General features: G+C 40.1%; 1 protein-coding gene and 1 long non-coding RNA gene across 3 annotated transcripts; one reads left to right on the top strand and one right to left on the bottom strand.

The window, feature by feature from the left end:
- The first annotated feature begins 3522 nt into the window (after positions 1-3522).
- LOC105489365 (uncharacterized) lies at positions 3523-20276 on the top strand. 2 transcript variants are annotated; one of them, XR_011616893.1, is made up of 3 exons: positions 3538-3787; positions 4983-7595; positions 13324-20276. It is a non-coding gene; the product is annotated as an uncharacterized lncRNA (long non-coding RNA). The 2 variants fall into 2 exon arrangements; XR_011616892.1 differs by lacking the exon at positions 13324-20276 and having other exon boundaries at positions 3523-3787; positions 4983-8824.
- On the bottom strand, positions 8164-29562 carry LOC105489364 (immediate early response 3 interacting protein 1). The gene is made up of 3 exons (XM_011754113.2): positions 29385-29562; positions 10942-11043; positions 8164-9359 (listed from the first exon to the last, which is right to left on the bottom strand). The coding sequence occupies exons 1-3, from the start codon at positions 29473-29475 to the stop codon at positions 9304-9306; spliced, it is 249 nt and encodes an 82-aa protein (XP_011752415.1). The 5' UTR covers positions 29476-29562; the 3' UTR covers positions 8164-9303.
- Between the last annotated feature and the right edge of the window lie 31575 nt (positions 29563-61137).

The raw sequence follows: 61137 nt of genomic DNA, 5'->3' as shown, positions 1-61137 counted from the left end.
TTATGACAAACCCACAGCCAATATCATACTGAATGGGCAAAAACTGGAAAAATTCCCTTTGAAAACTGGCACAAGACAGGGATGTGCTCCTCTCACCACTCCTATTCAACATAGTGTTGGAAGTTCTGGCCAGGGCAATCAGGCAGGAGAAAGAAATAAAGGGTATTCAATTAGGAAAAGAGGAAGTCAAATTGTCCCAGTTTGCAGATGACACGATTGTATATTTAGAAAGACCCATCGTCTCAGCCCCAAATCTCCTTAAGCTGATAAGCAACTTCAGCAAAGTCTCAGGATACAAAATCAATGGGCAAAAATCACAAGCATTCTTATACCGATAACAGGCAAACAGAGAGCCAAATCAGGAATGAACTCCCATTCACAACTGCTTCAAAGAAAATAGAATACCTAGGAATCCAACTTACAAGGGATGTGAAGGACCTCTTCAAGGAGAACTACAAACCACAGCTCAATGAAATAAAAGAGGACACAAACAAATGGAAGAACATTCCATGTTCATGGATAGGAAGAATCAATGTCGTGAAAATGGCCATACTGCCCAAGGTAATTTATAGATTCAATGCCATCCCCATCAAGCTACCAATGACTTTCTTCACAGAATTGGAAAAAACTGCTTTAAAGTTCATATAGAACCAAAAAAGAGCCCGCATTGCCAAGACAATCCTAAACCAAAAGAACAAAGCTAGAGGCATCACGCTACCTGACTTCAAACTATACTACAAGGCTACAGTAACCAAAACAGCATGGTACTGGTACCAAAACAGAGATATAGACCAATGGAACAGAACAGAGCCCTCAGAAATAATACCACACATCTACAGCCATCTGATCTTTGACAAACCTGAGAAAAACAAGAAATGGGGAAAGGATTCCCTATTTAATAAATGGTGCTGGGAAAACTGGCTAGCCATATGTTGCAAGCTGAAACTGGATCCCTTCCTTACACATTATACAAAAATTAATTCAAGATGGATTAAAGACTTAAATGTTAGACCTAAAACCATAAAAACCCTAGAAGAAAACCTAGGCAATACCATTCAGGACATAGGCATGGGCAAGGACTTCATGTCTAAAACACCAAAAGCAAGGGTAACAAAAGCCAAAATTGACAAATGGGATCTAATTTAACTAAAGAGTTTCTGCACAGCAAAAGAAACTACCATCAGAGCGAACAGGCAACCTACAGAATGGGAGAAAATTTTTGCAATCTACTCATCTGACAAAGGGCTAATATCTAGAATCTACAAAGAACTCAATCCAATTTACAAGAAAAAAACAAACCCATCAAAACGTGGGTGAAGGATATGAAGACACTTCTCAAAAGAAGACATTTATGCAGCCAACAGACACGTGAAAAGATGCTCATCATCACTCACCATCAGAGAAATGCAAATCAAAACCACAATGAGATACTATGAACAACAGGTAGAATGGCAATCATTAAAAAGTCAGGAAACAACAGGTGCTGGAGAGGATGTGGACAAATAGGAACACTTTTACACTGTTGGTAGGACTGTAAACTAGTTCAACCATGTGGAAGACAGTGTGGTGATTCCTCAAGGATCTAGAAGTAGAAATATCATTTGACCCAGTCATCCCATTACTAGGTATGTACCCAAAGGATTATAAATCATGCTGCCATAAAGAAACATGCACATGTATGTTTACTGTGGCACTATTCACACTAGCAAAGACTTGGAATCAACCCAAATGTCCATCAAAGACAGACTGGATTAAGAAAATGTGGTACATATACACCATGGAATACGATGCAGCCACAAAAAAGGATGAGTTCATGTCCTTTGTAGGGACATGGATACAGTCGGAAATCATCATTCTCAGCAAACTGTCGAAAGAACAGAAAACCAAACACCGCATGTTCTCACTTATAGGTGGGAACTGAACAATGAGAACACTTGGACACAGGAAGGGGAGCATCACACACCGGGGCCTGTTGTAGGGTGGGGGGGCGGGAGGGATAGCATTAGAACATATACCTAATGTATGACGAGTTAATGGGTGCAGCACACCAACATGGCACATATTAGTGTGCTGCACATTGTGCACATGTACCCTACAACTTAAAGTTTAATAAAAAATTAAAAAGAAAAAAAAAAAGAAAGTAATACCTATGAAGAATTGTGAATTGTATTCCGCTCAGAGAAAGGTTGGGTTATGTATGTGGAGGGCTGGGAGAGAGAAGCAAGGAGGGAAATTATGGATATATCAAGGGCTACAAAAACCACAGGATACATATGACGCAAAGTTCTAAAGCGTTAGTATAACTTGAGGATTTGAGAAAACATACCTAAATATATATTATGGCATATTATTCAAAACTTACATACTTAAAACAAGAGATTTTAATACAAATCTTCCCTTGGGAGACTGGAGCTCTACAGAACATGCCTCCTAAAACTCCTGGGAAGTACAAATTTTCTGTCCTTCCCTATACGGTTCCAGACTTTTCTGGAACCACTGTACACATTCAATAAATGACGGTATTATTCAGCCACTCCCCAGTTAAAATTCTTCCAGTGTCTCCCCGCTGTCCTCTGGATAGTCTGAACAATGAACACTGGTGGAGAGAGCCCTGGTTTACCCTCTCCAACTCACTTGTCTCCACTAGCACCCAAGTTCCACGGTACTGCAGTCGGCCAAGAGCTCTACACTTTGCCTCCCTCATTGCGGGACTTTTGTCTGCAACTACTCGGGCCCCTCTACACCCTCGTCTCCTGGCCAATCCCTCCAGCCCTCAGTCTCAGATAACCATCACTTCCTCTGGCGTGCTCCCCTGGGTCCAACTCCTTTTCTCCCCTAGGGTCCCTAGGGGCCATCTGTGTTCCTACTACATTTACCACTGTCCCGGTTACCAGTACGGGCCTCTCCTACTAAACCATTAAGCTCTGTGCATAAGGTAGTGTGCTGCCTTTCCCACTGTGTTATTCAGGCGTTCAACGAAGACTGTGAATTAACTCATGAATCCCAGTGTCCAGAGCTACTAGGCCCCAACAACAAACTCTTTCAGCACCAACTCAACTTCCATCCCCCTATCTCTTGGCTGGGAAGGAGCCTCAACACTGGTCACTGCACTCGGTTCTAGCCCAAGTACCAGGGCCTTACAAACGCCACACTGACCAGGAGGGACGCTAGCTCCAAAATACAGACCAAGAGCACGCTTTGAGGAATGATTGACACACTAGTGTCACAATCCGCCCCGGAGAGACCCACAGTGCGCCTCGAGCCCAGCTGTGCGCACGCGCGGGGCCAAGGCAAAGAGTTCGGTCCCTTCGCTGAAGGCATGGAATGTGCACAGAGCAAGACCGCAGGCTGGCCAGGCCTGAGAGGAGGGGCGGCCTGGGGGCGCCACTGGTAGTTCCCGAACCCTGTCACAAAAACTGCAGCCTCCCGGCCCCAATTCCGCTTTTTCCTCTTCCGTCCCACAACAGCTCCTCACCCACACTCCGTACGCCGTCCTCAGGAAACACCCCCACTAACGGCAAAACCAGCCAGCCACGCTGGCCGCAGGTTCCTCTCAGCCGGGATAAAAATCCCCGCAGCGTCCCAACGGACGCCGGAAGCTGGGTCCTGGCCGCGCCGGAAACCCCACCTTTCGCGGCTTCGCCCCACCCTTCGCCCGAGGTTTCCGCCGAGCCGTACAGCTACCGTGTCGAGTAGCTCTCCGTCTGCAACGCCGGTGACGGAAAGCTACGCCCTTCTAGAGACCTGCTTTCCCAAGGGCGCGGCCTCTTAGGCCGGGATGCACGAGGTAAAATAATCCCCTGCCTTTCTTCGGTAGCTGTTTTACAGTCCACAGCACCACTGTTGAACCGAGTGTTACTGAGTAGTGTTCTTTGCCTTCACCCTCCCTTCCTCCACTAGTTGTCCACTCTCGAGGTTTAACTAAGAAGTCATACTTTACTAGACCACCCGATCTCCGAAGTCGCCATTTCCCCCTTAGCTACTTGAATAGCACCTGGCACCTCTTGCTTTCTCCTTTACTCCCTGAGGCAGCGACGTCCCTCCTTTCCCGCTTCAGCCATCCCTAAACTTTAGTCAGCCTTCCCACCCTGCCTCTCTCCCGGTTAGAGCCACTACGGGCCGTGCCTTCCTGTTCCACGGGAGCTCTATCTTGGTACACCCAGAACCACCTCCCTCCTTACCCCGCTGCCACACTCGTGGGGGTCTCTACTTGTCTCCTCTTGATGCAAGTAGTTATGTGGACCTGAATAATAGAGTACAGAAAGGTCACTCTTATGCACTCACTATGAAAGTGACTGAACAACTTTCTGGAGCCCTCTTGACATAGTAGGATACTCGGGTTACACCTTATACTAGGGTTATACCCCTTGATAAAACCACTGCTCTGTCCTTGACTGGGGACCTATATATGCCACCCGTATGCCACAATCTAACACCCCCACTACCCAAGGCTGCAGCCAGCCCTGTTAAGAGCTGTAACCCATTCTGTCCCTTGGACTAGGAGCCATTTGCTTTTTCTCCCCGCTGAATCTGAAGTTTTTTTGTCTTACTCATATTGGCTAAGTTTAAGTTTTGTGTGAGGCCTAGTTGGTTGAAGGAAAAAGGATTTGGTTCTAGTTTCCCCTTATGAGCTAGCTGTCTTTGACCAGATTAAGACATCACCAAAGGATTTTAAGTGGGTAATATAAGAAATGTATTTTTCTAAATGCTTCCTCTGCCTGCAGTATGGATAGGAGAGATGCCAGAATGGGTGAGACCACGTAAGAGTCCCACTGCAAGGCTACAAGAGAGATACTTTAATTAGAATGTGTGGAAACAAAGCAAAGAGGATAAATTCATAAGAGGCAAAACAGAAACTGGTGACAGATTAGATTGGGGTTAGGGAGAAGGCATCAATTATCAGGCTCCAAGACTGGGCAATTGGGTAGTGTGACTGATAGTGTCTTTTTTTTTCTTTTCTTTTCTTTTTTTTTTTGAGACAGGGCCTCTCTCTGTCACCCAGAATGGAGTGCAGTGGTGCAATCATGGCTCACTGCAGCCACGACTTCCCAGGCTCAAAGGATCCTCCTGCTTCAGCCTCCCCAGACAGCTGGGACCACAGGTGCACACCACAACTGGCTAATTTTGATTTTTGTAGACAGGGTGGGGTCCCACATGTGGCCCAGGCTGGTCTCAAACTCCTGGGTTAAAGCAGTTCTTCCACCTCAGTCTCCCAAAGTGCTGGGACTACAGGCACGAGCACCAATGCCTGGCCTCATTCACATTATGTGGAATCATGGGATAGGACTAATGGCTTTCATCTCTCCATATGGATCTACTTGATGAAAGGCAAGATAAGTAAAGAAGAAATTCAGCCCTCCAAAGGGAGGGGCTGGATTCAGAAAAAAAAAAGGGGGCAAAAAACCCAAAGGAGTGAAGACATAAAGCAGTATCTGAACTGGAACAAAAACAGTAGGAAAAACTTATCATTGATACCCTTGGACATTGCTCACTGTGACCCAGGTCCTTGCATCAAATGTTTTCACAATATTTGACATCTAATGAACAATCAGGGGCCAAGAGAAATCTTAACAAAAAAGAATTCCATTCTGATTGGTATCAAATGTTATTTTTGTTGTTTTGAGACGGAGTCTCACTGTGCAGCCCAGGCTGGAGTGCAGTGGCACAATCTCAGCTCACTGCAACTTCCGCCTCCCAGGTTCAAGCAATTCTCATGCCTCAGCCTCCTGAGTAGCTGGAATCACAGACATGTGCCACCACACCCGGCTAACTTTTGTTTTTTTAATAGAGACGGGGTTTTGCCATGTTGGCCAGGCTGTTCTCAAACTCCTGACCTCAAGTGATCCTCCCGCCTCGGCCTCCCAAAGCGCTGGCATTACAGGCATGAGCCACCGTGCCCAGCCTCAAAACGTTACATTGGTAATAAATTAGAAACTAATAAATGAGAAAGTGATTTACTTAATAAAAAACATTTTCAGGAGAACATCTCTTTGGTTGAAGCACAACTGGATTCAAAGATTAGTGATCTGGAAAAGATATATAGAGATAATCTGGACCAGACTTCTGTTCTGAAGGTTATTGACCAATTTTACAGATAGGATAACCAAAAACTACTGAAGTCTTAGGAAGTGTATTTGCTTTCAGTCACATGGCAAAAGGTTTGCTTGATATATTAGATATATCTTGCCTCCTAGTCTTTTTACTGGTCAAATATCTTGCTTTCTCTTGTTATTTTACCAGTAATACACATCTAACACATATAGAACACAGATCAGATTGCCTACTTTTATTGTATCTAAAGCAAGGATTTTGGTGGGGAGAGAAAGGTGGGAGAACTCATCTAGCTTTTTATTTCAATAGCTTTAGGGGTACAAGTGGTTTCTGGTTACATGGATGAATTGTATAGTGGTGTAAAGTCTGAAATTTTAGTGCACCCATCACTGGACTACTGTACATTGTACTCAGTATGTAGCTTCTGTATCCCTCACCCCCTCCAACCTCCCTAAAGCAGGGATTTTATTTTTTTGTATTTTTACTTTTTTAACTTTTAGATTTAGTGGTACATGTACAAGTTTGTTAAATAGGTAAACTTGTGTCATGGGGGTTTGGTAGATTATTTTGTTATCCAGGTACTAAGCCCAGTACCCAATAGTTACTTTTTTCTGGCACTCTTTCCCACCCTCCACCCTCAAATAGCCCCCAGTGTCTGTTGTCCCCCTCCTTATGTCCACAAGGTCTTATCATTTAGCTTCCACTTATAAGTGAGAACATGCGGTATTTGGTTTTCTGTTCCTACATTAGTTTGTTAAGGATGATGGCTTCCAGCTCCATCCATGTTCCCACAGAAGTTATTATCTAATTCTTTTTTATGGCTAAAGCAGGGGTTTTTATAAGATACTTTTTAGCTATATTTTTGAAAATTTAGGGTTTTATGGAAATGCCTTGGGAAGCTTGACAAGAGTGCAGTGGAGGCTGAATAGTGAGCCTTTGAATCCCAGCCCTACTTCAACTAAAAACAAACAAATGGAACTACTCTCATCTGTTTTAGATACTGGAATGTTAGTTGTGTCAGAATTCCTTTGAAAATCTGGTTCTGCTGTTAACAATAAAAGTTTGAAAACCACTGTACTTGATTAGCGACTAGGGTATGAATTTGGTTAATATCTACAGACTAGAGGCAAGAACCTTCGCACAGTTCAGAGGCATGCAAACACAGGGCCAGAATACATAAGGACTATAAACATAATTGGTATTTGGAGTCCAGAATGATCACAAATTGTTAATCCTGATAATAGATAAAGGGGAGGACGTGGGCAGGCCAACAGGCACTTAAGTCATTGTCTATTAAAATAACACACTGTTTACTGAATCACAACTGCTCTGGGGAAACCAAGGCTGACCTGTGAAAGCTTACAGACCCTTCTTTAGCCACAAACTGGAATTAGGAAGTGGCCTCCAGATATGCCATATTTTGATGTTCATTGCTTCACTTTCCTCAGAACTACTTGGTTACAGAATACTTTGATCCTGGTCCTTCTGTGACTGCTCCCTGATGGAATATTTGAACAACATCCCAACACTGAATTAAGATGAAGGTATGCTGTAATGTCTTACATGAAAAATAACATCAGATCAAGGTCTTTCTTTTTAAAAAATTTTGTACTGCTCATACCATATGGGGAAATGGGCCTGCCCTCAAGTAACTGCTTCTTTTGAATCTTTTCAGTAGCTCAGACTTGAACTCATGCATGAGTTCTTTGTAAGGCTAAAAGAACATGGCCTCTAAGTACCAAATTAGTCATTCACACGAGCCAAGTAATCAACTAAGAATCCATGGTACATTCCTTGGACTAGCTGCAAGCCTACAGTCCAAAGATCATCCATCTCTAACTCAGGAAAGGTCAAAAGGTACTTAATACCTGCTCCATAGTTTTAGAAGTAACTTAAGTCATGAAATAAAAGTTGCTCGTGAGTCTTCTGGATGTATGTCAGCAATTCAGTTAATTCGCCAAAGAAGAAAAAAAAAAAGATGTAAATATTTACTTTCATTAACTCTATACTCAGTAATTTTACAGCAAAGAACATAATAAGAGGTGTTCACACAAAATGGAGATTAATGCAGTTAACACTGAAAGGTTTATACTAAGGTACAAAAACAAGTGCTTGACTTAGAAATTCAACTTTATTTACAAATGTTCTCCTATAAACAAAGATGCCATTCTACCCCTTTAAAATATTGTAACTGATTAACTTCCATAAAAACCATTTACATAATTTCAACCTTTCTGCATAAATCTGTATTATGAGATGGGCAAACAACCTCACAAAATGGTCTGAGACATAAAAACAAAAGACAACCTATCCAGCATGAATGTCCTATTGATAAACTTAATGAAGAATTAAGAATCACACTCCACAATGTGCTACTCCACCAAGAAACAGAAATGTAATGATTTTTTTGAAGGTAAATGCTTCACAATAAACAGTTTTCTTGGGTAGTACAGTTTAATTGTGATTGTTTAGGACTGCTCTTGCAGGCTAATATTTATGCTTTTTTTTTTTTTTAAATCATCATTGTAAAAAGGGCAGACTTATAGATTTTTCTGACAATGAAAATCTGTAAACACTGGTCTGGTCTCATCATTCAGGCCAATTAATAAAATAACAGATGCATGGAAAGAATGTTAAACAAAAACATTATCATCATGTGACTGACAGAATTCTCCCTGAAATCAGAGAATATTAATACTCAATAGTATGTATAAATTTGAACTTATAGCTAAGACAATAGACAAAATAATTAACCAAGGAGCTTAAAATAAAATTATTCAAATTACCTATTTTTCATTTTATGTGCAGTAATTGCTTTTTAAAAATCCTTTAAATTTTATCTAGGGATAACCATTCACATCATGGCTAAGTTGCAAGGAACTTCAAAACTTTGAAAAAAAAAATTCATCCCTGAGAAGTGAGAGATAGAAAAATATCTAAAAAAAAGAGAAGCAACAGTCTTGCACCCTTTTAACAATCTCATCACAGCATGAACTACTATTAACAGTGAGCAATCAGATATTCCAGTCCTGGAGAGTTACTACCTCTCATGATCTGATCTTTTTGTAATGAAACTACAAGTGCAACATTAAAAAAAAAACCAGATAAATAGAAACTCTGGTTTTATTTTCAGTTTTACATTTTTGACAAGTGCAAGGTCGGCCAGCTAAGATATAAATATTCCAATAATGACCGAAGTAATAACTTCTACTGGCATGTCTTCTTCTGAGTCTCCATTTCCTCCACTGATATTCATCCAAATAATAAAAGTAACACAATTGCAATTGAGTTTACTATTATCAATGGCACTGCAAAGAGAAAAAAAAAAGTTTGTTACTATAAAGAAAAAACAGAGAAAAAACTAGAAAATAATTATTAGCCTCCAGGAAGGATAGAAATATCTAACAATATGTCATCATAATCATGTTGTAAATAGTTATAACAAAGAAACATTCTAAAACACATTGGATCATTAGATCCAAAACTTAATTTATTAAGAGAGCTTGTATAACTGGGAGTAAGGGTTGCACTGGAACAGCTAGATCAATGTGAAACGTCTGTGGATACTCCCGGTGCAACCCCAGGAACACAAGTGCATTGGAGCCAGGCAGTAGTAGACCCACAGGGTTGTCACTGACAATTGAGATTAGAAATACAGTGCAAAGAAGATTCTGTAGTGTCATTTTACTACATTAAAAATGAACTTACTTACCATTGTATCCAAGGTTGTGATTAAAGGGACAAGAGGTCCTAATTTTAACGATTTTGAATAAAAGGCTTTTGAACTCTTTTTTTCTTGAATTGCTCAAAAATATTTTCCAGTAGAATGACAGATACTAGATCTCTATTTTTTTTTTTTTTTTGAGACAGAGTTTTGCGTGGCACAATCTCAGCTCATTGCACCCTCCACCTTGTGGGTTCAGGCCATCATCCTGTCTCATCCTCCTGAATAGCTAGGCTTACAGGTATGCACCACCGGCTAATTTTGTATTTTTAGTAGAGACAGGGTTTCACCATGTTGGCCAGGCTGGTCTCGAACTCCTGACCCCAGGTGATCTGCCTGCCTTGGCATCCCAAAGTGCTGGGATTACAGGAGTAAACCAACGTGCCCAGCTTTCTCTCGAAAATCTCCCAATACTGTATATGATTTTACAACTTGGAAGCAACAGTTTCCAAAAGGCAAGAATATAATTTTGTCTTTTAGCTCTGACAGGTAACACACAAACAGATAATACAGATTATACTACGCATTCTATTTGTACCAACTGGCTTAAATTGAAGTAAGAAGCAAACTAAGAAAGAAAGAAAAAAAAAAAACAGGAACTTTCTTTTTGTTTTGTTTTGTTTTATTTAACTTTTTTTTTTTTTATACTTTAAGTTCTAGGGTACATGTGCACAACGTGCAGGTTTGTTACATATGTACACATGTGCCATGTTGGTGTGCTGCACCCATTAACTCGTCATTTACATTAGGTATATCTCCTAATGCTATCCCTCCCCCCTACCCCGTCCCCACACTAGGACCAGGTGTATGATGCTTCCCCTCCTGTGTCCAAGTGATCTCATTGTTCAATTCCCACCTATGAGTGAGAACATGCAGTATTTGGTTTTCTGTTCTTGCGATAGTTTGCTGAGATTGATGGTTTCCAGCTGCATCCATGTCCCTACAAAGGACACAAACTCATCCTTTTTTATGGCTGCATAGTATTCCATGGTGTATATGTGCCACATTTTCTCAATCCAGTCTGTCACTGATGGACATTAAAGCCATGTTAAAAGAGAAAAAAAATTCCCACTACGAATGGCGTATGTGATATTCACATTTAGAACCTTTGCTACTTAAACCACAACATTAAAACTTAAGAGTGCTCTATTGGCTTTTCTTCTTACCTCTCATCACGGTTCTTACAGATCGAATAAGGTTCATTAGTTGCGATTTAATTCCCGGCTCTTCTCCGAATCCATCAACTCCCTGGTCTGTTCCCCAGCCAACTGTATAATGTAAAGATTAGCTGTGTTAAAAGTTATTACACACTTGCCTTGCTCCCTTACTAGTCATCTTCTAAAAGATTAGTTTGAGACCTTGTTAAAGACAAAGTATAAAGTCATATGACTTTTAAGAAAAGTTAAAACAATAGTGAGTTAAATATTTGTTTTCTTTTTAACTTTTGATAGCAGCAACACCCTCGCTTCACTTCATGTACACTTTGATTTTATAAAATAAACTACAATCTAAATTATTCCATGGCATTTAGTTTAGTGAAGATGATCTTTGTAACTGTTTTTTTCTCCTTGTTAAAAATACCATATAAAATACTTCTCAAGTCACAACTGAAAACCAAAGCATACTGTCAAACTATATAATTATTATAATTAGCTCAATTCAGAATTTACAAAACCCATCACGATCATTAGTATAAAAATGCTGTAGCTGAGAATCACTGTCTACATGACTTGGGGAAACTTTTAAAGTAAACCTGGTAAAGTGGGAGTTGATCATAATACCAAAATACACAAATCTCAAACACCATAATACCAAATCTTGAAAATCCAAAAGATCAAAACCCTGACATCTAAAATCCCAAAAATGACAATCAAGAAACATCAAAATCTCAAAAATGTAATTCTAGGAAGAATAATTTTTTAGATTCTTTTTAAAAAATTACAATAATATAGAGACAGGGTCTCACTTTGCTGCCTAGGCTAATCTCAAGTTATCCTCCACCTAAGCCCCCCAAAGGGCTGGGATTACAAATATAAGCCACTGCATTCAGCCTAAATATTTCTTTCTTTCTTTTTCATTTGAGACAAGGTTTCACTCTGTCACCCTGCTGGAGTCGCCCAGCCTGGAGTACAGTGGTGTAATCATGGCTTACTGCAGCCTCGACCTCCCCAAGTTCAGGTGATCCTCCCACCTCGGCCTCCCGAGTAGCTGGGACCATAGGTGCACACCACCACACCCGGCTAATTTTTGTGTTTTTAATACAAACGGGATTTCATCATGTTACCCAGGCTGGTCTTGAACTCCTGGGCTCAAGTGATCCACCCACCTTGGCCTCCTGGATTACAGGCGTGAGTCACAGCACCCAGCCCTCATTCATATTTTTAAAAGGGGAGTTATCTTTTAAAGAATTTGGGGGCTGAGCATGGTGACTCACACCTATAATTCCAGCACTTTGGGAGGCCAAGGCAGGTGGATCGCTTGAGCCCAGAAGTTCGAGACCAGCCGGGGTAACATGGCGAAACCCTGTCTCTCCTAAAACTACAAAAATTAGCTGGGTGTGATGGTGTGCGCCTGTAGTCCCAGCTACTCAGGAGGCTGAGCTGAGAGGATCACCTGAACCTGGGGAAGGTTGAGGCTGTAGTGAGCCATGATCATGGTACTGCACTCCAGCTTGGGCAACAGAGTTTAAAAACAAATTTTTAAAGAGGCAAATGTGTCATTTGAGAAACATAAAAACACAACAGAACAAAGACCACTTTACACAAAAAAATAGGCAATGACAGCATATATATATTTTTGCGGCACTAAGGTATACTAATGACAGTCACACAGGTGTAACAGCCATGAGGTGAACCATATTCACAAAGAGGTGAAAAAGGAAATGTATAAACACATTATCACTATGGTTGGTAAGTGTGTTCACCTAGCTTTATAACTGTGGTCATCTGAAATACCATGACAAACAACCTAAGTCTTTTGACAGATCAATCAAAAACTACAGTAGGTAACCACTGCATATGCAATTGCCCAAAGAGCCGAGATAACAAGAAATTTTATTTTTCACTAATGCAGACAGATATACAGAAAGAACCTTTCTTCATTTACTGAGGAAGTTTCAACGTTTTTACATACATGCACAATGCCTAAACACAAAGTCAACACTGTGGTAATGTACTTTTGCAGTCAAATTTGCAAAGAATGCATAAAACAAATTAGAACTCTCTAAAAGTCTCTGCACAGTTTATACCTCCAGTATTGCAAATGATGTAAAGATGAAATACATAGCATTGGGAATTGTAAAAAATAATGCTGCCAATTGAAAATAGTGAAAACAACTGAAAAAGAAAAAAGCTGAAAAAAATCGACATATGATAATGTGTTATTACAGGGATAGATTATGGGCAATTGCATGGAGATACTCCTTAAGGGCTGGTTGGCTTTCTCCATCATTAATTATATTTTGATGTCCTGCATCACAATGAATAGCTGCTTTTTTTTCTTTTAGGACATGGCTCTCCTCAGACAAAATGTTCACATTCATTTTCTAGGTGGCATTGCTCTTTTTGAAATTCTTCTATGGTGTGATATACATCAACATGAGCTTTCCCTATTAAAAGTTCCCATCATCAGCCGGGCGCGGTGACTCACACCTCTAATGCCAGCTCTTTGGGAGGCTGAGGCGGGTGGATCACCTGAGGTCGGGAGTTCGAGACTAGCCTGGCCAACATGGAGCAACCCCGTCTCTACTAAAAATACAAAATTAGCTGGGCTTGGTGGGGCATGGCTGTAATCCCAGCTACTCAGGAGGCTGAGGCAGGAGAATTGCTTGAACCCGGGAGGTGGAGGTTGCAGTGAGCCAAGATCACGCCATTGCACTCTAGCCTGGGCAACGAGCGAAACTCCATCTCAAAAAATAAATAAATAAATAAAATAAAAAATAAATAAAAGTTCCCATCCTCTGTGCCATGCTTCTATGTTGTTTTGGGTACCCAGAAATCCATTTCACATCCACTTATATAGAGATCACAAATTTGGTGGAAACAGCACTGGTGATCAAAAGCAATACTGCTGCATCAGTGTCTTCTTACCCTACTATGCACATAACTATTTTTGAACCAGTCAGTAACTTCGCTGGCTTCTTCAGGCAAATGTGGGTTCAACTCATTAAAAGCTCCTGGAATGCCATCAGCTGGAAGGAAGGAATGCTAACACAGGCAAATGATGCATTTTTAAACTTAAGTTTTCACCACTGCAGCATCTGGTAGCCAATCCACTCACCTGAATTTCCCACCAAATGCAAATAAAGACAAGGACATGGTAATAGTTCCGCCTAACATGATGCACCTAACCTGATATAACTGTCCTGTTTATACTCCTAAAACACACTAATCCCTTCCCCAAAATTCAGCTTTCAAGATTTCAACATTCAGGATTTTAATCTTTTGGGATTTGAGACATTAGGAATTATGGCATCCAGGGCTTGTGGGATTATGATCCAAACCTGTAATAGCTTGGTTAGGCTTCCAAAACATGCTCTATCCTGCCAGCAGGACATATCTTTTTTTTAACCTTTTTCCTTATCATTCCTCTTCATTTAGTTTTGAGTTGAGGAATTTAGCCCACTACCCCTCTTATTCTCTATAAGTGAGTCTTTTACATTCTTTTGTCATTTTCCTATGACACTACAAATCATTACTTCTTTACCCTTATGCACTAATTCTTTTTATATTGTGCGACACATTCTTTTGAAGACTTACATGTTCTCATTTCTGCAATTTGTCCTTTTCTTGTCCTCATTTCAGGTCCAATTTTCCCTATCTCGTATGACTACAGGGCTTAATTAATTCCTGACATGCTAACCCTTAAACTTGAAGAGAACAGTTTTTTAGAATATATGTACCTGAAAGACTCAAATATCAGGAAATAAGATTTCACTTTTAATCAACTTTCATTCGGTTGAAATAAAATGCTAAATAATGGTTGTTTGCTTTTTTTGTCACTGAGATATGTTGTGGTATAAAACTAATTTAAAATTCAAGTTTACAACAGGGTTGTTGTTGACTCCTACTCACTCTTCACAGAACCTAGCTCAGGTTCTGCTTATAGTCCTTCCAGTCCACAGGGGTTTTGTTCTTTTTTGAATTACCATAGTACAACTACCATCACAGTTGTCACTATCACAGCCTTTGCTATCTCTTGCAAGACTCTTTTAATAGATACCCCTGTAATCTTGATATCTCAACCCTTGTGAGTTTTCTTCCTTAAAGGTTTATATCTTGCTACCTTGATTCCCATTGCCTACTGAATAAGAACCAGACTCCTTAAACTGACATTCTAGTTTTATATCCTACCACACCCCTCCAAGTATTCCTATTCGCAGTCAATTACTCCAGCAGTCCCCAACCTTTGTGGCACCAGGGACCGGTTTCGTGGAAGACAGTTTTTCCACAGACAGGGGCTGGGGGGTGGTGGTGATGGCACTAATGTGAGCCATGGGGCATGGCTGTAAATACAGAAGAAGCTTAGCTCATTCGCCTGCCACTCACCTCCTGCTGAGTGGCCCAGTTCCTAATAGGTCTGTGAGAGTAATGTAGGGGTCCCCAACCCCCAGGCCACAGACCTATTAGGAAAATTACTCTGGAAATTGGCCAGTTGTCCAGGAAGAAAGACTTCCTCCCAATACTGACATTTGGGGGCCTCACCTCAATGAAATAGCCAATTTCTTCATTCACTTAATACTGAGACCCACCAGTAAACAAGCCCTGACCACACACATGGAACTTCCAAAGAGCTTCTCAGTCCCTTACAATTAAACGAATAGTCAAGAAAGAACAATTCTTAATATGGAAAGACATATCAAACAGAAATGGAGACTCTAAGGAAGAGAAGATGCAAGAAGTAGAAAAATACATTTTTTAAATGAACATCCTTAGATAAAAGCCATTGTAGCTATGAAACAAAAACAGAATACCATAAGAACAGATCCCATCCAGGGATCAAGCAGCTATTGCTACATTAGGATTAAAAGTTCAAAAAAAGTGGTTGCAAGATGAAATTAAGAAAACCTACCAAACACAATTAAAGAAAAAAGAAAATTGGAGTATAAATCTGTCAAAATGATCAGTTCCAAAAAGAGACAAGAAAAAATAAGAAGCAATTATTGAAGAAATATTAAGATAAAATATCCCCAAACTGAAGAACATGAGCCTTTTTAGCCAAAAGGGTTCAATCAGAAAACAGCCCAATGAATGAGAAAATTAAAAGGTACAATGTCTTCAAAACTGCAGAAAAATTAGTTTCAATCTAGAATGCTATAACTAAATCACAAATCAAATGTAAGAATAAAAGTCATATTTTTTTACCATTCAGCTATGAGCAACATTCATAGTAATAGTAAATATGGAATGCTGATATAACCAATAATTGGTTGGAGAAGGGAGAGATGGAAGAGAAGTATGTGTACAGTAATCCCCCCTTATCTATGGGGCATATATTCCAAGATCCCCAGGGGATGCCTGAAACCACAGATAGTACCAAACCCTAAATATACTATATATTTTTTCCTATATATACACACCTCTGGTAAAGTTTAATTTATAAATTAGGCCTAGTAAGAGATCAACAACAGTAACCAATAATAAAATAGAGTAATTATAACAATATGCCAACATCACCGCTCTTATACCTTAGGGTCAGTATTAAGTAAAATAAGGGTTACTTGAACATAAGCACTGTGATATTACAACATTTACTCTGATAACCAAGATGACTGCTAAGTGACTAACAGGTAGCTGAGGCAGGCAGCATACACAGCACAGAGACGCTGGACAAATGAGTAACTCACATCCCAGGTGGAATGGAACAGGATGGTGCAAGACTTCATCATGCTACTCATAACAGCCCACAATTTAAAATGTATAAATTACTTATTTCTGGAATTTCCCATTTCAGTATTTTCAGACTGTGATTGACTGCGTGTAACTGAAACTGTGGAAAGCGAAACTGTAAATAAGGGAGGACTAGTATGCTTGTGCTCACTCAAGCCTGAGTGTGCTGCTGGTGGTATAATTGTGTGAAACCCTTCCATAGCATAAGTCAATAGTCTGCTTCTAAGGAGTGGGGCTCAGGTCAAGGAGGAATGAGGCAAATGGCTTCTTTCTTTATAAACTGACGAGCTTTTTGACTTTGAAAGCCATACACATATTGCTTTGATAAAAAAATTTAAAAAGAAAGCCCTCTGCAACTAGGTCTTCCTCCCCACAGCATGAACATCCTGAGGGCTGGGATGAGTTCTGTGGCATCATGTTATTCAAAATTGTGTTTTAAAACCATCTTTACATGGTATTGATAGTTTCATTTTCTTTACTTGTTTTAAAATGTATCATTGGTTAAATTATCAATCCTTTCCATCCAATTTCACATACGGCAAAAAGGATTTGTCTTAAGTACTATATGGATTATGCACTCAGTTTTTATTGGAAACCATACTTCCCAGCAATCGTTTTTCTTTTAGATCCGTTCCAAAAAATTGCTTAAACATATTTTTTTACATGTGAGATGAGTGACTCCCAGAAAAAAAAAAAATTTGCTCTTCAACAAAACAAGATAAAACTCTACAATACTGGAATTAACATAATTAAAGCATCACCACTGAAGTAATTTAAACATATAGTAAGTTCTCAGTTAATTGCAGCCCAGTCTCTACTCTTATGCCACCAGAATGAAAAAAAAAATGGATGGAGAATTTCTGGATGGAGACAGTAAGTCATTAGTCTAGATATTCCACATACGAATACAAATGTGACAAGTAAAAGATCAGGGGCCAGGGATTATCTTTTACTAGAACAAATAGTTTACCCTCCCACTGCTACATAGGGAGTCTCAGTTGTTTTCCAGCCACAGTTTTAAGGAGCATTGCTGTTTTTCTTTTCTTTGTTTGTTTTTGTTTTTAAGAGAAAGATTTGGCCAGGTGTAGTGGTTCACACCTACAATTCCAGCACTTTGGGAAGTTGAGGTGGGAAGACTGCTTGAGCCCAGGAGTTTGAGACCAGCCTGACAAAAAGTAAAAAAGTTAGCCGGGTGTGGCGTTATGCTCCTGTAGTCCCAGCTACTCAGGAGGCTGAGGTGGGAGCATTGCTTGTGCCTGGGAGGCCAAGGCTGCAGTGAGCTGTGATCATGCTACTGCACACCAGCCTGGGTGACAGAGACCCTCTTTCCAAAAAAAAAAGAGAGATTTAATTATCTGGTTTTCTTATCACTTCCACAGCTAGAGGGCCTGGCAGAGAATAAATGATAAGACCAGCTGGCAGTACTTGCTGCCTTAATTTCAGAAATACAGTTGAATAGAAAAAGTTACTGACTGCAACCACCAAACATGTTCTTCTGCTGTCCAGACTTCAAAAAAGTCACACACAAAATGGCAATCCATCCAGGCTCAGCCAAAAACTCTCGGCACACATATTTTGAAGAAAAAGTATTAGTAACAGTTTTGAGAGCTCACTGACCCTGAGCAGATCTCAGCCTCTCTGAGATCAATTTCCATATCTATAAAAGAAAATGAAAGTGATTTTCTTTGTCAATGTCACCAAGTTTACATGTGATCAAATGCTATCATAAACATGAAAGTGCCTAATAAACTACACAAAGAACTCTGCTAATGTAAGTTTTTGAAAATGACCTTTATCAAAAAGATCAATGGTGGCCGGGTGTGATGGCTCACGCCTGCAATCTTAGCACTTAGGGAGGCCAAGGTGGGCAGATCACTTGAGGCCAGAAGTTCAAGACCAGCCTGGCCAACATGGCAAAAAACCACCTCTACAAAAACTACAAAAATTATCTGGGCATGGTAGCGTGTGCCTGTAATCTCAGCTACCTGGGAGGCTGAGGCATGAGAATTGCTTGAACCTAGGAGATGGAGGTTGCAGTGAACTGAGATAGCGCCACTGCACTCCAGCCTGGGTGACAGAACAAGACTCTGTATCAGAGAAAAAAACTAAAAAAAGATACATGCAGAAGTAAATTATCTGGTATACTACTTTTTCTTAGTTCTATATAATTTCCATTTAATCCCTGATAAAATTCAACAAACGCTTTTTAAAATTCAACAATAGCTCACTCACTATTTTAAAATCTAAAATAATATACTGGTCTGGAGGCATCATTTATTAATAAACCCTGAATCAAGTAATAGCGTGTGGTATTTTAACTGTTTGCTATGGCCTGAAGCCTGGCCGTCTGCAAGCCAGAAAGAGGGCCCTCACCAGAACCAAGCCATGCCAGTACCCTGATCCTGGACTTCCAGGCTCCAGAACTGTGAGAAAATTGTTTAAGCTACCCAGTCTATAGTGTTTTGTTATGGCAGCCTGAGCTGACTAATACACTGATTTATGTGAGGGATGTTTCTGTTGTGGTATTCATAACGTATACCTAGTACTAGACTGTCAAATTGATACTGGATAAAGCAAACAAAAACTAGTGAACAATTTTTTGCAGGTATCAAAATCCACTTCACTATGTGGCATTTTTTTTTTCTTGTACTAAAAGAAAATTAACATCATTGTGGAACACTGGAAGAAACAACATATTCCCTGTATTACTGTCAAAATACTACTAAATTATTTATAAGAATACACATATCCCTTGCATCAGGAATTGCAAGACTATGAAAACGGTAAAGTTATTTAATTATTTAGAAAATATTCATTGACAGAACTGTAAAGATAAGAGAATCCTTCTCAGTCTGCTGGAGGAGACAGAAAAGAAACTACAGTGATGCTATGACCCATGGAGATGGGTCACAGACGGTGTGAGGGAAAGGGCAATGCCAGAGGTAGGTCTTAATTGACAGGCTGAGGAGTTAGCCACTTAAAAGGGTTAAGTAAAGGTCACAATGAGTAAAGGCTCAGCAGTGGTAAAAATGGTACATAGGACAAATACTGGGGAAGGATAAAAGAGAAGGAGGAAGGGGCACCTTATGGTAGGCTTGAAATCACATGAGAGTGTTGAAGTTTATATTGAAGGCTACAGATACTGAAGAACTGAAAAATTTCAAACCATTGAAGAACAGGCTCAGCTTCACCTGAGAAACGAAACTGGAGGCAGGATGACCAGTAAGGAGTTTGCTACAAAAATCTATGCTTGCTTATTAAAAACCCAAATTAAAAACACATAAAATAAAAAACCTAGGCAATAAGAAAGCACCTATATAAACAATATTTAATAAGTATTTAAAATATTTTAAACTTCTATTTTAAAACATATTTAGATATTTTTAAACAACAGCTTATTCACTTAGACGAGCCAATGTAGTGTTTTCCCTTAGTTTGGGGATCACATTCAAAATACATGCTCAGGCAAAATATTTATATGCTACCTCTGTAGAGAAGACAAAGTGTGGAAGACAAAGTTCTAGAGGGCAAAGTATTAATATATCTGGGCCATTCTAACAGTTTCTAGCAGTAGTTTTTTTTTGTTTTGTTTTTTGTTTTTTTTTGAGACGGTGTTTCACTCTGTCACCCAGGCTGGAGTGCAGTGGTGCAGTGTCAGCTCACTGCAACCTCTGTCTCCTGGGCTCAAGCCATTCTCTTGCCTCAGCCTTCCAAGCAGCTGGGATTACAGGCGGAGCGTCACCACACCTGACTAATTTTTTTACTTTTAGTAGAGACAGGGTTTCACCATGTTGGCCAGGCTGGTCTCGAACTCCTGACCTCAGATGATCTGCCCGCCTCAGCCTCCCAAAGTGCTGGGATTACAGGCATGAGCCAATGCGCCTGGCCCCCTGTACCAGGAGTTTTTAATGTAGGGGCACAAATCTCAATCACCTGCAGAAATTTTGGAAAATACATACTACTGAACTTCACTTTTAAAATTTGAATACAGATCTACAGTAGGGTTTGGGCATTATATTTTTTAAATGCTCTTTTAATAACTGTGAAATAAACTTTCAAGTGAGAATTACTGGTTTATTGGAAGAATGGCTTTAAATATACAAAACTGAGATCATTCTACAAAATCTGAGATGCTACAGACATACAATCTATGCTTTCCTAAATTAGCTGTGGAGACAGAATGGAATTACAGTATATTTTATATTAACCCCAATCAATAATGTGAAGTTAACTGTCACTTCTTATTCTCCAATTAGCTCATATAGTTTATTTAAATAAATTACATTCCTTGAAGGCAAGAACCAAGTATTTCTCTTATAAACCCAAAATGTCTGAAACAATGTTGGACACATTGCAGGTGTTCTAAAACATATCCCAGTTGGGCGTGGTGGCTCACACCTGTAATCCCAGCACTTTGGGAGGCTGAGGCGGGTGGATCACCTGAGGTCAGAAGTTCGAGACCAGCCTGGCCAACATGGTGAAACACGGTCTCTACTAAAAATACAAAAATGAGCCAGGCGTGGTGGCGGTAGCACCTGTAGTCCCAGCTACTCAGGAGGTTGAAGCAGAAGAATCACTTGAACCTGTGAGGGGGAGGTTGCAGTGAGCCGGGATCGTGCTACTGCACTTCAGTCTGGGCAACACAGCGAGATTCCACCTCAAAAAAAAAATTTTTTTTAGTTAGGCGTGGTGGTGGGTGCCTGTAATCCCAGCTACTCAGGAGGCTGAGGCAGAACTGCTTGAACCCGGGAGGCAGAGGTTGCAGTGAGCAGAGATCACGCCACTGCACTCCAGCCTGGGCCACAGAGTGAGACTCCATCTCAAAAGAAAAAAATAAAAAAGACAAAAAAAAAAATCCCTTAAGTTTCACCTAAGGGTAGTATAATCAAAGACTTGGTTATTAAATATAACTAACAATATGAAATGAACATTATTCAGCCTGTAGCATTAGTGAGTATTAAAAGCTCATTAGATTTCAAAACCATGAAGGAAGATAGCACTATAGATTAGTTATGTCCATTTTTAAACTTTATGTAAAGGAATTATCCAATATATATTCTTTTGTGTCTGCCTTTGCTCAAATTGTGTCAGAGTCATCCATATTGCTTTGCAGGACCACAATTCATTCTTTTTCATTGTTATGCGCATTCCATTATATGAATACAATTTAGTCATTCTACCATTTCTAGTTTTCATTGCGATTATGCTGCTATGAACATTCTCATACATGTCTTTTGGTGCACATATTTATGAGCATTTGTGTAAGAGTGAAACTGTAGGATCACAGAAGATGTGTAGGATGAGCTTTAGTTACTTCTGCCAAAATGTTTTTCAAAGTGGTTGTACCAACTTATACTTCCATCAGCAGAGTATAAGAGTTCACAGTTCTATAACCTTATCAAAGCTTCCTATTTTCAGGTAAGAATGTATAATTCAAAAAACAAAGACTCCCAGCTTTTTGGAGATGTATTTCACACACCTTACAATTCATACATATAATCCAATGATTTGAAGTACACTCAGAGTTCTGCAACTATCACCACATTCAATTTTAGAATACTTTTACCACCCCAAAAGAAACCCTGTACACACTGACAACCACTTCCCACCCCATCAGGCCCTCCAGCACCAAGCAACCACTAATCTACTTTCTGTCTACATAAAATTGCCTAACATAAAGAGTATCATATGCTATGTGATCTTTCTTATAAACAGTATCATATGATATGTGGTCTTTTATGACTAGCTTCTTTCACTTTCTATAATGATTCAAAGTTCATCCATATTGTGGCATGTAATAATACTTCGTTACTTTTTTTGCCAAATAGTATTCTACATTATGGATATACCACAGCTAGTCATCTATTCATCAGCTGATGGACATCTGGGTTGTTTCCATTTTTTGGCTATTATGAACAATGCTATTTTGAACATTCCATGTTTGTTTTCGATAATCTTGGTACACCTAGGAGTAGAATCACTGTGTCATACAGTAACTATGTTTAACATTTTGAAGAACAGCCAGACTGTTTCCCGAAGTGGCTGAACCATTTTACATTAAAGAGAATGTAACCATTTTACATTCTCTTTAACAATATATGACAGTTCCAACTTCTTCACAACCTCACCCACACTTGTTATTATTTAACCTTTTTATTATAGCCATAATAATAAATGGTATCTCATTATGGGTTCAGTTTGCACTTCTCTAATGATTAATAATGCTGACCATCTATTCATGTGCTTATTGATCATTTGCTTATGTTCTTTGGAAAAAAATTCTATTCAGTTCCTTCATAAATGTTTTAATTGGGTTATTTATCTTTTATTATTTAGTTCCAATAGTTCTTTATATATTATGGATAGAAGTCACTCATCAGATATATGAGTTGCAAATATTTTATCCCAGTCTGTGGTTGTCTTTTAAAGCATGAAATTTTTAAAATCTTGATGAAATCCAATTTATCTATTTTTCTTTGGCACTTGTGCTTCTGGTGTTGTATCTGAGATGGTTTTAGCCAACAAAAAGTCACATAGTTTTTTGTCTGTATGTTCTTCTAAGAGTTGTATAGCTTTTTATCTTACAGTTTGTAAGTCTATGATTATGAGTTAATTTTTGAAGATGGTGTGAGGTAGGAGTCCGACTTTACTTTTTTTTTTATATGGCTATTCAGTTGTTAAAAAACTATTTGTTGAAAAGGTTATTTGGCACCATTATTGAAAATCAATTGATACAAATGGAAGGATTTTTAAGTGGACTTTAAATTCTATTTCATTGATCTATGTCTACCCTTCTGCCAGTATCATCCTGTTTTGATTACTGGACCTTTGCAATAAGTTTTAAAATTGGAAAGCACAACTCCAATTTTGTTTTTCTCTTTCAAGATTGTCTTGACTATTCTGGATTCTTTGCATTTCTTCTAGAATCAACTCATCAGTTTCTTCAAAAAAGCTAACTGGGATTTTGAGACACCACATTAAACCTATAAATCAATATTAAGTACTGTCATCTTAATAATATTAAGTATTCTGATCTGTGAACATGGGAAGTCTCTATCTTTAAAAAGAACTTTAATCTTCTTTCTTTCAACAATGCCTGATAGTTCTCATAGCATGAAACTTGCACTTCTGTTAAACTTATTCCTATTTAATCCTTAATGTTGTAAATAAAATTATCTCCTTAACTTCATTTACAATTGTTCATTGTGCACAGAAAAACAATTGATTTTACACAGTGTTCCTACATTCTGCAATCTTATTAAATTCATTCATTTGTCTTAATAGCCTTGTAGTGGACTCTTTAGGATTTTCTATATATACAAAATTATGTCATCAACAGTTTTATTTTTTCAACCTCATAATCTGGATGTCTTTTTTCTTGTCTAACTGCCCTGGTTAGAATCCCCATTATAATGTTAAATAAAAATGGCAAGAGAGGACATCCTTGTCTTATTCCACATCAGAGAAAGAATTTAGTTCCAGCATTAAGTATGATGTTAACTAGGGAATTTTCATACATGCCCCTTATCAGATTAAGAAAGTTCGCTCCTATTGCTAGTTTGTCATTTTTTTTTTTTTAATCATGAAAGGGTACTGAATTTTGTCAAATGCCTTTCTGCATCTTTTGTGACGACTGTATGATTTTTATTAATATCATGTATTACATAACTGATTTTCAAATGTTAAACCAACCCTGTACTCCCAAGATAAATCAAATCCCACTTGTTCATGGTATATAATCCCTTTTATAGGTTGCTAGATTTAGTCTGCCAATATTTCGTTGAGAATTTTTGCAGCTATATTCAAAAGAGATATAGGTCTACAGTCTCTTTTCTTGTGATGTCTCTGTCTGGTTTTCATATTAAGTTAATACTGACTTCATGGCATGAATTGAAAAGTGTTCTATCCCCTCTATCTTTTGGAAGAGTTTGTGAGAAATTGGTATTAAGTCTTCTTTAAATGTTTGGTTGAATGCAACGTTGAAGGCTTGACTTTGTGAGAAGCTTTTTCTCTTTATATGTTATAGGTCTATTCGGATTTCCCAATTGAGTCTAGTCAGTCTAGCTAAAGACTTGTCAATTTTGTCAAGGAATCAGCTTTTGGTTTTCTTAATTCTAATATTTTTCTACTATGTATTTCATTAACTTTCACTGTAATCTTTATGATTTCCTTCCTTTTGCTTTTTTTTGTGGAGGCTGCGAGAGCAGGCTGTGGCTCAAATGACAGAGACTCTTACTGTTCTGAGATTTAGCAGATTGACATCTCTCTCTCTCTCTCTGTTTTTTTCTTTTTTCTTTTTTTTTTTTTTTGAGACAGGGTCTCACTCCGTCATCCAGGCTGTAGTGCGGCAGTGGGATCTCAGCTCATTCCAACCACTGTCTCCTGGGTTCAAGCAATTCTCCTGCCTCAGCCTCCCCAGTAGCTGGGATTACAGGCACGTACCACCATTCCCAGCTAATTTTTTTGTATTTTTAGTAGAGACGGGGTTTCTCCATGTTGGCCAGGCTGGCCTTGAACCCCTGACCTCAAGTGATCCGCCCACCTCAGCCTCCCAATGTGCTGGGATTACAGGCTTAAGCCACTGTGCTGGGCCTTCTTTTTTGGTCTTTCTTAGAAAACACTGTGTTTATATGCCTCACTGATCATCCCTCCTCCACTCTCTTCATAGAGCTGACTTGTTGAAGAGACAGGGCTAGTTTTCATTGTCACTGCTGAGATACCTCAAGCTCTAAAAACAAACAAAACCACCACCGTAAAACACATCCCCATATCCCTTCAAGCCATCTTTTCTTCTTTTCCTCCAATTTAAAGATAACACTGGATAATCTTACTGTCTCCATTTTATAACTTTCTACTCATTTCCCAACCCATTCCAATCTGGATTTTACCCACTGCTGTAATTGCTCTTGTAAAATCACCAATGACTTCAATTACCCTGAATCAGTAGGACTCTTTTCAGTCCTTAACTTACAGTAGTCCCCTCCTTAATCTTGGAGATGCACTTCAAGACTCCACAGTAGATGCCTGAAACAGAAGACAGTACCCAACCCTATAAGTAGTATGTTTTTTCCATCTGATAACCAAGTGACTAACGGGTGGGTAGCATATATGGTGTGCGTACGCTAGACAAAGGGAAGATTCATGTCCTCATGATACAGGATTTCATCAGGCTACTCAGAACAGTTGCAATTTAAAACATGAATTGCTTATTTCTGCAATTTTCCAATTAGTACTTTCAGATGGCAGGTGACAACAACTGAAACTGCGGAAAGCCAAACCACAGATGAGGGGGGACTACTATACTAAGCTTCTCAGTAACATCCCACTGTTGCAGTATCTCTTCAAACACTCCCTGATTCTGGTGAAGTCCCACCGTCTAGGTTTTTCCATCTCTGTTTTGCTCATTTGTCAAGTTCTTCTGTCAGTTCTTCCATCTCTACCTAAACATTAAATACTAGAGGAGATTCTAGGGCTGTCTGGGGCACCAATTCTTTTTGTACTCTACTCTTTTCTTTGGTAATTTCATCTTCTCATATGACTTCATTTATTATCTATGCTTGACAAATTCATATTTCAATCTCCACCCTAATTTGTGCTGCTCTTCTATGGACTTAAATCCAACTGGCTATTTTACATCTCCACTTGCATATCTCATAGAAATCTCAAACTGAGCAGGACTAAAATTTATTTCATGATATCTTTACCTCCTTACCTAGCACTATCACCCCAAATTTTCCTCTAATACTGTCTAACTCAGTAAAGGTACTACCCTCACTCAGTGGCTTAACCCAGAGGGCCAAGAGATCTTTGACTTCATCCACTCTTATTCCCAAAGTCCAACAGTAAATTCTGCCTTTTCTACTTTTTTCCTTTTTTTTTTTTTTTTTTTGAGACACAGTCTTGCTCTGTCACCCAGGTTGGAGTGCAGTGGCATGATCTCAGCTCAATGCAACCTTTGCCTCCCAGGCAAGTAATTCTCCTGCCTAAGCCTCCCAAGTAGCTGGGATTACAGGCGCCCAACACCACACCCTGCTAATTTCTGTATTTTTAGTAGAGACAGGGTTTCACCATGTTGTACAGGGTGGTCTCAAACTCATGACCTCAAGTGATCCACCCACCTTGGCCTCCTAAAGTGCTAGGCGTGAACCACCATGCCCAGCCTCTACTTTAAAAATATCTTCTGATCTACATAAGATTCCTAGGGCTGCCATAACAAAGCAGCACAAACTGGGTGGCTTAACAGAAATTTTCTCACAATTTTGGAGGCTAAAAGTCTGAAATCAAGGCATAAGCAGGGTTGGTTCCTTTGGGGGCTCTGAGCATTAATCTCATCCATGACTCTCTCTTAACATCCAGTAGTTGCTGGAAATCCTTGGCATACCTTGTCTTATACATGCATCACTCCAATCTCTGCCTCAGTTGTCACATGGTCTTCTGTGTGTGCATCTGTGTGTCTCCAAATCTCTCTCTTCTTATAAGGGCACCAGTCATTGGATCTAGGGCCCAACCTAACCCAGTATGATCTCATTTTAACTTCATTACATATGCAAAGATCCTGTTTCCAAACAAGGTCGCCTTCATAGGTATCAACGGTTGGGACTTCAACACATCTTTTTGAGGGACACAATTCAACCCCCAACTTGATCCCTTCTACTTTTCTGTATAGCAGTGAACAGATGAACTCTGCAAGATGAAGTTTGAATCCTAGCTCCACCACTTTCTACTTTCTACCTGTGTGTTCTTAGAAAGGCCACCTACTCTCTTTGTGCTTCCAGTTTCCCACTGGAAAATGGGGATGAAAACAGAAACTATCTCATAGAGTTGCTGTGAAGGCTACACCAGTTAATATATGTAAAGCACTTGATACAGATCCTGCACGTAAGTGCTACATAAGTACTAGTTATTATTATTATACCCACTTGTGTCTACTTGCCCTATTTAGAATGGCTCTTCCTTGGGAGGCCAAGGTGGGCAGATCACGAGGTCAGGAGCTCGAGACCAGCCTGACCAACATGGTGAAACCCGTCTCTACTAAAAATATAAAAATTAGCCAGGCGTGGTGACAGATGCCTGTAATCCCAGCCACTCGGGAGGGTGAGGCAGGAGAATCGCTTGAACCTGGGAGGTGGAGGATGCAGTGAGCTGAGATCCCACCACTGTACTCCAGCCTGGGGGACAGAATGAGACTCTGTCTCCAAAAAAAAGAATGGGTCTTCCCACATCCACTGCTTTCCCTTCCAATCTTTCCTCCGTATTGTAGCCAGAAGGATCTTGCAAATAACACAAATCTGGTCATGTCGCTGTCTTAAGACCCTCTTCTCACCTGCCTCACAGTTTTCACACCAGGTCGACACCACTTAAAGCTCTCCTCACCCTTCCAACTCCTCCCAACCCTTCACCTTCACCGAGTTAATGTTTACTCATGTATCAGATTTAAGGTTAGACACTCTTCCTCCAAGAAGCTTTCACAGATACACAAGTTAGTATCTGCCTGTACTTCTCTTTCTTACATAATACTGTCTATACTTGTTATTGTCACTTGTTCAGTTTTTATTTAGATTAACTTCCATCAGAATGGTAGAGTAGCTGCTGTAACTTCAGTTACTATAAATAGGCCTGGCACATACTTTGCACTCAATAAATATCTTCTGAAGTAATCAATGAAATGAATCAGTCTTGCTCCTGGTTTTACGTTTCAGTAATTCAAACGGACATACTCGGTACACAACGTGAGATCCTGGGAGGCATAACTTGTGTTTTCATTTTTGAATTTCTAAATTCTAGCAGTTTTTGGCACACTGTATGCACCCAACAAGCTATCTGAATAAACTTCTCTTGGAACATGAGTGGCTGAATGTCCTGATAACTCCAACGCATTCCCTTCCTATAATTCCTAAAGCCCAGGAACACTTATTGCCTTTCATCAGTGAGTGAACTACTGATGCTCCAAAATGAGCCATGCCTCCTTCCCCTCCACCCCCAACTCGTTTTGTTTTGTTTTTTCGAGACGGAGTCTCACTCTATTGCCCAGGCTGGAGTGCAATGGCGCGATCTCGGCTCACTGCAACCTCCACTTCCCAGCTTTAAGTGATTCTCCTGCCTCAGCCTCCCGCCCGGCTAACTTTTGTATTTTCACCACCACGCAAGGCTAATCTTTGTATTTTTAGTAGAGACGGGGTTTTACCACGTTGCCAGGCTGGTCCCAAACTCCTGACATCATGATCCGCCGGCCTCGGCCTCCCAAAGTGCTGGGATTACAGGCGTGAGCCACCGCGCCCGGCCCCTCACCACCAACTCTTAGCCCAAAACTCAGACCCTGGGTTTTCGGCTATTGAAAGTAGTCACAGAACCGCGCCACTTCACTTCAGCCTGGACAACAGAACGAGACTCCGTCTCAAAAAAATAAAAAATAAAAAAGTCACAGAAAACTGCAATTAAATTACTGAATCGAAGTAATCACAAGCACTTATGTAGTAGCACTTACTGACCTCCGTATCCCTCCACCCCAACCCCCTGGGCCCTGCACAGCGGCTGTGTGTGTTGAATATTCTCCCGCTATTGAGCCCAAACCTGATGAGAGGAAAGACTCGGCTTCCACTCCGAGCCGAGCCTTCCGCTGTTCTTCTGTCCCGGCCAGTGGTGTTCCCCCACGCGGCCCCATTAGGGTTCGCACCCCCAGGACTCCGCCGCCGCCCCAGCCCGCGCCCCGCGGCCCCACTCACTGTTCTTGAGGAATCGCTCCTCGTGCAGCACGGCGATGGCGTTGACGCAGAGCAGGGCTGCCTGCAGCAGTGAGTACAAGGTAAAAGCCATGGCCGTCCGGAGCCGCCAGAAGTCCAAGCGATTTCTCTCCCGCCGCCGTAAGGGACGTGGCGCCTCCAAGGCTGGCGCCTTCCTACGGAAGCCGATGAGGCCCAAGACGAACTCTCCGGGAAGCCCCGCCCCCATCTGGTTAAGAACCGTCCCTCGCTGAAGTCTGCAAGTCCTGCCGCTTGTCTAGAGCGGTGATGTGCAATCAATGCTCTGGTGTGGCCGGTGCTGCAGGTGCAAAATACACACCGGCTTTCAGACACTTGGAACTGGAACAAGGATGAAGAATATCCCATTAATTTTTTTTTTTTTTTTTTTGAGATGGAGTCTGGCTCTGTCGACCAGGCTGGAGTGCAGTGGCGCGATCTCGGCTCACTGCGAGCTCCGCCTCCCGGGTTCAAGCCATTCTCCTGCCTCAGCTTCCCGAGTAGCTGGGACTACAGGCGCCCGCCACCACACCCGGCTAATTTTTTTTTATTTTTAGTAGAGACAGGGTTTCACCGTGTTAGCCAGGATGGTCTCGATCTCCTGACGTCGTGATCCACCCGCCTCGGCCTCCCAATAATTTTTAAATGTTGATAACATGTTGAAATGAAAATATTTTGAGGTCGGGCGCCGTGGCTCACGCCTGTAATTCCAGCACTTTGGGAGGCCGAGGCGGGCAAATCACCTGAAGTCAAGAGTTCGAGACCAGTCTGGCCAACATGGCGAAACCCTGTCTCTACTGAAAATACAAAAATTAGCCGGGTGTGGTGGTGGGCGCCTGTAATCCCAGCTACTCAGGAGGCTGAGACAGGAGAATCGCTTGAACAGGGAGGTGGAGACTGCAGTGAGCTGAGATCATGCCACTGCACTCCAGCCTGGGTGACAGAGCAAGACTTTGTCTCAAAAAAGAAGGAAGGAAGGGAGTGAGAGAGGGGAATAAAAGAAAGAAAGAAAGATGAAAAGAAAGAAAATATTTTGAATATATTGGGGTAAATACAATATATTACTAACATTAATATTTCTTGTTTATTTTTAATTATTTAATGTGGCTATGAAAATATTGTAAATAACATGTGAGGCTTGCATTATATTTCTATTGCTCAGCACTGCACTTGATGCTTCTAGGAAATGTAGGAGATATTAATATTCCCATTTCAGATTTCAGAATATTAAAACAAAGTAACTTTTAAAATTACTCAGTGAGAAACATCCCCTCCTTGACCAAACTCCAACCTAGATCCTCTGAGCCTCTTCTTTTTTTTTTTTTTTTTCGAGAAACAGGGTCTTGCTGTGTTGCCCAGGCTGGAGTGCAGTGGCACCATCATAGCTCAATGCAGCCTTCAACTCCTGACTCAAGCAGCCCTCCTGCCTTAGGCTCCTGCTTAGCTGTATATGGTGGTTAAGACTAAGTGTCAACTTGGTCAGATTGAAGGATGCAAAGTACTGATCCTGGGTGTGTCTGTGAGGGTGTTGCCAAAGCAGATTAATATTTGAGTCAGTGGACTGGGAAAGGCAGCTCCACCCTTAATCCAAGTGGGCACCATCTAATCAGCTGCTGGAGTGGCCAGAATATAAAGTAGGCAAAAAACCATGAAAAGGGTAGACTGGCTCAGCCTCCCAGCCTACATCTTTCTCCCATGCTGGATGCTTCCTACCCTTGAACATTGAACTTCAAGTTCTTCAGCTTTGGGACTCAGATTGGCTTCCTTGCTCCTCAGCTTGTAGATGGCCTTTTGTGGGACCTTGTGATCATGTGAGTTAATACTACCCAATAAACTCCCCCTGTGTATATATATCCCCTATTAGTTCTGTTCCTCTAGAGAACCCTGACTAATACACTGTATTACAGGAATGTGTCATACCGCCAGGCTGAGCCCTCTTCTTGACCACACCTCAGTACTGGCCTCTTAAAAACTACAGATTCTCAGCCTGGGCAACATGGCAGATCCTGTCTCTACCAAAAATACAAAAAAAAAAAAAAAAAAAAAAATGCCTGGGCTTAGTGATGTACACCTGTGGTCCCAGTTACTAGGGAGGCTGAGGTGGGAGGATCACTTGCACCCAGATGATGGAGGTTGCAGTGAGCTGAAATTGAGCCACTGCACTCCAGCTTGGGTGACAAAACGAGACCCTGTCTAAAAAACAAAACAAAACAAAAAACACTACAGATTCTCAACACAAATGATACGCATATTGTGTATCTCCTTTACCCCAACACTAAAACACTTGAATACTAACAGAGTTTCTTTTTTTAATTGTATTTATTTATTTATTTATTTTGAGACGAAGTCTTGCTCTGCTGCCCAGGCTGGAGTGCAGTGGCAGTGGCTCCATCTCAGCTCACTACAATCTCCACCTCCTGGGTTCAAGCGATTCTTCGGCCTCAGCCTCCCAAGCAGCTGGGACTACAGGCGAATGCCACCACGCCCAGCTAATTTTTTGTATTTTTAGTAGAGACAGGGTTTCACCTTGTTAGCCAGGATGGTCTCGATCTCCTGACTTCGTGATCTGTCCACCTCAGCCTCCCATAGTGCTGGGATTACAGGCATGAGCTGCCACCAGGCCCCTGCTGTGATTACAGGCATTAGCCAGTGTGTTCCGCTGAATACTGACATAGTTTCTAACAGCTCACTGTTGCATTCAGTTGCTACTGTTGCTACTTCACTGAAAAAGCTTCAGGCTGCCAAAAAATTTACTGTTTGTTTTAGCCAACATCTTACAATAGGCCCCAACCTTCCTTTCTTAGAGCATTTACTCAGGAGGGCTTACAATTGTGAATCCTTCTCCTGTCCCTTTGAGATGTACATGTTTCTCCTACAACTCAGGAGCATCTTTCTCAAGGACCTGAAAGCCATTCCTTTAAAACGTAATCAATCATCAGGAAGGTTAAGAACCTCTGTCTCCCAGTCTCTACTAGAAGGCAGTCAACAGACACAGCTGGCCTAACTGCACCCACCAATCCTTTGTTGTTTATAGGATATCAACTCACACAAGGTCCCGCAATAGGCCGTCTGCAAGCTGAGGAGCAAGGAAACCAGTCCAAGTCCCAAAGGTGAAGAACTTGGAGTCCAGTGTTCAATGGTAGGAAGCATCCAGCATGGGAGGAATATGTCGCCTGGGAGGCTAAGCCAGCTTTTCATTTTTTTCCCCTGCTTTATATCCTGGAAGTTTAACTTCCCTGAGACACCACTCATCCTCCTCCCTACTCCTTCATTCTCCCTTTGAAACGCTCTGTCAGCCAAGCTCACACATGTAATCCCAGCACTTTGGGAGGCCCAGGTGAGAAGATTGCTTGAGCTCAGGAGTGGTGGCACGTGCTTGTGGTACCAAGCTACTCAACCCTACCACCTGTGAACAAATTGAAGCTGAGGTCAGTTCATGCTAGAACCTCTTTCCTATTGCAATAGTATATTACTAATTAAAATATGTCCTTACCAGTTTAAGTAGTATCTGGCTTTATCTTTGACAGCATTGATAAAAGGCTGAGTTAGAACACGTTGAATTTTAGATGTTATTTCAGAGCAAGTATGCAAAGTAATCATTTCCTGAACTTCACGGAATACCCTAAAAGGGAAAAGCACCACATTAAGTCCCAGAAAGGACTTTGGAAGGCCCTAAGTTGCTACTGCTGGAAAAGACACTGGCCAAAAGAAAAGAATAATTAAACTCCCAAGAAAATATTAAGCCTAAATAGGACAACTAGTTTGTGCCTACAGGGAAAAAAAGTTGTATTATTTCCCACAGATGTGCACAAACACTATCTCAAAAATCTAGCCCTAACTGCAAGTAAGGTAGAGAAAGACAAATAAAGATAGGGTTGGGAGCAAGATGGTCGAATAGGAACAGCTCCAGTCTCCAGCTCCCAGCGTGAGTGACACAGAAGACGGGTGGATTTCTGCATTTTCAACTGAGGTACTGGGCTCATCTCACTGGGGAGTGCCTGACAATCGGTGCTGGTCAGCTGGTGCAGCCCGACCAGCGAGAGCTGAAGCAGGGCAAGGCATCCCCTCACCTGGGAAGTGCAAGGGGGAAGGGAATCCCTTTTCCTAGCCAAGGGAAACTGAGACACACAACACCTGGAAAATCGGGTAACTCCCACCCTAATACTGCACTTTACCAAGGGTCTTAGCAAATGGCACATGAGGAGATAATATCGCACACCTGGCCTGGAGGGTCCCACCCCCACGGAGCATCCCTCATTGCTAGCACAGCAGTCTGAGATCTAACTGCAAGGCGGCAGCGAGGCTGGGGGAAGGGCACCTGCCATTGCTGAGGCTTAAGTAGGTAAATAAAGCTGCAGGGAACCTTGAACTGGGTGGAACCCACCACAGCTCAAGGAGGCCTGCCTGTCTCTGTAGACTCCACCTCTGGGGACAGGGCATAGTTAATAAAAAGCAGCAGAAACCTCTGCAGATGTTAATGACTCTGTCTGACAGCTTTGAAGAGAGCAATGGATCTCCCGGCATGGAGGTTGAGATCTGATAACGGACAGACTGCCTGCTCAAGTGGGTCCCTGAACCCTGAGTAGCCTAACTGGGAGACATTCCCCACTAGGTGCAGACCGACACCTCACACCTCACACGGTGGGGTACACCCCTGAGACGAAGCTTCCAGAGCAAGAATCAGAGAGCAGAACTCGCTGTTCAGCAATATTCTATCTTCTGCAGCCTCTGCTGCTGATACCCAGGCAAACAGGGTCTGGAGTGGACCTCAAGCAATCTCCAACAGACCCACAGCTGAGGGTCCTGACTGTTAGAAGGAAAATTAAAAAACAGAAAGGACACCCACACCAAAACCCCATTGCTATGTCACCAGCATCAAAGACCAAAGGCAGATAAAACCACAAAGATGGGGAAAAAGCAGGGCAGAAAAGCTGGAAATTCAAAAAATAAGAGCACATCTCCCCCTCCAAAGGAACGCAGCTCATTGCCAGCAATGGATCAAAGCTGGACGGAGAATGACTTTGATGAGTTGAGAGGAGAAGGCTTCAGTCGATCAAACTTCTCAGAGCTAAAGGAGGAATACATACCCAGCGCAAAGAAACTAAAAATCTTGAAATTAGAATGGAAAATGGATAACTAGAATAATCAATGCAGAGAAGGCCATAAACGAACTGACAGATATAAAAACTGTGACACGAGAGATACATCACAAATGCACAAGCTTCAGTAACCGACTCGATCAACTGGAAGAAAGAGTATCAATGATTGAAGATCAAATGAATGAAATGACGCGAGAAGAGAAGTCTAGAGAAATAAAAGGAAAAAGAAATGAACAAAGCCTCCAAGAAATATGGGATTATGTGAAAAGACCAAATCTATGTCTGACTGGTGTGCCTGAAAGTGAGGGGGAAAATGGAACCAAGTTGGAAAACACTCTTCAGGATATCATCCAGGAGAACTTCCCCAACTTAGTAAGACAGGGCAACATTCAAATTCAGGAAACATAAAGAACACCACAAAGATACTCCTCAGAAGAACAACTCCAAGACACATAATTGTCAGATTCACCAAAGTTGAAATGAAAGAAAAAATGTTAAGGGCAGCCAGAGAGAAAGGTCGGGTTACCCACAAAGGGAAGCCCATCAGACTAACAGCAGATCTCTCAGCAGAAACTCTATAAGCCAGAAGAGAGTGGGGGCCAATATTCAACATTCTTAAAGAAAAGAACTTTCAACCCAGAGTTTCATATCCAGCCAAACTAAGTTTCACAAGTGAAGGAGAAATAAAATCCTTTACAGACAAGCAAATGCTTAGAGATTTTGTCACCACCAGGCCTGCCCTACAAGAGATCCTGAAGGAAGCACTAAATATGGAAAGGAACAACCAGTACCAGCCATTGCAAAAACATGACAAAATGTAAAGACCATCAATAGTAGGAAGAAACTGCATCAACTACCAGCAAAATAACCAGCTAATATCAAAATGACAGGATCAAGTTCACACATAACAATATTAACCTTAAATGTAAATGGACTAAATGGTCCAATTAAAAGATACAGACTGGCAAATTGGATAAAGAGTCAAGACCCATCAGTGTGCTGTATTCAGGAGACCCATTTCATGTGCAGAGACACACATAGGCTCAAAATAAAGGGATGGAGGAAGATCTACCAAGTAAATGGAGAACAAAAAACAGCAGGGGTTGCAATCCTAGTCTCTGATAAAACAGACTTTAAACCATCAAAGATCAAAAGAGACAAAAAATGGCCATTACATAATGGTAAAGGGATCAATTCAACAGGAAGAGTTAACTATCCTAAATGTATATGCGCCCAATACAGGAGTACCCAGATTCATAGAGCAAGTCCTTAGAGACTTACAAAGAGACTTAACTCCCATACAATAATAATGGGAGACTTCAACACCCCACTGTCAACATTAGACAGATCAATGAAACAGAAAGTTAACAAGGATATCCAGGAATTGAACTCAACTCTGCACCAAGTGGACCTAATAGACATTTACAGAACTCTCCACCCCAAATCAACAGAATATACATTCTTCTCAGCACCACATTGCACTTATTCCAAAACTGACCACATAGTTGGAAGTAAAGCACTCCTCAGCAAATGTAAAAGAACAGAAATTATAACAAACTGTCTCTCAGACCACAGTGCAATCAAAGGAGAACTCAGGACTAAGAAACTCACTCAAAACCGCTCAACTACACGGAAACTGAACAACCTCATCCTGAATGACTACTGGGTACATAACGAAATGAAGGCAGAAATAAAGATATTCTCTGAAACCAATGAGAACAAAGATATAACATTCCAGAATCTCTGGGACACATTTAAAGCAGTGTGTAGAGGGAAATTTATAGCACTAAATGCCCACAAGAGAAAGCTGGAAAGATCTAAAATTGACACCCTAACATCACAATTAAAAGAACTAGAGAAGCAAGAGCAAACACATTCAAAAGCTAGCAGAAGGCAAGAAATAACTAAGATCAGAGCAGAACTGAAGGAGATAGAGACACAAAAAAACCTCCAAAAAATCAGTGAATCCAGGAGCTGGTTTTTTGAAAAGATCAACAAAATTGATAGACTGCTAGCAAGACTAATAAAGAAGAAAAGAGAGAAGAATCAAATAGATGCAATAAAAAGGGATAAAGGGGATATCACCACCGACCCCACAGAAATACAAACTACCATCAGAGAATACTATAAACACCTCCATGCAAATAAACTAGAAAACCTAGAAGAAATGGATAATTTCCTGGTCACTTACACTCTCCCAAGACTAAACCAGGAAGAAGTTGAATCCCTGAATAGACCAATAGCAGACTCTGAAATTGAGGCAATAATGAATAGCTTACCAACCAAAAAAAGTCCAGGACCAGATGGATTCACAGCCAAATTCTACCAGAGGTACAAGGAGGAGCTGGTACCATTCCTTCTGAAACTATTCCAAGCAATAGAAAAAGAGGGAATCCTCCCTAACTCGTTTTATGAGGCCGACATCATCCTGATACCCAAGCCTGGCAGAGACACAACAAAAAAAGAGAATTTTAGACCAATATCCCTGATGAACATTGATGCAAAAATCCTCAATAAAATATGGCAAACCGAATCCAGCGGCACATCAAAAAGCTTATCCACCATGATCAAGTGGGCTTCATCCCTGGGATGCAAGGCTGGTTCAACATATGCAAATCAATAAACGTAATCCAACATATAAACAGAACCAAAGACAAAAACCACATGATTATCTCAATAGACGCAGAAAAGGCCTTTGACAAAATTCAACAGCTCTTCATGCTAAAAACTCTCAATAATTTCGGTATTGATGGAACGTATCTCAAAATAATAAGAGCTATTTATGACAAACCCACAGCCAGTATCATACTGAATGGGCAAAAACTGGAAGCATTCCCTTTGAAAACTGGCACAAGACAGGGATGCCCTCTCTCACCACTCCTATTCAACATAGTGTTGGAAGTTCTGGCTAGGGCAATCAGGCAAGAGAAAGAAATAAAGGATATTCAGTTAGGAAAACAAGAAGTCAAATTGTCCCTGTTTGCAGATGACATGATTGTATATTTAGAAAACCCCATCATCTCAGCCCAAAATCTCCTTAAGCTGATAAGCAACTTCAGCAAAGTCTCAGGATACAAAATTAATGTGCAAAAATCACAAGCATTCTTATACACCAGTAACAGACAAACAGAGAGCCAAATCAGGAATGAACTCCCATTCACAATTGCTTCAAAGAGAATAAAATACCTAGGAATCCAACTAACAAGGAATCTAAAGGACCTCTTCAAGGAGAACTACAAACCACTGCTCAGTGAAATAAAAGAGGACACAAACAAATGGAAGAACATACCATACTCATGGATAGGAAGAATCAATATCATGAAAATGGCCATACTGCCCAAGGTAATTTATAGATTCAATGCCATCCCCATCAAGCTACCAATGACTTTCTTCACAGAATTGGAAAAAACTGCTTTAAAGTTCATATGGAACCAAAAAAGAGCCCGCATTGCCAAGACAATCCTAAGTCAAAAGAACAAAGCTGGAGGCATCACGCTACCTGACTTCAAATTATACTACAAGGCTACAGTAACCAAAACAGCATGGTACTGGTACCAAAACAGAGATATAGACCAATGCAACAGAACCGAGTCCTCAGAAATAATACCACACATCTACAGCCATGTGATCTTTGACAAACCTGAGAAAAACAAGAAATGGGGAAAGGATTCCCTATTTAATAAATGGTGCTGGGAAAATTGGCTAGCCATAAGTAGAAAGCTGAAACTGGATCTTTTCCTTACTCCTTATATGAAAATTAATTCAAGGTGGATTAGAGACTTAAATGTTAAACCTAAAACCATCAAAACCCTAGAAGAAAACCTAGGTAATACCATTCAGGACATAGGCATGGGCAAGGACTTCATGTCTAAAACACCAAAAGCAATGGCAACAAAAGCCAAAATTGACAAATGGGATGTAATTAAACTAAAGAGCTTCTGCACAGCAAAAGAAACTACCATCAGAGTGAACAGGCAATCTACGGAATTGGAGAAAATTTTTGCAATCTGCTTATCTGACGAAGGGCTAATATCCAGAACCTACAAAGAACTCAAACAAATTTATGAGAAAAAACCAAACAACCCCATCAAAAAGTGGGCAAAGGATATGAACAGACATTTCTCAAAAGAAGACATTCATACAGCCAACAGACACATGAAAAAATGCTCATCATCACTCACCATCAGGGAAATGCAAATCAAAACCACAATGAGATACCATCTCACACCAGTTAGAATGGCAATCATTAAAAAGTCAGGAAACAACATGTGCTGGAGAGGATGTGGAGAAATAGGAACACTTTTACACTGTTGGTGGGATTGTAAACTAGTTCAACCATTATGGAAAACAGTATGGCGATTCCTCAAGGATCTAGAACTAGAAACACCATTTGACCCAGCCATCCCATTACTGGGTATATACCCAAAGGATTATAAATCATGTTGCTATAAAGACACATGCGCACGTATGTTTATTGCGGCACTATTCACAATAGCAAAGACTTGGAATCAACCCAAATGTCCATCAGTGACAGACTGGATTAAGAAAATGTGGCACATACACACCATGGAATACTATGCAGCCATAAAAAAGGATGAGTTTGTGTGCTTTGTAGGGACATGGATGCAGCTGGAAACCATCATTCACAGCAAACTATCGCAAGAACAGAAAACCAAACACCGCATGTTCTCACTCATAGGTGGTAATTGAACAATGAGATCACTTGGACTCTGGAAGGGGAACATCACACACCGGGGCCTATTATGGGGAGGGGGGAAGGGGGAGGGATGGCATTGGAAGTTATACCTGATGTAAATGATGAGTTGATGGGTGCCGACGAGTTGATGGGTACAGCACACCAACATGGCACAAGTATACATATATAACAAACCTGCAGTTTATGCACATGTACCCTAGAACTTAAAGTATAATTTTAATAATAATAATAATAGTAAATGAAAGAAAGACATATAAAGATAAAATAAAGGGAATAAAGGAAACAACAGGATACCAAAAAATCCTCCTGTTCTTCAAGGCCCATAAAACTCTAGACACTGGTGATGGTAAATATCTTACCCTGTTCAAGCTACTATAACAAAATGCCATAGACTGGGTGGCTTATGAACAACGCAAATTTATTGCTTACAGTTGTGGATGCTGGCAGCCTGAGATCAGAGTGCCAGAATGATGAGATTCTAGTGAGGGATGCTAATTGCTGCTTCTTGTATTCTTATCTGGTGGAGAAAAAGGAAGCAAACTCTCTCAGGACTCTTATAAAGACACTAATCCCATACATGAGGGCTCTACTCTCATGACCTAATCTAATCCTAATTGACTCCTAAAGACCCCCCTCATAATACACATTAATAGGAAGGGTTTCAACATACGAATTTTGGGAAAACACAAGCATTCTCTCTATAATGGTGAAGAAACGTTATTTCTGAGAGTAGAAAGTGGCTATTTTATGATTTCTACAATGGACTGTGATATGGTTTGGCTGCGTCCCCACCAAAATCTCAACTTGAATTGTATCTTCCAGAATTCCCACATGTTGTTTGAGGGACCCAGGGGAAGGTAATTGAATCATGGGGTCTGGTCTTTCCCGTGCTATTCTCGTAATAGTGAATAAGTCTCACGAGATCTGATGGGCTTATCAGGGGTTTCCACTTTTGCTTCTTCCTCACTTTTCTCTTGCTGCCACCATGTAAGAAGTGACTTTGCCTCCTGCCATGATTCTGAGGCCTCCAGAGCCATGTGAAATTGTGAGTCCATTAAATCTCTTTTTCTTCCCAGTTTTGGGTATGTCTTTATCAGCAACATGAAAACGGACTAATACAGTAAATTGGTACCATAGACTGGGGCGTTGCTGAAAATATACCTGAAAATGTGGAAGGGACTTTGGAACTGGGTAGTAGGCAGAGGTTGGAACAGTTTGGAAGGCTCAGAAGAAGACAGGAAAAGTTTGGAACCTCCTAGGGACTTGTTGAATGGCTTTGACAAAAATGCTGATAATGATATGGACAGTGAAATCCAGGCTGAGGTGGTCTCAGATAAAGATGAGGAACTTGTTGGGAACTGGAGCAAAGGTGACTCTTGTTGTTTTAGCAAAGAGACTGGCAGCATTTTGCCCCTGCCCTAGAGATTTGTGGAACTTTGGACTTGGGAGAGATGATTTAGAGTATGTGGCAGAAGAAATTTCTAAGCAGCAAAGCATTCAAAAGATCACTTGGGTGCTATTAAAAGTACTCCATTTTAAAAGGGAAACAGAGCATAAAAGTTCAGAAAATTTGCAGTCTGACAATGCAGTAGAAAAGAAAAACACATTTTCTAAGCAGAAATTCAAGCCGGCTGCAGAAATTTGTATAAGTAGCAAGGGGTCTAATGTTAATCCCCAAGACCATGGAGAAAATGTGTCCAGGCCATGTCAGAGACCTTCTTGGCAGCCCCTTCCATCACAGGCATAGAGGCCTAAGAGGAGAAAGTGGTTTTGTGGGCAGGACCCAGGATCCCTTTGCTGTGTACAGCCTAGGGACTTGGTGCCCTATGTCCCAGCTGCTCCAGCCGTGTCTGAAAGTAGCCAATGTAGAACTCAGGGTGTGGCTTCAGAGGAGGAAAGCCCCAAGCCTTGGCATCTTCCACATGGCATTGAGTCTGCAAGGGCACAGAAATCAAGAATTGAGGTTTGGGAACCTCCACCTAGATTTCAGATGTATGTAAATGCCTGGATGACCAGGCAAAAGTTTGCTGCAGAGGTGGGGCCCTCATGAAGAACCTCTGCTAGGGAAGTGCAGAACATTAATGTGGTGTCGGAGCCCTCACACAGAGTCCCTAGTGGGGCTGTGAGAAGAGGGCCACTGTCCTCCAGACCCCAGAATGGTAGGTCCACTGACAGCTTGCATCATGCACCTGGAAAAGCTGCAGACACTCAATGACAGCCTGTGAAAGCAGCCAGGAAGGAGGCTGTACTCTAAAAAGCCACAGGGGTGAAGTTACCCAAGACCATGGGAACCCACCTCTTGTATCCGTGTGACCTGGATGTGAGACCTAGAGTCAAAGGAGATCATTTTGGAGCTTTAAAATTTGATTGCCCCGCTGGATTTCAGAGTTGCATGGGGCCTGTAACCCCTTTGTTTTGGCCAACTTTTCCCATTTGGAACAACTGTATTCACCCAATACCTGTACCCCCATTGTATCTAGGAGTAACTAGCTTTCTTTTGATTTTGCAGCCTCATAGGTGGAAGGGACTTACCTTGTCTCAGATGAGACTTTGGACTGTGGACTTCTGGGTTAATGCTGAAATGAGTTAAGACTTTGGGGGATTGTTGGGAAGGCATGATTGGTTTTGAAATGTGAGGATATGAGATTTGGAGGGGCTAGGGGCAGAATGATATGGTTTGGCTATGTTCCCACTCAAATCTCAACTTGAATTGTATCTCCCAGAATTCCCATGTGTTGTGAGAGGGACCCAGCGGGAGGTAATTGAATCACAGGGGCCGGTCTTTCCCATGCTATTCTCATGATCGTTTATAAGTCTCACAATATCTGATGGGCTTATCAGAGGTTTCCACTTTTGCTTCTTCCTTATTTTTCTCTTGCCACCACTATGTAAGAAGTGCCTTTTGCCTTCTACCATGATTCTGAGGCCTCCTCAGCCATGTAGAACTGTAAGTCCAATTAAACCTCTTTTTCTTCCCAGTTTTGGGTATGTCTTTATCAGCACCATGAAAAGGGACTAATACAGGCTGGGCATGGAGAAGGGGCACCTGGGGAAACATGTTCAGGAGCTTTGGTTACTTAGTGAATCACATTTTTTACTGGATTGCTTACTAAAGGAAGAGAGGTACAAGGGAATGACTGGAGATAATGGCATGGATGGAGTGGAGGTCTGGGTAGATCCTCTCACAGCTAGCCCTTTGTTCTGACACTAGGTTGCAAGTCACACAATCCAATTCTTTTATGATCAAAGAATCAGGTTAACTTCTCTGGATCTCTGTTACTTTATCTATAAAATTAGGTGATTATCATCTCTGAGACCCCTTGAGCTCCAAAAATCTCTAGATCCAGCAAAAGCAGCTTAAAATACAACATAGTATACAGGTACTAGTATCATGTTATTTATTATTTTCCAAAATTCCAGGCTTGTAGCCTATGCTGGTAATAGCAGATTATATCCTTAAAAATAATTGTTTCTCTGATGTCCTTACTTCTAAAGAAATTCGAAAGCCTGTCAATTTTACTATATATTTATAAAACAGTTGTCACGGTTAAAAATAAAGTCTGTTCCTGACAAAAAACAGAATAAAAATGCATATTGTGCATCTTAGCATCTTAAAAAAGTTCCTGGTTGTTGTCTATTTAAAATTAGAACTTGTTGCTTGGTGCTGAGTTTCTGATGTCTGTTTGATATGGTGTCATGTGCTCACATTAGTTGCCTCATCAGACACTACTATTGGAGATGAAACTTTACTTTTCCAGTTTCAGGTGGAGATGTCTCCTTTTCTTCCTCAAGCTGTTTTTTGTTTTGTTTTCTCCTTGGACCCACAGATAGCACACTTTGGCATGTTGGACCATCTTGCTACAGACTTTCTTAGTCAAGGAAGAGCAATAGTTAAGATTATGTCTAGGATAGTCTGCATTTGGTTCCTGATTAGAAGTGGGGAGAGGGGTAGATGTAGGATTCAAATTTGACCTTTTAAGGTTAAAATATGCCAGGACTTAGTCCTTGTACACATGAAAGATTGCACTGTTGAACTCAAAATTTTCATCCTTCCCTATATCAATGCCTTCACCTTATAATTTTGCTGATGCTTGACTTGGTGTTCAGCTATATATGGTCAACTGAACAAAGAGGAAGTGATGCTATACCAGCTCTGAGCCAAGACTCTAAAGGCCTTATATGTTTCCACTTTTACTTGTAACTCTGGCACTGCCATGAATAAAACATACCTGGACTAGTCCACTGGTTCTGTTGATGGTTGCTGTGATACCACATGTAAGGAAATAGCTGTGCTGTAGTCCGGAGTAGGCTGAAATGGCCTTCTGGTGCAGCATGACTCAGCAGGTTTGGAGCACAGGCGTACAACCTCACACATTATGAAACCACACTCTGTGAGACGCATTAGATAACCACTCACGTGAGTTTGTGCTTGGCTTGGAGCCACTATTATCTGTAAAAGGTATAATTACCCTGCTGGTCCTGTCCATATGGCTTGTGCCCAGAAAAAGAATAAAGCCATGTTGCAGCTACCTACAATTCCTCGAGTATTTTTCCAGCTACTTGCCACCTGTCTACCAATTCCCCTTGGACCTCAGCTTTGGCTCAAACCTGACACCTCAGTTCTTGTCTTCTTCACTTATAATAATTTAAACAAGAGACACACAGCAAAGAAGACACAGCATAGAACAATGTATTGCAAAGGAAAAAGAATATTTTGAAAGTTAAGTGCAGAATAGACAGTATATCCTGAGAGAGAGAGTTCAGGGCAGGCTGCTCATAAGGATGAGATAGCAAAGGTTGGCACTAGGGAATTCGCTTTCTGGGAGTCTTCCATGATTATTCATAAGGATGTGGGAAGAGGTGTTACTAGTAAGCATGATGAGTGGTCCTCTGGGTGCCCATGTACAGTAGCCATACATGCTTATTCATACATTGCGTGTCTCATTAGCATTTTAAATCTCCACCCAGGAATGTGCTTTATAGTATTATAACGAGCAGAGGGTCAGTCTGAAGACAGGTAAAAATCAAAATGCATATGCTCTTTACAGGGGAAATTCCATTCTGGAGATAGCTTTGTTTGAACGAGTTGGACTACAATGCAAATGCTGGGGCCTATGTTGACTGTAAGGTCATCATGGTGGCTGTGTTCTGAGGACATGGTCACTTCCTTGACTACCTGTCCTGCCTCAGCTCCAGGGGAAGCATGAGAGACATGTAGAACAGAACCAAATCACCACAGTCAAAGCCCAATCTAGACTGACAAACTCTCACCCAACCACAGATCCATGAGAACAGATGATTTTGTTTTAAGTCACTACATTTTGAGGTTGCTTGTTCCATAATATTTTGAAACCACAGATATCTCCTTTACTGTATCTAGTCTTACTTGGTAATCTAATTTATTCTAATGGTTTAAAACATTTCATTACCCTAAAGACTACTAAATTTATATCCCCTACCCAGAACTCACCCATGAACTCTTGGCTGATATTTGCAGCTGACTACCACCTGGGTATTTAATTAACATCTCAAACTTACCTTGTCCCAAACTGAACTCCTGATTTTCCTTGTGAAACCTACTTCTCCTGCAGTTGCCACATACAGTCCATCTGCAAAAGCTGTTGATTTAACTTCAACATATTTTCAAATCTGACCATTTCTCATCCACTAAAATCCTGGACCAAGTCACCATCACTCTTGTGTGGGTAGTGCAATAGCCTCCTAACAGGCCTCTGCACGTCCCCGTTTGCCTCTCCACAATTTATTCTCCCCAGAGCAGCCTGAATATTTCTTTTAAAGTCAAGTAATGAAAGCAATTTTGTTGTTGTTGTTGTTGTTGTTATGAGAACTGTGTCTTTTGTCCTTTAGAAAATTTCACATTCTGGGTTTTGCTGATTGTGTCTCCATAGCCCTGACTAATTTAAATGCCATCCACAATACTTGAATAATTGGTTAAAAAATAATAATAATAAAAGGACTTGCTGATTGAAGAAGAAAATAGTCACTAATTGAAATGACTAAAAGCTTTTACTAACTCAATTTTTAAAATCATGTATGGGGTAAAGAAAAATGTTTCACAAGCCAGATATTAGAATAATTCTTCAAAAAATCCACTGGCTTTGCTCTCTTTCTCTTCCTATTTTTAAATTTCAGTATTTCTATTCCTGCATTCATTATAAAATAGTTCATCAAGCTAAGGCTGATGTATTTTATTAAAAATTTAAGACCTTGAAGACTGACAAAAATGGAGTATGGTTTTTAACATTTTTATCCTGGTAATATATTTTAATAGATACATATTTTATTGTCTGTGTCTGAGATATGAATCAATGATGACTGAGGTATGTTTGTTTTTAATCCTGTTATTTACAATAGCAGCCTTGAGATTAAATGGGTTTATGGCAGCAGAATTCACCCAAATGGATTCTATTTGAGGTAAGCATTGGACCAAAATAGGAAAATCCTACAAGAAGAGCCTCATTCATGTTTATGGATTCATACAAGTTATTCCTGGTATGAGGCTCAAATGAAACCATTTGCAAGATGAAAACTTGTACATTATAAAGTGTTTCTGGAAATAGGGCTCTTGGAAAGTTTCTTTAAAAAGTCAAAATGAGTCACTGCATCTATTTTAAAAGGGGATTAATCTCAAATTGCTCCATATAGCTGACTAGTCTTAGTTTAAAAAAAAAAATCTAAGTAAATAAAGTCAGAATAAAAACTAGAGAAACTACTTATTTTAATACTTATCATTTCTTCATTCATTCATTTGTTCATTCTTTCATTCGATGAGAATTTATTGAACTTCTAAGATGTGTGTTACATCATGCAAGGGGTTGGATGAGGTGCAGTAGGCTAGGCACAAATAATAATCAGACATGTTCCTGCTTTAATGAGAATTATCAACTAGTAAGAAGAATGTGCCATAGAGTGCAAGGAGTTAGAAAGCAGTAAATGCTCAGTGCTTAATAAAGGGAAAGTGAGAAGAAAACAGAGTTTAGGTCAGTGTCTCCCAAACTTGACCGATCATCAGAATCATCTAGGGGTTTTTAAATACACATAATTGTTTTCCAGTTTAAGATGGTGCACCAAATGCATGTGTTTCTCTTTACTCTTTCCTGAGCTTCCATTAAATTAGAAATAAAAAAGAAACATATTTGTAATAGCAAAGATATGGAGAAACATAAGCAATTTGAACAATCTCTGGAAAACAAAAAGCGGCAGAAAATATGTTAATAAATGACACACAGTAGAGAAACCTATAGCCCAGAATGAGCCAGGAAGGGATTGCAGTGGAGGTGGAAATCATTGTCCTGAAAAATTTCACAAAAGCTCCCAATTCAGAGTTGGCATGTACAACAGAGATCCAGCAGAGAAGCTGAGCTGAAAACAGATGGATCAATTGGGGAACTGTATATGCAATAGTCAGCCTTCTCGGCTCTGACTCCCAACCCACTTGGACAAGATAACAAACAGTCTGGCATCTGCTACTGGGCAAGACAGAAAGTACTTTCCTCTTAGGAAATTAAATTATCAAAGAGAGCTAGAGCTGTTCTTATCGTGGCATTTGGGAGGCTGTTAGCTTGACTACTGATTCACTACTAGTTCAATCTACTGCTAAACTGCTGGTTTCATACTTTCACAAGAACACAGAGCTTCCAGAACTCACGCTCATTATTATTAAATACAAATAGGCAATCAGGACATGTAATGAAAACCAGCAGACAAACAAGAAGACTAGAATGAAAAATAAGTTAAATTGGCCGGGTACAGTGGCTCATGTCTATAATCTCAGCACTTTGGGAGGCAGACAGGCAGATCGCTTAAGCCCAGGAGTTGAAGAGCAGCCTAGGACGTGGCAAAACCCCGTCTCTACACAAAATTTTGAAAATAATTTAAAATTTTAAAAAAGTAAAACTAGGCCGGGCGCGGTGGCTCAAGCCTGTAATCCCAGCACTTTGGGAAGCCGAGACGGGCGGATCACGAGGTCAGGAGATCGAGACCATCCTGGCTAACACCGTGAAACCCCGTCTCTACTAAAAATACAAAAAAAACTAGCCGGGCGAGGTGGCGGGCGCCTGTAGTCCCAGCTACTCCGGAGGCTGAGGCAGGAGAATGGCGTAAACCCGGGAGGCGGAGCTTGCAGTGAGCTGAGATCCGGCCACTGCACTCCAGCCCGGGTTACAGAGCAAGACTCCGTCTCAAAAAAAAAAAAAAAAAAAAAGTAAAACTAACTTCAGAAGGGGGCAGAGATAATTCAGAAAAAAAGTCTAATTAGTAATAATAAAAGTGATTTAAGTGGCAGTTAAGCAAAGGGTTTTCCCCCAGAAATTTTTATAAAAGAACAATCAAAAAAAGGAAAGAATTCTATCAAAATTAAAAATGTGATAATCCAACAGAAAGGTTCATTGGAAGCTGAGGAAATCTCTTAACAATATGAAAAAAAAAACATAGACACAGCAAATATGGGATAGAAAGATAGAAAACAGTAAAAATGAGAGTTTTATAAGGACAGAATGCAAGACAGAAAATAATAAAAATTTCCAGAGATGAAAAGACCATGAGTGTTCAAACTGAAAAGACCTAATAGGTGCCAAGTAGGTTAAATCGTTTTTAAAAATTTCTTTACCTGGACCCATCGTCATGAAGTTTCAAAGCACTTTATTAAAGAGAAGATGCTGAAAGCTTCAAAGGAGGAAAAATGTTATCTATAAAGAAATAAGAAATCAACTAGTACCAAATGTAGACAATGGCACACTTCTTTCAAAATTTTGAGGGAAAAAAATTTCGAATTTAAAATTCTACAGCCAGCTGGGTGTGGTGGCTCATGACTGTAATCCCAGCACTTTCGGAGGCTGAGGTGGGAGGATCATTTGACCCAGGAGACTGAGGGACATTGAGCCATTATCATGCCACTGCACTCCAGCTCAGACTACAGAGCAAGACTTTGTCTTTAAAAAATAAAAATAAATTTTAAAATAAATAACATTCTATAGCCAAATTATCTACTAAATAAAATTTTATAGCCAATCAAATGATCTACTAAAGATTAAAAAAAAAAAAACTAACATTTTTGAAACAAAAATTGTTTAACTTTTTTTTTTCTTTTGAGACAGAGTCTCACTCTGTCACCCAGGCTGGAGTGCAGTGGCATGCTTGGCTCACTGAAACCTCCACCTCCTGGGTTCAAATGATTCTCCCACCTCTTAGCCTCCAAAGTAACTGGGACTGCAGGCACACGCTACCATGCCCGGCTAATTTTTTTTTTTTTTTTTTGTAGAGAAGGAGTTTCGCCACGTTGCCCAGGCTGGTTTTGAACTCCTGAGCCAAAGGGATCCTCTCACCTTGTTCTCCCAAAGTGCCGGGTTTACAGGCGTGAGCCACTGTGTCTGGCCAAAAAGGATTTTAAGCATGTAGAAGACTCATCAAATTTTTACTTGTCAACTATTTATTGATCTCTTTTTGCATTATCTTAGGTAATAGTAATACAACAAGAAAGACTGGTAGGTTCATTTATTCTTTTTTAAATTATTATTATTTTTTATTATTATTATACTTTAAGTTCTAGGGTACACGTGCATAAAGTGCAGGTTTGTTACATATGTATACTTGTGCCATGTTGGTGTGCTGCACCCATCAACTCGTCAGCACCCATCAACTCATCATTTACATCAGGTATAACTCCCAATGCAATCCCTTCCCCCTCCTCCCTCCCCATAATAGGCCCCAGTGTGTGATGTTCCCCTTCCAGAGTCCAAGTGATCTCATTGTTCAATTACCACCTATGAGTGAGAACATGCGGTGTTTGGTTTTCTGTTCTTGCGATAGTTTGCTGTGAATGATGGTTTCCAGCTGCATCCATGTCCCTACAAAGCACACAAACTCATCCTTTTTTATGGCTGCATAGTATTCCATGGTGTGTATGTGCCACATTTTCTTAATCCAGTCTGTCACTGATGGACATTTGGGTTGATTCCAAGTCTTTGCTATTGTGAATAGCGCCGCAATAAACATACGTGCGCATGTGTCTTTATAGCAACATGATTTATAATCCTTTGGGTATATACCCAGTAATGGGATGGCTGGGTCAAATGGTGTTTCTAGTTCTAGATCCTTGAGGAATCGCCATACTGTTTTCCATAATGGTTGAACTAGTTTACAATCCCACCAACAGTGTAAAAGTGTTCCTATTTCTCCACATCCTCTCCAGCACATGTTGTTTCCTGACTTTTTAATGATTGCCATTCTAACTGGTGTGAGATGGTATCTCATTGTGGTTTTGATTTGCATTTCCCTGATGGTGAGTGATGATGAGCATTTTTTCATGTGTCTGTTGGCTGTATGAATGTCTTCTTTTGAGAAATGTCTGTTCATATCCTTTGCCCACTTTTTGATGGGGTTGTTTGGTTTTTTCTTGTAAATTTGTTTGAGTTCTTTGTAGGTTCTGGATATTAGCCCTTTGTCAGATGAGTAGATTGCAAAAATTTTCTCCCAATCTGTAGGTTGCCTGTTCACTCTGATGGTAGTTTCTTTTGCTGTGCAGAAGCTCTTTAGTTTAATTACATCCCATTTGTCAATTTTGGCTTTTGTTGCCATTGCTTTTGGTGTTTTAGACATGAAGTCCTTGCCCATGCCTATGTCCTGAATGATATTACCTAGGTTTTTTTCTAGGGTTTTGATGGTATTAGGTCCAACATTTAAGTCTGTAATCCATCTTGAATTAATTTTCGTATAAGGAGTAAGGAAAGGATCCAGTTTCAGCTTTCTACTTATGGCTAGCCAATTTTCCCAGCACCATTTATTAAATAGGGAATCCTTTCCCCATTTCTTGTTTTTCTCATGTTTGTCAAAGATCACATGGCTGTAGATGTGTGGTATTATTTCTGAGGACTCTGTTCTGTTCCATTGGTCTATATCTCTGTTTTGGTACCAGTACCATGTTGTTTTGGTTACTGTAGCCTTGTAGTATAGTTTGAAGTCAGGTAGCGTGATGCCTCCAGCTTTGTTCTTTTGACTTAGGATTGTCTTGGCAATGCGGGCTCTTTTGTGGTTCCATATAAACTTTAAAGCAGTTTTTTCCAATTCTGTGAAGAAAGTCATTGGTAGCTTGATGGGGATGGCATTGAATCTATAAATTACCTTGGGCAGTATGGCCATTTTCATGATATTGATTCTTCCTATCCATGAGCATGATATGTTCTTCCATTTGTTTGTGTCCTCTTTTATTTCACTGAGCAGTGGTTTGTAGTTCTCCTTGAAGAGGTCCTTTAGATTCCTTGTAAGTTGGATTCCTAGGTATTTTATTCTCTTTGAAGCAATTGTGAATGGAAGTTCATTCCTGATTTGGCTCTCTGTTTGTCTGTTACTGGTGTATAAGAATGCTTGTGAGGTTCATTTATTCTTAAACCCTGTGGCACCATACTAATAACTGGCAGAGTTATCTGTTGGTATTGGTGGAACTAATATACCTTGGATCTGGAGACCAGCTACATAATATATGGGAGATTGACAGTCAAAATACATCTGTATAAGCAGAATGGAGGCAGACTGTGAAGAGGCAGAGGGTTGAGAGGAGAGTGATAATGAATAGAAGAAAGTTCAGGAAGGATTAGTTTTGTTGGCCATGTTTCTGTATATTGAGTGTTCTGATAGTCCTCTACAAACTTGTATACAAGTTTAGAACATCTAAGGCATCCAAGTCATCTACATTAGAAAACACTTAACAGAGGTAGCTGCATTTCTTGAGCCAGGAAGAGTACAATTTAGGATAGAGACTATTTGTTCCTGCCCTGAAGGAGTTTGCAGTCTCACTGGACACACATAAGACAGAAAGAGCATTAAAAAAAAAAAAAAAAAAAAAAAAAAGACCAAGGTGGTGCATAAGAAAGCCCAAGTGCAGAAAACCAAATACCCTTATAAGATTCAGAGAAGGAAGAAAATATAAGGGTTTGGAGAACCAGGGCTCGGGTGGACTTGAGCTGAATCTTGAGGGTTGGGGACAACTTAAGATATTACTGAAATGCCACGGATATGGTCTAGGTCTTGCTGCTCAATGCACAGAATGCCAATCACTGAATCAACAAGTATTGCCAAGGAAGAAGGCTTTAATCAGGTACTGTAGCCATAGCCACGGAGAATGGGAGATAAAGTTCCAAATCTATCTTCTAGACTGACCAAAATTGGGATGTATACATATTGAAGGAGACGGGAAAACAGGAACTAGGGAGGGGTAAGGAAGCAATCACAATGAGTGAGGGATCTGACATCTCATTGTCTGGATGCAGTGATCTAGTACGTTTCAGTCACTTGTCTGAGGGTCAGTTTCCTGAGGAAGGAACTCAGTTAAATGTAAGTTTCAAGTTTTAAGATGGAGGGTCAATTTCTATGTTTACTCAAAAACTTGTAAATATTATTTCTATGGGGCAGTTGGGCCAGTTTCAAAGAGAGGAAGGAAGGATTGCCTTCTTGGTGGGGAAATGGTGTCACCAAAAGCAAGAACATCAGGAAAGGGGGCCAACATATGGAAAAAGTCCTGATATGAAATGTCAAATGTAGATTGGATACACATTATATAAGATGAACAACAGGTAAAGATTTGAGTTTTATTTTGTAGACAATGAGTAGCATCAAAAATTTTCAAGATAAAAGTGGTGGTATGAAACATCAGGCCATGTATCTCTTTGTAGTACTAACTTTAAGCTTTTGGCTATGCTACTGGAGAATACTATTCTAATTCAATTTGGTTCTGGACCAGCTACATGGGTCAATTAGTTTTGGCTTATTGAGAGTTTGGAATAAAAAGTTCTGTTCCTGAAGATGGAACACCCATCTGTTGTTGCCAAGATTTTTCCTTCCCTGTTACTTAATGTTAAAGGAAGGAAACCTCTTAGGAGTTCTGAGAATCAGTATCTCCTAGGGGCTTTCTTACGGCTGTTGTTATTTATATAGCTTATTAAGGAAAAGATCTTTCTTTATAAATGTCACCTGATTCATCTTTGTTGAGGTAACCATGTATACACTCGGGAAAAATAGTTGGGGTTTGAGAGTAGAGGAAGAAACCAAAGTATATTAAGAAGGATACTTATAGATATTAGAATCTGGGGACTCTGAGGACCCTGAAAACCTGTTATATTATGGAAGAGCTTTGTATTTTCTAAGTAACAGAAAAACCACACGATTTTCTTCTAATATACTTTTCCCTGAGCAGGAAACAGATTTTTTTCTCTTCTGGCTTTAGACGTAACCTATGAGAACAATAAAAACAGAAATCTTGCCTGTGCATCAAGACCTCACAAGGACCAAGGAACACCACAGAATGGGGCTCACAAAGCAGGAATGGAGCTTGGGAAGTGACATAGCCAGTGAGCTTCCAGCCCGGCTGTGGGTCTGTAGCTCCCTCTTGTTGTGTCTGCCATTTGTACTGACTTTGGTGTTGCCTGTCTCTGTTTTGACTAGGCCTGTCTCTGGCAATCACCTTCTCTTGACTTCTGTTTGCCTTGTTGCTTCAGATGACTCAGAGCCTCTGCTTCTTCTTGGTTGCTGCTTATTAATTATTCTTCCTGCCTCATGGCTTCTGTCTATTGCTTCTTTCTCTCTGTGTATCTTGGTTTTTGCCCTCTTGCCACCAGTTACTTACTCTCTATGTCTTCAACTCAGAATCCCTGAATTCAAATGCAGGTCTATGGCGAAGGGCACAGCAGAGGGTTTAAGATCTGAATCAGACAAGGAGAAACCCCATCTTCTGAGACTGAAGGGAAAAGGCGAGGTAGATCCTTCTGTAGGTGAGAATAGGAAGTTCAGAGATCATGTCTGATAACTTTTGTCTCAGTAGTGAAGTAGGGGATAGCACTGTCTGCTGAGAATGAGGGCCCAGGCTTGAGTAAGGAGATTGTAGAGCAGTGGTTTGAGCTGACTTTAGATGGAGAAGAACTGACCTGGAACAGGTGAAAACATTGACAGACATGGTGAAGCCACATTTCTACTAAAAATACAAAATTTAGCTGGGTGTGGTGGCACATGCCTGTAATCCCAGCTACTCTGGAGGCTAAGGCAGGAGAATCACCTGAACGCAGGAGGTGGAGGTTACAGTGAGCCGAGATCATGCCAGTGCACTCCAGCATGGGAGACAGAGCAAGACTCAGCCTCAATTAAAAAAACAAACAAACAAAAAAACCCGAAAAGAATAGACTATAAGAAGTCAAAGAAAACCACTATGTAATGATAAATGGAGTCATTTCAGCAAGAGGATATAACAATGTGATGGTAAAGGAGTCATTTCAGCAAGAGTATATAACAATAATAAATATGTATGCACCCAACACCGGAGTATCCAAGTATATAAAGCAAACATTAATAGATTTAAAGGGAGAGAGAGATTGCAATACAATAACAGTGGAGGACTTCAACACCCCATTCTCAGTAGCAGACAGATCATCCAGACAGAAAATCATTGAAGAAACATTAAACCACATACTAGACCAAATAGGCATAATGGACATTTATAGAACACGTCATCCAGCTGCTGCAGAATACACATTCTTTTCATCAGCCCATGGAAGATTCTCTAGAATAGACTATATCTTAGGCCACAAAAGAAGTCTCAACAAATTTTTAAAAGTAGAAATCATATTAAGTATCTTCTCTGACCACAATGGTATAAAACTAGAACTCAATAATAAGAGGAACCTTGGAAACTCCACAAACACATGGAAATTAAAAAACATGCTCTTTAATGATCAAGGGGTTAATGAAAAAATTAAGAAGAAGGCTTTAAAAATTATTGAAATAAATGAAAATACAATATACCAAATTCTATGGGATACAGCAAAAGAAAAACGAAGAGGGAAGCTTATAGCAATAAATACCTATATCAAAAAAGTGGAAAGACTTCAAGGACCTAGAAAAGCAAGGGCTAGCTAAATCTAAAATTAGTAGAAGTAAAGCAATAATAAAGATCAGAGCTTAAATAAATAAAATTGAGACTAAAAAGCCAATCAATATGAAGATCAACAAAACAAAAAGTTGGTTTCTTGAAAAGATAAACAAAATTAAAAAATATTTAACTAGACTAAGCAAAAAAGAAAGAAGACTCAAATAAAATCAGAAATGAAAAAGAAGACATAATAACTGAGACCACAGAAATACAAGGAATCATTAGAGACTATTATGAACAACTATACACCAATAAATTGGAAATTCTAGAAGAAATGGATAAATTCCTGGACACATACAACCTACCAAAATTGAACCATGAAGAAACAGAAAACCTCCATAAACAAATAATGAGTAACAAGATTGAAGCCATAATAAAAAGTCTCCCATCAAGGCCAAGGACCTGATGGTTCACTGCTGAATTATACTAAATATTTGAAGAACTAATACCGATTCTACTTAAATCCTTCGAAAAAATTGAAGAGAAGGTCAGGCAGGGTGGCTCACAGCTGTAATCCCAGCACTTTGGGAGGTTGAGATGAGTGGATTGCTTGAGCTCATGAGTTCAAGAGCAGCCTAGTCAGCATGGTGGAACCCTGTCTCTACCAAAAATACAAAAATTAGCTAGGTGTGGTGGCATGTGCCTGTAGTGCCAGCTACTTGGGAGACAGAGGGGGTAGGATGGTTTGAGCTTGGGAGGTGGAGGTTGCAGTGAGCCGAGATTGTGCCACTGCACTCCAGCCTGGGTGACAGAGCCAGATGTGGAAAAAAAAAAAAAAAAAAAAAAAACTGAAGAAGAGGAAATATTTCCAAACTCATTATACAAGGCCAGTATTACTCTGATGCCAAAACCAGACAAGGACACAACAACAACAAAAAATTACAAGGTGGTATCACTGATGAACACAGATGCAAAAATCCTCAACAGAATGTTAGCAAACTGAATTAAACAACATGTTAAAAAGGTAGTTTACCATGATCAAGTGGGATTCATCCCAGGGATGCAAGGATGGTTCAACATACACAAATCAATAAATATGATACGTCACATTAACAGAACTAAGAACAAAAGTCATATGACCACTTCAATAGATATTGAAAAAGCATTCAATAAAATTCAATATCCCTTTATGATTAAAGAAAAAACTCTCAAAAACTGGGTAGAGAAGGAAGATACCTTGAGCCTGGGCAACATGACAAAGCCTCATTTCTACTAGAAACACAAAAAGTTAATTGGGCATGATGGTGCATGCCTGTAGTCCCAGCTACTTGGGAGGCTGAGGTGGGAGAATCACTTGAACCTGGGAAGTTAAGACTGCAGTGAGTTGAGAATGCACCACTGCACTCCAGCTTGGGCAATGGGAGTGAGACCCTGCCTGAAAAAAAAAAAAAGAAAGAAAGGAACATATCTCAAGATAATGAAGGCCACATATGACAAACCCACAGCTAACATTACACAGAACAGGGACAAATTGAAAGCCTTTCCTTTAAAATCTGGAATGAGACAAGTATATCCAGATTCATTACATTAATTCAATATAATACGGGAAGTTCTGGCCAGACCAATTAGGCAAGAGAAAAAAAATAAAGGACATTCAAATTGGAAAGAAAGAAATCAAATTAACCTTGTTCACAGATGACATAATCTTTTATTTAGAAAAATCTAAAGACTCTACCAAAAAAAACTGTTAGAACTGAATAGCAAATTCATTAAGACTGTAGGATACAAAATTAATATATAAAACCAGTAGCATTTATATACATCAATAGCAAACAATCTGAAAAAAGTCAAGAAAGCAATCCCATGTACAATAGCTACAAAATATATGAAATACCTAGGAATTAATTTAACCAAAGAAATGAAAGATCTATAGAAGGAAAACTATAAGACACTGATGAAAGAAATTGAAGCAGACCCCAGGAAATGGAAAGATAGTCTATGTTCATGGATTAGAAGAATTAAAATTGTTAAAATATCAATACTACCCAAAGCAATTTACAGACTCAACGCAATCTCTGTCAAAATACCAGACATTCCTCAAAGAAATGGAAAAAGTAATCATAAAATTTATACGGAACCATTCTAAGGTGTACTAGTCAGCAGCATTTAATATACTCACAATATTGTAAAAATACCACCCCTGTCTAGTTCCAAAACATTTTAATAACTCCAAAAGAAAACTCTGTACCCATTAAGCAAGTTCTCTCAATTCTCTCCTTATCCCTAGACAGACACTGGAAACCACAAGTTTGCTTTCTGTCTCTATGGATTTACCTATTATAAATATTCCATAAAAATAGAATCATGCAAGTTGTGATGTTTTGAGTCTGACTTCTTTCACTTAGGATACATTTTAAAGTTCCATCCATGTTGTTAGCATGTGTCAATACTTCATTTCTTTTCATGGTTGAGTAATATTCCATTTTTTGGATAAATAACATTTGCGTGGTTTCCACCTTGTGCTGCTACAAATATTTGTATGCAAGTATTTGTTTGAATAATTGTTTTCAATACTTTTGTGTATATACCTAGGAGGGGAATTGCTGGGTAATATGGTAATTCTGTTTAGTTTTCTGAGGAACGGTCAAACTGGAGTGGCTGCACACCAGTTTGCATTTTCACCAGCAATGTATAATCGTTCCAGTTTTCCTACATCTTCACCAATACTTGTTATTGTTTTTTGATATTAGCCATTCTAGTGCATGTGAAATGATATTTCATTGTGGTTTTGATTTGCATTTTCCTGATAACTCATAGTGTTGAACATCTTTTCATGTATTGGGTGTTCATGTAACTTCTTTGGGGAAATATCTATTCAAGTCTTTTGTTCATTTTTTAAATTTGGTTATTTGTCTTTTTATTATCACATTGTAAGTGCTCTTTATGTGCTCTGAAAGCAAGTCCCTTATGAGATATATTATTTGCAAACATTTTTCCTTTACTGTGAGCTGGTCTTCTTTTACCTTCTTGATGTTATCATTTGCAGCACAAAAGTATGTAACTTTAAGGGAGTCAAATTTATTTTTTCTTTTGTCACTAGTGCTTTTGGTGTTGTATGTGTGAAAACATTGCTTGACCCAAGGTTATGAAGATCTACTTTTATGTTTTCTTCTAAGAGCTTTATAGTGTTAGTTCTTTGACAGAAGATACTTTGAATAGCACCGTCTTGGGGTATTTATCTTACTAGAGACATATAATACCTTAGTCAAAGAAATCATGCTAGTTGTGAAATTTCAGCTTCAAGTGAGATTAGTGAGGGGAGATATTTTTATTTAAGAGGGGTCTTCCAGCATTCTTCAGATTGTGTCAGTCTGGGCACTGCCAACTCACCTGTGTAGGGAGCAATGTAATGGTTAAAAGCAGAGATTTTTGAAGTCACAGTGGCCCTAGTTTCAAACTCCTACTTTTCTACTTAATCAGCGGAGTAGCTTAACTCCTTTAAATTTCAAATAAATAGTCCCTACCTCATAGGGTTGTTGAGAGGATTAAAAGAAATAATGCATTAAGCATTGTGCATAAACTTAGTACAGTGTTCATCTTACTCTAATCACTCAATAAAAGTTGGCTGCTGGTATTATTATTGGCTGCCAAGTAATTGGATGATAGTGCCATATAAGCAGAGGGATGAAAAAGCAACTACACATACAATTACAGTTTCACCAATGATAGTTTAGTACTGAATTCAAACAGTATTTAACCATGTTTTAAAGCACACAATTTGGGGGAAGTGTTGATTATTTCAAAAGTCAATCCCTAGAGGGCCATAAAAGCTATTTCAATCACTATAACTAATTACAAGGAAGTATAAATCAATAAGCTTTGCTAAATGGTCTAAAATATAATAAAGAAAACCATCATTAACAATCATCCAGGAAGCCACTGTCCTTAACAGTGAGATGATGTAAAAGTTGGATGTGAAGAATGAATTTTGTTATTTGAAAACTCCAGGTATTAACAGTGCTTTTAGAGAAGTTCTTAATTCAGCACACAGTCATGGCTTTTCCAAATGATTGTTTACTTTAGGTAACTTTATTTCTTCTAAATTATATGTATATTCATCTTGGTATGGAAATAAGTGGCCATCTGCATAGAAGTATTGTCAGCTTTCAGTGTTTCTCAGCACCTTTCTTAGCTCAAAGCCAGCCCCCTTCTCATCCCTCTTTCTAAAGCTGCAACACAGCTTCAGGTCCCAAATCAAGACTGGAGTCATGCTACATTTAGAAAGTCTTTGCTTTTTTTCTCCCAGTCCTGTGTGGTAGTTACAGGCTCAAATCTGGAAGTCCCAGGGCCCTCTCCTGAGTTCCCAAGCTTACCTTGCTGCCCCTCTGAGCAGGAGAGCCAAAGCCCACATGGGCTCCTGAGCCAAAGAGCTCTCTGTCCATCATGTCTTCAAGTCTAGGACTGGATTTGCTTCCTGCCACCTGTTTATTCTCAATGATGTGTTTTCCCAAGGACAGAACCTGCCCATAAATGCCATATGAGTGGCAGGGCCCTGTATCATGGATGATGGTGATTGACAACCTCTTACTCTTGAACATGCCTGTGCTGCTGAGATCTATTCGCTTGTTGGGGTCTGGCTACATACCTGCTCACATCTTTCTTTGTGTCACATGAGAATGAATGAGGCCTTTTGGACAGTTTACCTTTCTAGTCCATCTCCTGTCCTACCCTGGAAAGCCAGCCAAGTTCAGGTTCAGCCCCTTTCCCTATCTTCACCTGCATATACTGCAGTGGGAGATATCAGAGATGTTACAGCTGGCTTAGTGTGATGGTGAGGCCAAGAAATAGATGAGAATAGCTTGCCATGGCAGTAAGAAGAACTGGATTTAGGGTTGACTCTGCAACTAGTTAGCTTCCATATCCAATACCCTTAGCTAAATCAAAGGGCCAATAAGCTCATAAAATGAAATAAACAGCATAAATATGCATTGGAAAGTTATCACATAAATAAGAAATCATGCAGTTGTTGGCAATGGGGGCCCTCAAATAGAGCAAAAGGTTTTGTAATCAGAGTTAATAGAAAATCTAAAATAATGTGGTTAAATAAGATAGAATCTCATTTCCTTCCAACATAAAAGAAATTTGGAAATGGTCAGTCCAGAGTTGGAATAGTGGTTCAGTAGTTGTCAAGGACCCTGGCTTTTATTATTTTTTTGTGTGCCATACTATTAATAATATATGGTTTTCATCTTCAAAATCACCTCATGGCCTGAGATGGCTGCTGGGCCTCCATCCATCTTATAGACATCAGAAAAGAGAGAAAGAGAAAGGAAAAAAAGAAATATTTAATTAAGTCAAAGCTCTTTTGAAGCTACCTTCTTGAAAGTTCCACATGTTTCCACCTGCATCCCATTGGCCAAAATATAGTCACATGGCCATGTCTAACTGCAAGTAAGGTAATTGTTCAATTGGGTGTATTGCCACCTGAGAATGGGTATTATAGGATGGCAACTAGCATTTGCCACATATGATCATTTGAAATCAGATGAAAAGTAAACCTTTGAGAGAGCTTAAATTGATAACAGTGAACTGATCTGCTTCTATGATTGGCTCAAATAAAATAAAGGAGATAGAATCACTCATTTAACAAAACTGTTTTGTGCTGCTGCTACCTGCCAGGGACTGTGCTAAGCACTAGGGAGAGAGTAGTGAGCTGAAACAAACATCTTCTGCCCTCCTAAAGTTTACAGTACGCATCTCCCCCACAAAAGTCTGTTATTACAAACATGGTTTGGGTTGCCTATAGGGAATCTTGTAAGATGGTCAGACTGTGTGTGCTCAACTCTGTAGAGAGAGACAAAGGCCCTCTGCTCATAGCATAGAGAGTGCTGGGAGTTAAATGACAGTGGTTACACATCCTTACCATGCAGACAGTGTTCCTTTTCTCTAACCTCCCTCACTGCTGACCAACCCAACACTGTCTTAACTCTTAACTCTTAAATGAAAGAGCTCCTATCAGTTTGATCATATCCCCTGTAGCTAGGAGAGAGTTCTCTATTTCCCACAGTGCAGAGACCACACTCATTGTTCAATCTAAGGAAATTGGGATGTGATGTCCCTCTCTCCTTGCCTGTGGCAAACAGACAAGCAATTACTCAGGCATTCTAAGGATGGAAAGCATCAGTCTGAAATGTCTGGTCTGCCCCAACAGGAAATACTTTACTGTTCGGGCCTGGATTTTTGCTTTTATTTGCTGATGCTTTTTCTGATTTTATAATTTGGTTTGGAATTAAAATAGAGAATTGTATTTGCAATGCCTGTGTGCTTCATTAGTTAGTATTTGGAATGACCTTGGAATTTTGACATGATAAGACAAAGAAAAGAGCACAGCATTTTTTTTTCTGCTGTCGTTTTGTGCAGCCAAGAATTTTTACTTGTCTTTCTGAGGAGTAGCTTTATTTTTAGCCCCATGCAGCACTGGAGATGGATGTCCTGTCTGTTTCCACAAGGCAGCTCAGATAACACAATTCTATCCAGTTTTGGGGAAGAATTCTTTTGTTCCCACTTAAAAGCAACAAACATTACTAGAACAGGAAAAATCTGTTCACTATTCTTAATGAGAAAACACTTGGGGTAAATGACATGTTTCCACATCACATGTGTGATTTCCTTGACTTTTTCTTTGAAGCTTTGGGTTTTTGGTGTGTAGCTTTATGGCTACTTGGAGGATTGTTAGGCTCTAGTGCTTGTAACGAATAGAGACTCTAAGGCAAGAGAGTAAGGTCAACAGGAGAGCCCTGGCACTCAGAGACACGTATAGCTGGGCTTCTTTGGAATCTGGAATTTAGGTGGAGAACTGGAAGGCACCAGTGCGGTTTTAACATTCTTTACTTGGTCTTAGCCAAAAGGCCGAGAAGTGATAGCTTTAACATTGTTAGCAGCAGAAGCAAATGGTTTTCTGTACTGAACTTGGCCATGAACTCAGTGCAGAGTTATGCCATGGTTAATAAGTCCAGAGTGCTGCAGACATACTGGTCAAGTTATTGGGTT

The sequence above is a fragment of the Macaca nemestrina genome, chromosome 19 (assembly GCF_043159975.1).
Source record: "Macaca nemestrina isolate mMacNem1 chromosome 19, mMacNem.hap1, whole genome shotgun sequence".
Taxonomy (NCBI): domain Eukaryota; kingdom Metazoa; phylum Chordata; class Mammalia; order Primates; family Cercopithecidae; genus Macaca; species Macaca nemestrina.
Note: the sequence above shows the minus strand (reverse complement) of the source record. Positions and strands in the feature narration are given on the sequence as shown.

Coding starts and splice junctions, on each gene's coding strand:
- LOC105489364 (XM_011754113.2), bottom strand. CDS start 29,475: ATGGCTTTTACCTTGTACTCACTGCTGCAGGCAGCCCTGCTCTGCGTC. Junction 11,044..29,384: donor GGAGCGATTCCTCAAGAACA/GTGAGTGGGGCC, acceptor TACATTATACAG/TTGGCTGGGGAACAGACCAG. Junction 9,360..10,941: donor TGTAAGAACCGTGATGAGAG/GTAAGAAGAAAA, acceptor TTCTCTTTGCAG/TGCCATTGATAATAGTAAAC.